The sequence below is a fragment of the Salvelinus fontinalis genome, chromosome 1 (assembly GCF_029448725.1).
Source record: "Salvelinus fontinalis isolate EN_2023a chromosome 1, ASM2944872v1, whole genome shotgun sequence".
Lineage (NCBI taxonomy): Eukaryota > Metazoa > Chordata > Actinopteri > Salmoniformes > Salmonidae > Salvelinus > Salvelinus fontinalis.
The window spans coordinates 17,449,688-17,519,889 of record NC_074665.1 but is presented as its reverse complement, the minus strand read 5'-3'; the positions used below and the strand labels follow the sequence as shown (position 1 = coordinate 17,519,889).

Here is a 70,202-nt window from a genome sequence, read left to right as displayed (position 1 = left end):
CTGCCCACCCAAAACTCACGCCCTGACCATCACACACATAAAAAACACCAGAAAACAGGTCAGGAACGTGACACTACCGACTGGGTTTATAATAATCTACCATCTGACCTACCAACTGGGTTTATAATAATCTACCACCTGACCTACCATCTGGGTTTATAATAATCTACCACCTGACCTACCATCTGACCTACCAACTGGGTTTATAATAATCTACCATCTGACCTACCATCTGAACTACCAACTGGGTTTATAATAATCTACCATCTGACCTACCAACTGGGTTTATAATAATGTACCACCTGACCTACAAACTGGGTTTATAATAATCTACCACCTGACCTACCATCTGACCTACCAACTGGGTTTATAATAATCTACCACCTGAACTACCAACTGGGTTTATAATAATCTACCATCTGACCTACCAACTGGGTTTATAATAATCTACCACCTGACCTACCAACTGGGTTTATAATAATCTACTATCTGACCTACCAACTGGGTTTATAATAATCTACCACCTGAACTACCAACTGGGTTTATAATAATCTACCATCTGACCTACCAACTGGGTTTATAATAATCTACCACCTGACCTACCATCTGACCTACCAACTGGGTTTATAATAATCTACCACCTGACCTACCATCTGACCTACCAACTGGGTTTATAATAATCTACCACCTGACCTACCAACTGGGTTTATAATAATCTACCACCTGAACTACCAACTGAACTACCAACTGGGTTTATAATAATCTACCACCTGACCTACCATCTGACCTACCAACTGGGTTTATAATAATCTACCATCTGAACTACCATCTGAACTACCAACTGGGTTTATAATAATCTACCACCTGACCTACCATCTGAACTACCAACTGGGTTTATAATAATCTACCACCTGAACTACCATCTGACCTACCAACTGGGTTTATAATAATCTACCACCTGAACTACCATCTGACCTACCAACTGGGTTTATAATAATCTACCACCTGACCTACCAACTGGGTTTATAATAATCTACCATCTGAACTACCAACTGGGTTTATAATAATCTACCACCTGAACTACCATCTGACCTACCAACTGGGTTTATAATAATCTACCACCTGAACTACCATCTGACCTACCAACTGGGTTTATAATAATCTACCACCTGACCTACCGACTGGGTTTATAATAATCTACCACCTGACCTACCAACTGGGTTTATAATAATCTACCATCTGACCTACCAACTGGGTTTATAATAATCTACCACCTGACCTACCAACTGGGTTTATAATAATCTACCACCTGACCTACCAACTGGGTTTATAATAATCTACCATCTGACCTACCAACTGGGTTTATAATAATCTACCACCTGACCTACCGACTGGGTTTATAATAATCTACCACCTGAACTACCAACTGGGTTTATAATAATCTACCACCTGACCTACCGACTGGGTTTATAATAATCTACTACCTGAATTACCAACTGGGTTTATAATAATCTACCACCTGGTTTATTCACTTCAACGTAATAAACTTCATTTACGCCCAACAGGCCATTATTACTGGGCTTAATAATGACAGACAGACAACACATAACAACTGGATCAACACATGGTGGTCCTCTGTAGCTCCATTGGTAGAGCATGGCGCTTGCAACATCAGGATTGTGGGTTCAATTCCCGCTGGGGTCACCCATAAGTTAAAAAGTATGTCGCTTTGGATAGAAGCATCTGAGAAACGGCATATATTGTTATTGCAAGATCATACATCAATCATCAATAAGAAGACGGGACAGATACAGGACACGCAACAACTTCATTTGTACCCAATCAACCTTCCCTCACCTCCCAACACACAGCAGATACTGACCAACAGAGGTGTCTCTGAGAGGCCGGGTTGTGTGTTTGTGTCGGGGTGCGGTTTAGTGAGTAACCCTGGTGTAAAGGCAGAATATGTTCACCTGCCACAGGCCCAGCCCTGTTTTACAGTCTGTACTATAGACATTACATGTACGACTGTACCTGCTCTGATGAGTGTTTTATATCAACAATGTCTGTAAAGTAATCCAAAACTGAATATTACGTGTTATCATGTGCTTCTATAGCGATAGAGCTGTTCATGATGCCATTGGCTAAGAGAATTTGAGTTGATTTACTGTCATTGGCCCTCCCTCTCCGTGCATCCTGTTGCTTCACCTCATTGGTTGATTGTCCCGCCCGTTGTCCAGGTGATCAATCCCAGCCAGGCAGGAGTGTGTGTGTGTGTGTGTGTGTGTGTGTGTGTGTGTGTGTGTGTGTGTGTGTGTGTGTGTGTGTGTGTGTGTGTGTGTGTGTGTGTGTGTGTGTGTGTGTGTGTGAGAGGGCGGGCTCTGTGGAGAAGGTTGAGGGGGTGAGTATGATGTCATTCAGAGTGTGTAAGACTGTGTATGTCTTAAAATGGCACCCTTTTCCTCTAAAAGTGCATGACTTTAGACCAGAGGCCTATGATCCTAACCCTACGTGGCTCTGGTCAAAAGTAGTGCACAGGCTGCCATTTGAGACACAGCCTAACTGTAAGAACAAAGGAGATAGAAATGCACTGTCCAGAACTCTCCATTGTTTCTGATCTGCTCATTCTATTTGTATCTGCTGTCAGTGAACTCCCCCAGGTCATCCAAGCAATATTGCTAACCAATCACATGGTTGCATGGGAATTCGACTGGGGGCGGGACATAAAGCATTAAAGAACAAGTAGTAACAACCGGAAAATGAGACGGAAAAATGTAACTAATTATTTCCCTCGCTCCAACTCTATCTTTCCATATATCTCTATTTCTCTCTGTTCCTCTCTCCCTGTAGTCTACCCCCTCTCTCCCTGTAGTCTACCCCCTTTCTCCCTCTAGTCTACCCCCTCTCTTCCTCTAGTCTACCCGTCTCTTCCTCTCTCCCTCTAGTCTACCCGTCTCTTCCTCTCCCTCTAGTCTACCCCCTCTCTTCCTCTAGTCTACCCCTCTCTTCCTCTCTTCCTCTAGTCTACCCTCTCCCTCTAGTCTACCCCTCTCTTCCTCTCTTCCTCTAGTCTACCCTCTCTTCCTCTCTCCCGCTAATACACCCGTCTCTTCCCCTCTCCCTCTCGTCTACCCGTCTCTTCCTCTCTCCCGCTAGTATACCCATCTCTTCCCCTCTCCCTCTAGTCTACCCCTCTTCCTCTCTCCCTCTAGTCTACCCGTCTCTTCCTCTCTCCCTCTAGTCTACCCGTCTCTTCCTCTCTCCCTCTAGTCTACCCCCTCTCTTCCTCTCTCTCATTCTCCGTCTCCTCTATGCTCTATATCTGAAGTAAAGACGAAGCATTGAGCTGTGGTATTGTTCATATGTGTTTGTTTAGCCTTTTAATTTTATACATTTTCTACCGTATTTTACTTTTATTTTTATTGTTGCAGTTCTTTGAAGAACATAAAGCGGACATTTATTATGAAAAATAGTTTTGAAGATCTAACGAGTCAATAAAATATTACCCAAGTGAAGTTACCCTGATTTCTATTATAAAATATTAAAATAAGTGCAGTTATTTTTATACGTTTCCTGCAAAACACTCCATTTCTTTATCTCTCCCTTTACCCCATTCTCTCTCTTTCTCTCCTCCCCGTTCTCACTCAATCACTACCTTGCCTGCCTCTCTCTCCCATCTCCATCTCTCATTTCTTCTCTCTCCCTCTTTTTCTCCCCCTTATGGTGAAGGTTGACAGTGCAGTTTTGCTTTCATCACTGTTGACCCTTTAATTTCTCACTCTCCAAATCTCTATCTACCTCTCTTTCTCTCTCTCTAGCTCCCTCTCTTTCTTTCTCTCTCTCTCTCTCTCCCTCATCCATTACCTTATTAAAGGTTTGTAAACGTTTTTGTAAATGTGTTATTATATAAGGACCAAATGATCTGGTGTCCTTGACCACAACATACACACACAGCCCTCCAGGTACGGATCAATAAGAGTGCATGGAGAGTGGGGAAGAGAGGAGGAAGATATAGAGGGATGTAGGGTGAAGAGAATGGAGGAGGAGGACAGAAGACAGTGTGTGCGTGCATGTAGGAGAGTAGTGTTATGGAACGTTCCACATTGTTCCCTTCAGACATAAACACAGTGCATTCGGAAAGTAAACTTATGTAAATGTAATATTTCCGTTTTTTGTTTTTAAGAAATTTGGAGGGGGGAAAAAAATCTGTTTTAGCTTTGTCATTATGGGGTATCGTGTGTAGAATGATTTGTGAAAAAAAAGAAGGATATATTTTAGAATAACATGCTGACCACACCGCTTAGAATGAGGCTGTAATGTAACAAAATGTGGAAGAAGTCAAGGGGAATGCAGTGTACAGTATATTCAAACTTCAGGGCCTCTTGCCAGCTTTAATGTGGCTCGTGGTCCATGGTTTTGACACATCAGACTAAAGTAAACACACACATACAAACACAGACTGAACACACTCACTGGTCCCCTACCTCCTACCCTCAACACCTTACACCCTACCCCCTACCCCCCAGCTCCTACACCATAAACCCTGGCAGCTTATACAATGGAGTGAGGGATGGGAACGTATCCTTGATTTCACCCAGCCTATCAGAGAGCAAGGTTACTGTTTTGCAGTAATAGTTCATCTATATCCATATTGATTTTGATTTATTCAATACTTGTCAGGGTTGTGTGCTGAGAATATTCGGAGTCAAACGCAGGACACAGGTGTTGAGCGAAACCACAGTGTTTTACTCAAAATAAATGCACAATTCCACAAATGGAAATAAACAGATACATACACGTATCAACTACAACACCTAACGCACAAACAATCACGGACAAAACAGAAATGAAAGCCAGAGGGTTAAATAGGGAACATGATGGGGGAATTAAAACCAGGTGTGTATAATACAGACAAAACGAAACTGAAAAATGGATCGATGGTGACTAGAAAGCCGATGACGTCGACCGCCGAACACCACCCGAACAAGGAGAAGGGCCGACTTCGGCGGAAGTCGTGACAGTACCCCTCCCCTGACGCGCGGCTCCAGCAGCGCGACGACACCGGCCTCGGGGACGACCCGGAGGGCGAGGTGCAGGGCGATCAGGGTGGAGACGGTGAAACTCTTGTAACATGGATGGATCTAGAATGTCCTCCACCGGTACCCAGCATCTCTCCTCCGGACCGTACCCCTCCCACTCCACGAGGTACTGAAGGCCCCTCGCCCGACGTCTAGAATCCATAATGGCCCTTACGATATACGCCGGGACCCCCTCGATGTCAAGAGGGGGCGGAGGGACCTCCCGCACCTCAGACTGCTGGAGCGGACCAGCCACCACCGGCCTGAGGAGAGACACATGGAACGAGGGATTAATACGGTAATCAGGGGGGAGTTGTAACCTATAACAAACCTCGTTCAGTCTCCTCAAGACTTTAAATGGCCCCACAAACCGCGGACCCAGCTTCCGGCAGGGCAGGTGAAGGGGTAGGTTTCGGGTCGAGAGCCAGACCCGATCCCCCGGTGCATACACCGGGGCCTCACTGCGGTGGCGGTCGGCACTCGCCTTTTGTCTCCTGATGGCCCGTTGTAACCGCACATGGGCAGCGTTCCAAGTCTCCTCTGAGTGCCGAAACCATTCATCCACCGCAGGAGCCTCAATCTGGCTCTGATGCCATGGTGCCAGGACCGGCTGGTAACCTAGCACACACTGAAACGGTGATAGGTTGGTAGAGGAGTGGCGGAGGGAGTTTTGGGCCATCTCCGCCCAGGGGATGTAAGCTGCCCACTCCCCCGGCCGGTGCTGGCAATAGGACCTCAGAAACCTACCCACATCCTGGTTGACTCTTTCCACCTGCCCGTTGCTCTCGGGGTGGAAACCTAAGGTAAGGCTGACCGAGATCCCCAGGCGTTCCATAAACGCCCTCCAGACTCTAGACGTAAATTGGGGACCCCGATCAGAAACTATATCCTCAGGCACCCCGTAGTGCCGGAATACGTGGGTGAACAGAGCCTCCGCAGTTTGTAGAGCCGTAGGGAGACCGGGCAAAGGAAGGAGAAGGCAGGACTTAGAAAACCGATCCACAACGACCAGGATCGTGGTGTTACCCTGCGACGGGGGAAGATCCGTCACAAAATCGACCGATAGGTGTGACCACGGTCGCTGTGGAACGGGAAGGGGTTGTAATTTCCCTCTGGGCAGATGTCTAGGTGCCTTGCACTGTGCACATACCGAACAGGAGGACACATAAACCCGCACGTCCTTAGCTAAAGTGGGCCACCAGTACTTCCCAGCAAGGCAGCGCACCGTCCGACCGATACCAGGATGACCAGAGAAGGGTGACGTATGAGCCCAACAGATCAAACGATCGCGGACATCAAACGGAACGTACATACGCCCAGCTGTACAGTCAGGTGGAATGGGCTCTGAACGTGACGCCCGTTCGATGTCCGCGTCCACCTCCCATACCACCGGTGCCACCAGGCGAGAGGCTGGAATGATGGGAGTGGGATCTGAGGACCTCTCCTCTGTATCATACAGCCGGGACAGTGCGTCTGCCTTAACGTTCTGGGAACCTGGTTTGTAGGAAAGGGTGAAATCAAAACGGGTGAAAAACATGGCCCACCTTGCCTGGCGAGGGTTCATTCTCCTCGCCGCCCGGATTTACTCCAGATTGCGGTGGTCAGTCCAAATGAGAAAAGGGTGTCTTGCCCCCTCAAGCCAATGTCTCCACGCTTTCAGAGCCATGACAACAGCCAGCAACTCCCGGTCCCCCACATCATAGTTTCACTCCGCCGGGCTGAGCTTCTTCGAAAAGAATGCACAGGGGCGGAGTTTTAGTGGCGTACCCGAGCGCTGAGACAGCACAGCCCCTATCCCCGCCTCGGACGCGTCCACCTCAACTATGAATGCTAAGGAAGGATCAGGATGAGCCAGCACGAGAGCTGAGGTAAACAGAGCCTTCAGGTGACCAAACGCCCTGTCCGCTCCAGCTGTCCACTGCAGTCGCACCGGTCCTCCCTTCAGCATTAAGGTAATGGGAGCCGCTACCTGACCAAAACCCCCTGACCAAAACCCCGGATAAATCTCCGGTAGTAGTTGGCAAACCCTAAAAACCGCTGCACTTCCTTTACCGTGGTTGGAGTCGGCCAATTACGCACGGCTGAAATGCGGTCATTCTCCATCTCTACCCCTGACGCTGAAAAGCGGTACCCTAGGAAGGGGACGGACTGTTGGAAGAACAGACATCTCTCAGCCTTGACGTACAGGTCATGCTCCAACAGTCGACCAAGCACCCTGCGCACTAGGGACACATGTTTGGCGCGTGTAGCGGAATATATTAGAATGTCATCTATATACACCACTACACCCTGACCGTGCAGGTCCCTAAAGATCTCATCCACAAAGGATTGGAAGACTGATGGAGCATTCATTAACCCGTACGGCATGACGAGGTACTCATAATGCCCAGAAGTGGTGCTAAATGCTGTCTTCCACTCATCTCCCCCCTTGATACGCACCAGGTTGTAAGCGCTCCTGAGGTCCAATTTTGTGAAGAAGCGCGCCCCGTGTAATGACTCGGTCATACTCGCTATAAGTGGTAGCGGGTAACTGTATTTTACCGTGATCTTATTTAATCCGCGATAATCAATACACGGGCGCAAACCTCCATCCTTCTTCTTCACAAAAAAGAAACTCGAGGAGACAGGTGAGATGGAAGGCCGAATGTATCCCTGTCCCAGAGATTCGGTGACATATGTCTCCATAGCCACCGTCTCCTCCTGTGACAGAGGATACACGTGACTCCTGGGAAGTGTAGCGTCTACCAAGAGATCTATCACACAATCCCCCGGTCGATGGGGTGGTAATTGAGTCGCCTTCTTCTTACAGAAGGCGAGTGCCAAATCGGCATATTCGGGAGGAATGTGCATGGTGGAAACCTGGTTTGGACTTTCCACCGTAGTGGCACCTAAGGAAACACCTACACACCTCCCTGAACACTGACAGGACCATCCCTTGAGAGTCCTCTGTTGCCACGAAATAATCGGATCATGAGAGGCCAACCCGGGAAGACCCAACACAACAGGAAACGCAGGAGAGTCGATCAGAAAGAGACTAATTCTCTCCTCGTGATCCTCCCGCATTCTCATAGCGATGGGCACTGTGACCTCCCCAACCAGCCCCGACCCCAAAGGACGACTATCTAAGGCATGTACAGGGAAGGGAATATCAACCGGAATAATAGGGATCCCTAAGCTATGAGCCAAAGAGCGGTCAATAAAGTTCCCAGCTGCGCCTGAATCTACTAGCGCCTTATGCTGGGAATGTGGGGAAAACCCAGGAAATTCTATAGATAACCACATGAGTGCAACAGAAGGCTCTGGGTGAGTTATGTGCCTACTCACCTGAGACGACCCACCAGTGCTCCGCCTGCTACCTCGACTCCCAGGAGAAACACCCCAGCACCGGACAGCAGTGTGCCCTCTGCGTCCACAGTTGGTACATGGAGTGGTTCCCCCTCCGGTCTCCCTCCTAGCAGCCCCTCCCAACTCCATAGGGGTTGGATCCAAAGAGCTGGGTAATGGAATGGGCGGACCCCGATCTAGACGCCCGCGGGAGGCCAACAGGTTATCCAGCCGGATAGATAAATCCACCAGCTGGTCCAGGTTGAGAGTGGTGTCCCTGCAGGCTAGCTCCCTACGAACGTCCTCTCGTAGACTAAACCTGTAGTGGTCGATCAGGGCCCGCTCATTCCATACCGCACCAGCGGCCAGAGTACGGAAGTCCAAAGTGAAATCTTGAGCGCTCCTCATCCCCTGCCTTAGATGGAACAATCGCTCTCCCGCCGCTCTCCCTTCAGGTGGATGGTCAAAGACTGCCCGGAAGCGGCGAGAGAAGTCATCATAGTTATCCAGGGTAGATCCCTCTCTTCCCCAGATGGCGTTGGCCCACTCCAGGGCTTTGCCAGTCAGACAGGAGATTAGAGCGCCCACCTTCTCGTGTCCCGAAGGGGACGGATGAACAGATGCCAGGTATAGCTCCAGCTGTAGGAGGAAACCCTGACACCCGGCTGCTGTTCCGTCATACGCTCCCGGGAGCGAGAGCCGAATTCCACTGGTTCCGACCGGTGGAGGGATGGATGGTGGTGTAGGTTGAGGTGCGGGTGTTGGTGCTGGGTTATGATTTACCGGGAGACCTCCTCTCTCCCATATTTCCATAGTTTGCGGCACGCGATCCATGGCTGTCCCTAAACTATGCAACATGGTCGCGTGCTGTTGAACCTGCTCCTCTACTGGGAGAGAAGGGCTGGCTGCGCCTGCTGACTCCATTTGAAGTTTGGTCCGTGATTCTGTCAGGGTTGTGTGCGGAGAATATTCGGAGTCAAACGCAGGACACAGGTGTTGAGCGAAACCACAGTGTTTTACTCAAAATTAATGCACAATTCCACAAATGGAAATAAACAGATACACACACGTATCAACTACAACACCTAACGCACAAACAATCACGGACAAAACAGAAATGAAAGCCAGAGGGTTAAATATGGAACATGATGGGGGAATTGAAACCAGGTGTGTATAATACAGACAAAACAACTGAAAAATGGATCGATGGTGCCTAAAAAGCCGGTGACGTCGACCGCCGAACACCACCCGAACAAGGAGAAGGGCCGACTTCGGCGGAAGTTGTGACAATACTTGTAGAGCTTTGCAAGATCCTCAGAGTTAGGGGAGGGGGCAGAGGGTAGGGGAAGGGGTACCTATGATGAAAATTACAGGCCTCTCTCATCTTTTTAAGTGGGAGAACTTGCACAATTGGTGGCTGACTACTTTTTTGCCCCACTGTATATATATATATAAACACTATATATATATAAATATATACAGTACCAGTCAAAAGTTTGGACACACCTACTCATTCAAGGGTTTTTCATTATTTTTACTATTTTCTACATTGTAGAATAATAGTGAAGACATCAAAACTATGAAATAACACATATGAAATCATGTAGTAACCAAAAAAGTGTTAAACAAATCAAAATATATTTTATATGTTTGAAGAATCTAAGTAGCCACTCTTTGACAGCTTTGTACACTCTTGGCATTCTCTCAACAAATCCTCTGTAGCGCTTTGCGGTTGAGGGCGGTGCAGTTGCCATACCAAGCGGTGATGCAGCCAGTCAAGATGCTCTCAATGGTGCAGCTGTATAACTTTTTGAGTCATGCCAAATCTGTTCAGCCTCCTGAAACTGTCACGCTCTCTTCATAATTGTGTGGGTGTGTGTGGACCATGTTAAGTCCTTAGTGATGTGGACACAAAGGAACTTGAAGCTCTCGACCCGCTCCACTACAGCCCCCTCGATGTGGATGGGGGCTTGCTTGCCCGCCTGTTTCCTGTAGTCCACGATCAGCTCCTTGGTCTTGCTGACGTTGAGGGAGAAGGTGTTGTCCAGGCACCCCACTGCCAGGTCTCTGACCTCCTCCCTGTAGGCTGTCACTGCCGTCTGTGATCAGACTTACCACCGCTGTGTCGTCAGCAAAATTTGATGGTGTTGGGAGTCGTGCGTGGCCATGTAATCGTGGGTGAACAAGGAGTACAGAAGGGGACTAAGCACACACCCATGAGGGCCCCCATGTTGAGGGCCAGCATAGCGGAGGTTTTGTTGCCTATCCACACCAGCTGGAGGCGGCCCGTCACGAAGTCCAGGATCCAGTAGCAGATCAGCCATGATCAGAGCATTGTCTTCTTCTTCAAATTGGCTTGTTTGTGAACGTCTTCAAACAATTTCACCACCATCTACTAGACACAATAAATGAATGACACAAAAGGTTTGGTTCAATACTCCAGGTGGTAAATGGTGGTAAATCACCAATATTAGCTTAACACTTAACATATAAAAAATGTAAAACCCTGTTAAAACGATGTATTAGAAACACTACCTTTTTACTATGTTGTTTTGCATTGCATGAAACAAATGTTTGCTTTCATGTTTAAACTTCAAAGAAAGAAACATGTCAATTATTTAAGAGGCACTGTTGGTTTGAATTCTTTGTTGTACAGTCTACTTAATTAGTTTGACGTATTGCGTTGAGATGTGAAATAGTGGCCTGATTTGGTTTAGACAATTAAAAGTCTTGTTAAGTTTTGGGCTGATCGTGTGAACTTTGGTTTTATTTACTGTTGTGGGGCACTTTTAGGGCCACTTTTGACACTGCTGGAGACGTGAAGAGAAACAGAGACGTACACTGTTGAGTTTAAACTTTTACATCTGATGGGGCCTCCCAAGTGGTACAGCGGTCTAGGACACTGCATCACAGTGCTAGAGGCATCACTACAAACCCGGGTTCGATCCTGAGCTGTATCACAACCCGGCCGCGATCGGGAGTCCCATTGGGCGGCGCACAATTGTCTGGGTTAGAGGAGGGTATGACCGGGGGGGCTTTACTTGGCTCATCGCGCTCTAGTGACTCCTTGTGGTGGGCTGTGCGCCTGCAGGTCGACCTCGTCGTCAGTTGAACGGTGTTTCCTCCGACCCATTGGTGCGGCTGGCTTCCAGCTTCCAGGTTAAGCTGGCGGGTGTTAAGAAGCGCGGTTTGGCGGGTCATGTTTTGGAGGACGCATGACTCAACCTTCGCCTGCCGAGCCCATTGGGAAGTTGCAGCGAAAGTTTGGCGGGTCACATTTCCCCTGTCTTCTCAATATAAAGTTCAAGATATGTTTAATGTTTTTAAGAGATATATAAAGATGTTTGTGTTTGTTTGTTGTTGTTTGCAGACCCGGGTCAAATGCAATTCCAAAGTATTTGAGGTGCTTCGAGTTTTGGAGATGCGCCTAATTTAGCCTAGAAAGTTGAAAGTGTTGGGTATAGTATGTACTGGCAGCACAGAGAGAAGCCAAAACTAACCCTCACACACACACGCACACGTACTTGATTCATTTCTTGTGCTATCAGAAACATTCTGTCCCTCAGCACATCCAAATTGTTCAAGGACAAAGACCAATGCCCCAACCCTTCTCTGTGTGTGTGTGTGTGTGTGTGTGTGTGTGTGTGTGTGTGTGTGTGTGTGTGTGTGTGTGTGTGTGTGTGTGTGTGTGTGTGTGTGTGTGTGTGTGTGTGTGTGTGTGTGTGTGTGTGTGTGTGTGAAAGAGAGTGAGTGAGAGGAGGTTACACAGCTGCACGCAGCCGGTTTATCATGAGGACGGAAATGGCTGGTAGATATGCCTCATACACACACAGTCTATCAAACACACCCACTCTAAAGATGTTATTTCAAGGTTGCCGGTGCAAGGCGGGTCCATGAGTCCACCTGAATGTGGAAAAACACTGATGCCCAGTCCCAAATCAACCCCCAGTCCCTAGGCCTAGCTACTACCACTTACCACCTACCAGGGCAGCGGGGTAGCCTAGCGATTAGAGCGTTAGTCCTGTACCAAAAGGTCGCTAGTTTGAATCCCCGAGCCGACAAGGTGACAATACTACCGGTGTGCCCTTGAGCAAGAACTAAACCCTAAATTGCTCCAGGGTCGGCGTTGATACTGCCTGTGACCCCACTCAGGAAGAGTTGGGAAATGCAAAAAAACACATTTCAAAATCACATGTGTATTAATAGGACAATAGGACAGAGATATCGTGACGAGATCCTCACGGCCATTGTCGTGCCATTCATCTGCCGCCATCACATGTTTCAGCATGATAATGCACAGCCCCATGTTGCAAGGACACAATTCGTATTTTTTTAATTTAACCTTTATTTAACTATTTACAATGACGGCCTACCAAAATGCAAAAGGCCTCCTGCGGGGACGGGGGCTGGGATTAAAAATACATTTTAAAATACAATATAAATATAGGACAAAACACACATCACGACAAGAGATACACCACAACACTACATAAAAAGAGACTTAAGACAACAACATAGCAAGTCAGCAACACATGACAACACAGCATGGTAGCAACACAACATAACAACATGGTAGCAACACAACATGGTAGTAGCAGAAAACATGGTACAAACATTATTAGGCACAGACAAAGGCACAAAAGGCAAGAAGGTAGAGACAACAATACCTCACACAAAGCAGCCACAACTGTCAGTAAGTGTGTCCATGATTGAGTCTTTGAATGAAGAGATTGGGAGAAAACTGTGCAGTTTGAGTGTTTGTTGCAGCTCGTTCCAGTCGCTAGCTGCAGCGAACTGAAAAGAGGAGTGACCCAGGGATGTGTGTGCTTTGGAGACCTTTAACAGAATGTGACTGGCAGAACAGGTGTTGTATGTGGATGATGAGGGCTGCAGTAGATATCTCATATAGGGGGGAGTGAGGCCTAAGAGGGTTTTATAAATAAGCATCAACCAGTGGGTATTGCGGCGGGTATACAGAGATGACCAGTTTACAGAGTAGTATAGAGTGCAGTGATGTGTCCTATAAGGAGCTTTGGTGGCAAATCTGATGGCCGAATGGTAAAGAACACCTGGTGATCTATACATTATGTCTCCGTGATCTAGCATGGGAAGGATGGTCATCTGAATCAGGGTTAGTTTGGCAGGTGGGGTGAAAGAGGAGCAATTACGATAGAGGAAACCAAGTCTAGATTTAACTTTAGCCTGCAGATTTAATATGTGCTGAGAGAAGGACAGTGTACTGTCTAGCCATACTCCCAAGTACTTGTATGAGGTGACTACCTAAAGCTCTAAACCCTCAAAGGTAGTAATCACACCTGTGGGAAGAGGGGCATTCTTCTTACCGAACCACATGACCTGTGTTTTGGAGGTGTTCAAAACAAGGTTAAGGGTAGAGAAAGCTTGTTGGACACTAAGAAAGCTTTGTTGTAGAGCGTTTAACACAAAATCCGGGGAGGGGACAGCTGAGTATAAGACTGTATCATTCGCATATAAATGGATGAGAGAGCTTCCTACTGCCTGAGCTATGTTGTTGATGTAAATTGAGAAGAAAGTGGGGCCTAGGATTAAGCCTTGGGGTACTCCCTTGGTGACAGGCAGTGGCTGAGACAGCAGATTTTCTGACTTTATACACTGCACTCTTTGAGAGAGGTAGTTAGCAAACCAGGCCAAAGACCCCTCAGAGACACTAATACTCCTTCGCCAGCCCACAAAAATGGAATGGTCTAGCGTATCAAAAGCTTTGGCCAAGTCAATAGAAATAGCAGCACAACATTGCTTAGAATCAAGGGCAATGGTGACATCATTGAGGACCTTTAAGGTTGCAGTGACACATCCATAACCTGGGCGGAAACCAGATTGTATACCAGAGAGAATACTATAGACATTAAGAAAGCCAGTCAGTTGATTATTGAAAAGTTTTTCCAACACTTTTGATAAACAGAGCCAAATAGAAATAGGCCTATAATAGTTAGGATCAGCTTGATCTCCCCCTTTAAATAAAGGACAAACCGTGGCTGCCTTCCAAGCAATGGGAACCTCCCCAAAGAGGAGAGACAGGTTATAAAGGTCAGAGACAGGCTTGGTGATGATAGGGGCAGCAACATTAAAGAAGAAAGGGTCTAAACCATCTGACCCAGATGTTTTTTTGAGGTCAAGTTTAAGTAGCTCCTTTTGCACCTTGGGATCAGTGACAGGCATGGAGAAACTTCGTAGTGGGGCAGGGGAAAAAGAGGGAGAAGCATCAGGGATAGTCGCATTAGAAGGGGTGGGAGATGAGGAAATGTTGGACGGGCAAGGAGGCATGGCTGAGACAAATAGGAATCCTGACTTAATGAAGTGGTGATTAAAGAGCTCAGCCATGTGCTTCTTGTCAGTAACAACCACATCATCAACATTAATGGAGATGGGCAGCTTTGAGGAGGGTTTTGGGCAGCTGTGATGAGGGTTTATTCTCCAGGTCTTTAACTGTTTTCCAGAACTTCTTGGGGTTAGACCCACAGAGAAAACTGCTCCTAAAAGTAACTAACTTTGGCCTTCTGGATAGCCTGAGTGCACTTATATCTTATTTGCCTGAACGAGAGCCAGTCAGCCTGAGTATGCGTGTGCCGAGCCTTTCGCCAAATGCAATTTTTGAGGTGGATTAACTCTGCAAGATCACGGTCGAACAAGGGGTTGAACCTGTTTTTAATTCTCATTTTCTTTACGGGGGTGTGTTTGTTAACAATACCACTGAAAATATTTTAAAAAATAAGGTTCAAGCGTCTTCGACAGAGTGGATCAACCTAATTCTATACCATTTACAGAGGCCAGTTCATGAAGGATGGCTTGCTCATTAAAGTTTTTTACCAAGTGTCTATGACAAATCAGAACAGGTCGTTTCACTCAGCAGCCATTACGAACACAGGCTGTAAAACAGTGATCACTTAGGTCATTACAGAAAACACCAGACTGATGCCTATCAGGATTATTTGTGAGGATAACATCAAGGAGAGTAGCCTTTTCTGGATGTTTGGAGTCATACCTTGTGGGACTGGTAATAATCTGAGAAAGATTTAGGGAGTCCCATTGCTTAATGGCTTGGTCAGGTGTTTTTAGCATGTCCCAGTTGAGGTCACCAAGCAGGACAAATTCAGACTTAGTGTAAGGGGCCAGGAGAGAGCATAGGGCAGGTAGGGTACAGGCCGGTGCTGATGGAGGACGATAGCACCCAGCAACAGTCAACAAAGAGCTATTTGAAAGTTTAATGCTTAAAACCAGCAAATCAAATTGTTTGGGGACAGACTTCCAAGAGATGCATATCTGTATTCTCAGGTAAGTGAATTCCATAGATTAGGACTTAATGAATGTATTTCAATTGACTGACTTCCTTCTATGAACTGTAACTCAGCAAAACCGTTGAAATTGTTGCGTTTATATTTTTGTTCAGTGTATTGTTATGTACACATCAAAGGACGACTAGAGGGCAACATTGCACCATATTTCTAGACCGTCCCCTAGTGATCAGATTCACAACCAGGCGACTAGGTTTAGTATGCAGTACAGTAGCCACTTACCCATTAACACGCAACATCTGCGCAAGCGAATGCCCTAAAACATGATCTTGAGCATGGAAGTAGCACACACACACATACAAGTGCTACAGTACCAGGCTAGAGGTAGCTGGTTTTGTCCTCAATTATATCAATTATGTTACTGACCATTGCTTTGACTGATCAGCGTGCCCACTCTACTATCCTGTAGCCTATCCTGGGTTGTATCCATACGGTTGGTTCTGGTCCACTGCCTATCCTGGGTTATAGCCATACGTTTGGTTCTGACCCACTGCCTCTGTTGTGTGGTTATCCTAACCAAAAACGCCCTGCGGCTATGCAACGCAGAGATCCTCTCCCTCCCCTCCTGCTTTATCACACTTGATTCAGCTAAGCAACTGCTCCACAGGACCTTGACTTACTTATTCAGGTGTGTTGTGTAGCGTTGGAGCCTAAGTCTGCACTCCAATCTACACGAGGGCAGTGTTCTCAAGAGGACCTGTGTATGCTTGGCCACAGGAGGTCGCTGTGAGTCCAGGGTGTGATTGGTGGCAGACATCCTCCAGTGTTTTTTCCGACTGTCCCTGTGTGAGTTAATGGCTCCTCCTGCTAGATACGGAGCTGGTAGCGAGCAGTCCGAAAAACACTAACTACACCCGGGTAGATAGATAGCGCGCTGGGTGGTTTGAGAGAGAGGCTCGCCGGGTTGTAGTCGAGGCCTGGTGTTAAAGCGTGAAGCGGATGGTCGAGGAAAGCGTTCTGTATTTTAACAACAGACCCTCCAAAAAATGAACTCCGTCAGAGCCACCAACCGGAGACCCAGGCGAGTCTCAAGGCCGCGCCCGGTGCAGCCCGACCGGAACGAGGGGGACCGAGGTGAGAGGGACCATCGCCAGAGCACTGTAGGGCTGTAGTCGTGTCAGGACGTCAAGGTTCCACAGTGACCCCAGCCTCAGCTGCCTGGCACGAGAGTTATTTAGGCAAAGCCGAGGCTTGTACCTTTGTGGCACAGGCCGCGCTTTGTTTGGCTTGAGTGACTGTAGCTACCAGTGGGGCTGGGGGGTAGCGTGAGTACTTCCCTGCTGCGTAGTTCGCTAACGCGTTGACTAGCTAACGTTAACTAACCCATATAACTATGCAGCCATCCATAACGTCGACCATGGCGAACCCACTGACTTTGACAGATTGTGAATGGGCATGGCAGTAACGTAACTAGCTAGCTATCATCGGCTTCTAACGAAATTAATCTGCGTTGTATTTTGAACTGACATTTTTGGGGTGTGCTGCCCATACTCCAGTAACTAGCTAGTTACTTTAGCTCGCTAACGACAAGCTATGAATGTCTACTTTAGCGATGAACGATCAGCCGCAATTTAAACAAGTAACGTTGCATTTTCTTGTTAAGCAGTCAACCAGCTAGTTAACTGCGTGGCTCACACTCACCAGACATTTAATTTAACAAGCTAACTACCTAGTTAAGCTAACCAGTTATGTCTAACTGAACGCTAACGTTGGCTAGCTAGCTGTGTTTGTTTACATGGCAGATTTACTAGCGAACAGTAGTACCTACGTAGTTGAGTTTTGACTCATCGGTGCAGGTCTGGTCGGCCCGGTTACCTGCAGGTCAACTTTTCTGGGCTTATAGGGGCTGTGGCTTTGTTATCGCAGTGTGATGGGCAAGAGGCATTTGGCCAGCTAGGGAAGGACATTGTGGGGCTCAGTCGGGCCCTATTCTGGTAGTCAAACCGCAGGGACGCATCTGCAGTTATCAATCACCAACCATAATATGTCACCCACACAGCGTTGTAATACAATGGCCTACCCCTGTCATATATTAAACACATCCATGACACCACCCAGACAATGAATGACCTAAAATCGTTTTAGAAGAGGTGGACTAGAATGACACTGATCAGCTGTCATTACTAATAAATGTGTTTTTAATCAGCCCTTTACACCCTTACCAACTGCAGTAGTGATTAGTCTGTGTGGGTGGATGGTGTTGTTTGAATGGCATCTGCCTGCTGGTGTTTGTTTGTTGAACTGTGCTGATGGAGAAGATGTATGTGTCTTTGCGCTGTGTTTACCCAGGCAGCACAATTCTGATATTTTTAACACTAATTTGTGTTTCGACCAATCAGATCAGCTATGGAAAAGATCTGACGTAATTGGTCAAAGGACCAATTAGTGGGGAAAAGATCAGAATTGGGCTGCCAGTGTAAACGCAGCCTATATGTGTCAGACTTTGTTCTGACTGTGTCCTCTGTGTCCAGCAGATGAGGAGGCTCCAGCTGCAGCAGCGGAGGTGGCTGTGGAGGAGTCTGGGCCTGCAGCTGGGAACAGCCCCTACCAGCTCCGACGCAAGTCTCTACTGCCCAAGAGAACAGCTTCCAGTACTGCAGCGGCCTGCCCCAGCAAGACCGCTATGGAGGTCAGTCCGAGAGAGAGCACCATTCTGTGTTTGTTCACATCCCTTAATTGATTTAAAAGGACTGGTTTGCGGTCCTGTATTTCTGATGGTAGAGCATGGTGCTTGCACCACCAGGGTTGCGGGTTTAATTCCCGGGGCCACCCATACGTAAAATGTATACATGTATGACTAAGTCGATTTGGATAAAAGTGTCTGCTAAATGGCATATGTTATGTTATTCTGATACATTATTTATGAAACCGTTTGGCTCGGGCACCAGTGTACATTTCGGGAGAATGGTAGAGGACAGTATTGGTGTGAGAGAGACAGAATGTGTGTGTGTTAGTGTCTCAGTCATTGGGGGAGGTAGCTGTGTGTTTGTTACTGATATGTGTTCTGACACAGGGAGCGTCCACCTCGACGACAGAACCCTTCGGTCCCCGAGCCAAACGAGCCAGGGTCTCTGGCAGGAGCCACGACCTGCCAGGTAAGAATGTGTGTCTAGGCGTTCAAGTCAATGACGTGAGGTGTCTGCATGGCTCTTTCTACAACTGTATGTATCATCTATTCATACTAATGGAAACTGTGTGTCTAGCGGCTCTAGCAGAGCAGTACCTGCAGCAGAAGCTTCCAGATGAGGTGGTTCTGAAGATTTTCTCATATCTCCTGGAGCAGGACCTCTGTCAGACTGCCTGCGTCTGCAAACGCTTCAGCGAGCTAGCCAACGACCCTATACTCTGGTACACAATCTTCAGTGGACTGTGACTCTATACTGAAGGGAAAACAAAGACACATTTTCTTGCCCATTGTAGTTAACGTAATAGTTAACTGATATTTCACCCCAAAACAATCAGTCACTATCGACCGTTATTGGTCCACACTGACATGAAGGCAGTTCATTTGTGCATCCCTCCATGCCTGAAGTTGACCTTTTGCCTTTTCTGTGTGTGTCCAGGAAGCGTCTGTACATGGAGGTGTTTGAGTACACCCGTCCCATGATGCACCCCGAGCCAGGAAAGTTCTACCAGGTCAGCCCTGAGGAACACGACCACCCAAACCCCTGGAAGGACAGCTTCCAACAACTGGTGGGTAGACTGTGTGTGTGTGTCAGTGTTTTCCATTAGAGCATGAATTCGGTTAATTAGCCGGTTACATAAACATTTTCAGCCTGCTACTTTTTCTACTTCATTTTAACTAGGTTACTTTTTATTTAAAGTTAAAATTTGCTAGTCGAGTCCGCTAGAATGAACGATATGCATTTTCTAGAGATCTAGGATAGGCGCCTGTCAGTCACAAAGAGAGCGATGACCCATACCTCAGTGGCGATGACAGGGAAACGCAGTCTGCTGTCTGTCCCACCTCCCGGTACAATTTGTGTGCGCTGTGTTTGTTTGCAGTCGAATTTCTTGACACTGAGGGGGGAGAGAATTTGCTCGTCCCGTGTAATGTAAGTGGTAACGATGAGTTGAAATCCACCACTTAGTCTAATTATTATTTTCTGGCTCATAGAAAATAAATCAATTGCATGTTTCATATAGCCAGCCACGTGGAGACGTGGTGGATAGTAGGCTATTTAGTGTGCTTTGATTGACAATTGAACAGCAAATGTTGACTAGTTTATAAAAAGGTGTCAGACTGACTAAGTAAAGCAGATCTATAACCCTTGCCAGTCATAAATCATGCAACGTGGTTATAGGTCCATGGTATTGCATCGGGACAAGTAAGCCAAACGATTGTCTTATTGTTATAGACGACCACGTGTTCTATTTTCTCTCCATTTGATATGATTATGACTTGTCCAATTGAGCCACCCTTTCAGTTTAATGCGTGTTAGGTTTCTCCTGCAGCGCTGTTTCATGAACAAACATTGAATGAATCTAACGGAATGGCTAAAAAAAGTGAATGTCAAGCCCTGCTTCTCAATTAAATGTTAACAACAAGTAGTCTAGGCTTACCTGGCAGAATGATATCATGATTATTTTCATCAATCCAGTGGGTATTTGTCAGTGGTATAAAGTACCTATGTAAAAATACCTGAAAGTATTAAAGTCGTTTTTTGGGGTATATTTACTTAATTTATATTTGACAACTTTTACTTCACTATATTACTATACAAATATTGTACTTTTCACTGCATACATTTTCCCTGACAACCAAAAGGACTAGTTACAGTTTGAAGGCTTAGGAGGATAGGAGAATGGTGATATTCACACACGTATCAAGAGAACACATGGTCATCCCTACTGCCTATAGTCTGGCGAACTCACTAAAAACAAATGCATCTTTTGTAAATAGTGTTGGAGTGTTCCCGCCGCTATGCGTACATTCTTAAAACAAGAAAATGGTGCCGTCTGCTTTGCTTAATATAAGGCATTCTAAATGAGTTAAATTTTAACTTCTACTTTTGATACTTAAGTATATTTTAGCAATTACATTTACTTTTGATACTTAAGTATATTTAAAACCAAATACTTTTACTCAAGTAGTATTTTACTGGGTGACTTTTACTTGAGTAACTTTCTATTAAGGTATCTATACTTTTACTCCCGTATGATAATTGGGTACTTTTTCACCACTGGTATTTGTTTTGCAAACTCTACCATGGTATGTGCGCTACAAAAACAAGCTAACAGCCTATTGCTAGGTGCACACTGGAATTAAAGGGTAACTACATCCCAAAGTTAAAATGTCTTACGCCTTTTCACAGTCCTCAAAAGTGGTCTCCTGATGTGGTTTAAGCATTGTTGTGGACTCAGAACATTCAATTTGGTTGTTTTTCTATTTAAAAAAAAGTGATTTTTGAATGCGAAAACCTAAAAAAAAGAATGTGGGCTATATACTGTACTTCCTTTTTTTTGTTTGAATAAAATACATTATTTGAAGAAAAAACATCATTGTGACAATTCATATCTTGTAGTGAAACTGTAAATATGACTAATCAAGAGAAGGCAGGTTTAATGTTAATATTAAAAAAGGTTCAATGTTAACATTAAAGGTTTAATGTTCTCTTTCTTAGAAAATAGTCCTGATCATATAGGCCTGGATCTAGACAATATCCAAAACAACTAACAATACACTGAATTCATATTTTTAAAGTAATTTTAAAGTCATGTCTTTCCTAAAAATACCACAACACATTCTTCCAATCTGGGAGGTAAATTCTCTAAAGTATTAAGTCATTTTGCTGTGTATTTTAAATGGAATCAATACATTAGAATGTACTAGAGGCCACCAAAATAGAGCTACTTTTGGAGAAAAATGATCTAACAGGCCCGGGGGTGCCTGGTTGGCTACGTTTTCTATTTTGCTGGCTACTCTATGTATTATACTGGTGTGTGTGTGTGGTTAGACAAACATTGTGTTAATGTTATTTTAACATTGTTGTAAAATTGTGTCGCAGTATAAAGGAGCCCATGTGAAGCCAGGCTTTGCTGAACATTTCTACAGCAACCCTGGGAGGTATAAAGGCAGGGAGAATATGCTGGTAAGAGACACATCATTATACTCATGGTCTACTGAAAGCACATTTTTCAATATGGCTGCGAGCCAGCTCCATTCTAGCTTGATTTAATGTAACCGTGTCTGTCTCCAGTACTATGACACCATAGAAGATGCGTTAGGAGGGGTGCAGGAGAGTCATTTTGATGGGCTGATCTTCGTCCACTCTGGGATCTACACTGACGAGTGGATCTACATAGAGTCCCCTATCACCATGATTGGAGCAGGTACTGTGTGTGGTCTGTCTGTCTCTTGCTCTTTCTACCTCTGTCTGTATTATCTAGTGGTAGAAATTGACATTCTTTTTGTGTGTGTAGCTCCTGGTAAGGTGTCTGATAAAGTGGTTATTGAGAACACCAGAGACTCGACGTTTGTCTTCATGGAGGGATCGGAGGACGCCTACGTAGGATACATGACCATTAGGGTACGCTGCTAACACAGATCCAACTCTCTCTCTCTCACACACACACACACACACACACACACACACACACACACACACACACACACACACACACACACTCCCCACATCTCCCCTCTAACCTGTTGTTTCATCTTCAGTTTAACCCAGATGATAAGTCGGCTCAGCACCACAACGCCCACCACTGTCTGGAGATCACTGTCAACTGTTCTCCCAACATAGACCACTGTATCATCAGATCTACCTGCACAGGTAATGTGCACACAGTCCGCAGTCGGGCTTGTTTGTTTTGCCTGTGTTTTGCCTGCTTAGATTTTCTCCAGTATGTGGATGTTGGTAAATGTAGTTTCTCCAGTGGGGCATGTTGGGTAAAGTAGTTTCTCTACTCCAGTGGGCTCGGCTGTGTGTGTGAGCGGCCAGGGGGCGTGTCCTACCATCAAACACTGCAACATCAGCGACTGTGAGAACGTTGGACTTTACATCACCGACCATGCACAGGTAAACAAACACACCACCGACCATACACACCACTGACCACTCTAAAACACCCTCTCTGACTGTGTATTCCTGCACGGTATCTATGAGGATCACGTATTGCACGGTATCTATGGGGATAAGTAAGGGAGAAATGCCCACGTTCTGTTCATTACCTTGGAAATATTGGGCGAGGGGGAGCCGAGTCCGTTTGCCAAGGTAATGTACGGAGGAGGAGAGGCGTATACCACAGTTGCCAAGGAAAACCATGTTAAAGCACACATTTACTGGTAGAAATTAAATGTATTCGTTGATACTTAAATGTTTAAGTGAATTCATACTTTCTCATCTTCTGGTTGCTAGAGACGTGATCTAGTCTTTCATTCGATTAGTTCGATATTTATGGGCGCTACCCAGTCGTTGGTTCTTTATGTTCCGTTGCCATGCTCTCTGGCAACATTCTTATCCTTTGCTTGCTAGCTAGCCAACTAGCTACGGCTAACACAGTAATGTTTTTGCCTGGCATAGCTACATGAGTGTGCCTTCTCGTCAGGACACTCGTCAACACTGTTCGTTACGAGGAGATCACATTGCATATCAAACACTAGGCTAGAAGCTAGCTAAATAGTTTGTTGCTAGAAAACCTGCCAACATGCCAACTGAATTAAAATAAAATAAGATGCTGAAAGCAGCGGGTCAAACTAGAAACATGTAGAAGGATTTGACAGCATAGCGCCACTTGCATCGTGACCGCAACAGTAGCGACCAGATAAATTCATGTTTATCACTCACCACGCTAGATCAGATACAGTAAAAAAAAAAAAAAAATCTATTTGCAAAAACACATCGCTTGCTAGCTACGTTTTTCATCGTTGAACCTGCATTTACTATGTTTCCAATTTTGGTGTGTGGTTGTTGGTTTAGCTTTCTGTAACTGTAGCAAGTATGGTTTGCATGTGTACAGTCGTGGCCAAAGTTTTGAGAATGACACAAATATAAATTTTCACAAAGTCTGCTGCCTCAGTTTGTATGATGGCAATTTCCATATACTCCAGAATGTTATGAAGAGTGATCAGATGAACGGCAATTAATTGCAAAGTCACTCTTTGCCATGCAAATGAACTGAATCCCCCAAAAACATTTCCACTGCATTTCAGCCCTGCCACAAAAGGACCAGCTAACATCATGTCAGTGATTCTCTCGTTAACACAGGTGTGAGTGTTGACGAGGACAAGGCTGGAGTTCACTCTGTCATGCTGATTGAGTTCGAATAACAGACTGGAAGCTTCAGAAGGAGGGTGGTGCTTGGAATCATTCTTCCTCTGTCAACCATGGTTACCTGCAAGGAAACACGTGCCGTCATCATTGCTTTGCACAAAAATGGCTTCACAGGCAAGGATATTGCTGCCAGTAAGATTGCACCTAAATCAAGCATTTATCGGATCAAGAACTTCAAGGAGAGCGGTTCAATTGTTGTGAAGAAGGCTTCAGGGCGCCCAAGAAAGTCCAGCAAGCGCCAGGACGTCTCCCAAAGTTGATTCAGCTGCGGGATCGGGGCACCACCAGTACAGAGCTTGCTCAGGAATGGCAGCAGGCAGGTGTGAGTCCATCTGCACGCACAGTGAGGCGAGGACTTTTGGAGGATGCCCTGTGTCAAGAAGGACAGCAAAGAAGCCACTTCTCTCCAGGAAAAACATCAGGGATAGACTGATATTCTGCAAAAGGTACAGGGGTTGGACTGCTGAGGACTGGGGTAAAGTCATTTTCTCTGATGAATCCCCTTTCCGATTGTTTGGGGCATCCGGAAAAAAAGCTTGTCTGGAGAAGACGAGGTGAGCGCTACCATCAGTCCTTTGTCATGCCAACAGTAAAGCATCCTGAGACCATTCATGTGTGGGGTTGCTTCTCAGCCAAGGGAGTGGGCTCACTCACAATTTTGCCTAAGAACACAGCCATGAATAAAGAATGGTACCAACACATCCCCCGAGAGCAACTTCTCCCAACCATCCAGGAACAGTTTGGTGACGAACAAGGCCTTTTCCAGCATGATGGAGCACCTTGCCATAAGTCAAAAGTGATAACTAAGTGGCTCGGGAAACAAAGCATCGATATTTTGGGTCCATGGACAGGAAACTCCCCAAACCTTAATCCCATTGAGAACTTGTGGTCAATCCTCAAGAGGCGGGTGGACAAACAAAAACCCACAAATTCTGACAAACTCCAAGCATTGAAAAAGAAGGGTCAACACTGCAAATATTGACTCTTTGCATCAACTTCATGTAATTGCCAATAAAAGCCTTTGACACTAATGAAATGCTTGTAATTATACTTCAGTATTCCATAGTAACATCTGACAAAAATATCTAAAGACACTGAAGCAGCAAACTTTGTGGAAATTAATATTTGTTATTCTCAAAACTTTTGACCACGACTGTAGGAGCATATTGCATCATGATTGCAAGGTGTCGCAATGTTTTTCCCCAACTGTCCCGTTTTCTGGTTTTAATGCCCTTCTGGCCAATCAGAAACGAGTATTCAGCAATGCTGTGGTATAATGATGTGACAATGTATTGCGGGGTATCTATGAGGATAATGGTGTGATAATGTGTTGCAGGGTATCTATGAGGATAATGAGATCAGTAATAATGCATTGGCGGGAATCTGGGTAAAAAACCACGGCAACCCCATCATCAGACGAAACCACATCCACCACGGCCGAGATGTAGGAGTCTTCACCTTCGACCACGGCATGGTAACTCGCTGACCTATAACCTCTCACCCTCCATTTCCCAGGTTTTTACATTGGTGCTGTACATTGCAATGCTGACAGTATCTCTCTCTCCCCTCAGGGTTATTTTGAGAGTTGTAACATCCACAGGAATCGTATAGCAGGCTTTGAGGTGAAGGCGTATGCTAACCCTACAGTGGTTCGCTGTGAGATCCACCATGGCCAGACAGGGGGCATCTATGTGCATGAGAAAGGAAGAGGACAGTTTATAGAAAACAAGATCTACGCCAACAACTTCGCTGGAGTCTGGATCACCTCCAACAGCGACCCTACGATACGGTACACACACACACACACCCCCCTACAATACTGTTACACATACACACGCATAGTAACCCTACGATACAGTACACACCCCTACAATACTGTTACACACGCATAGTAACCCTACGATACAGTACACACACCCCTACAATACTGTTACACACACACACGCATAGTTGCACTACGATGCAGGAAACACACACACATAAAACTACTCTATGAAATTATAGACACTAACCCCTCTAAGTATTATGGGCTGTTTGTTGACGTTCTGTCCGTCTCTAGGGGCAATGCAATCTTTAATGGTAACCAAGGGGGCGTGTACATATTTGGCGATGGGCGTGGCCTGATCGAGGGGAACGATATCCATGGCAACGCTCTGGCAGGAATCCAAATCAGAACCAACAGCTGCCCAATTGTACGCCATAACAAGATCCACGACGGACAGCACGGCGGCATCTACGTGGTAAACAAACACACACTCTTCAAATGATTTTACTCGTATAGATCCTTGGGCTTGTGCATCTCAGGAGATATTGCTAAGTGTTGTGTGTGTTCAGCATGAGAAGGGCCAGGGTGTGATCGAGGAGAACGAGGTGTACAGCAACACGCTGGCAGGAGTCTGGGTGACAACCGGCAGCACACCTGTCCTCCGCAGGAACCGCATCCACAGCGGCAAACAGGTAACACACAGCCCACACTCATTCTCTCACCGTTATCGATGGAAGAACAAATACAAAAGGGATATTCTTGTATCCTGTGAGAATTGGAGGCCTGTCTCATTAGTGTCTGGACTCTACATTGTTTAGAAGTCCGACCTAACGCCCCTTCTCCCTCTCAGGTTGGTGTGTATTTCTATGACAACGGCCATGGGGTGTTGGAAGACAACGACATCTACAATCACATGTACTCCGGCGTTCAAATACGGTACGTCCTGCCTCTTCACACGCCAGCCCAACGCAGGACACACGGTGCGTACGATAACGTTTGACTAATGTTAGATGACGGTTTTACTAACACTGTTGGTTGTCTATAGGACGGGCAGCAACCCCAAGATCCGCCGCAACAAGATCTGGGGAGGACAGAACGGAGGCATCCTGGTCTACAACTCCGGTCTGGGTTTCATCGAGGACAATGAGATCTTCGACAACGCCATGGCGGGCGTGTGGATTAAGACGGACAGCAACCCCACGCTGCGGCGCAACAAGATCCACGACGGGAGAGACGGGGGCATCTGTATCTTCAACGGAGGGAGAGGTCTCCTGGAGGAGAACGATATCTTCAGGAACGCCCAGGCAGGGGTCCTCATCAGCACCAACAGCCACCCGGTGCTCCGCAAGAACCGCATCTTTGACGGTTTTGCTGCAGGTGAGCTGCCCGTGTGTAAACATTTTACATGAGCTTTACTGTACTGACTGGTCGATACTGTAACCTACTCGTCGTCCGCCACCTGTGTTGAGGATGTCATTTCCTGTCTCAGGTATCGAGATAACCAACCACGCCACTGCAACTCTGGAGGGGAACCAGATCTTCAACAACCGTTTCGGAGGCCTGTTCCTCGCCTCGGGGGTGAACGTCACCATGAAAGGTAGCTAGCGCTAACAGGGTAGGGTAATGTAGCGCTAACAGACTAGACCAGTGGTAGTCAGTATATTTCTGAGGGATCCACTTGTGAAACAACCTCGCTGGGCGAGCCACCATAGGCTACCCATCGGTGAAAGGGGGTTGGGGGGGGCAAGAATTCAAATGAATTCACACATGATATTTATAGATACTAATTAACATGGACAAACAAGCTATTTCATTCTCCATTGTAGGACACTTGGCTATTAGAAACAAATGTTACTAAATGATTTGATGAATCTTTTGAATATGGCCTTATTGCCATTATCTCTAAAGTTATAGCACAAAGATATTTGTTAAATTTCAGTCTGAAGGAAGTATATGGTTTTAATCAGTTCATTTCCCCCAGTCATTCTGTGCAGATTCATCACTCTCCCTTCTAACGAGTCCTACACAGCTTGTGTTCGTCGTAGATGGAAACAGAAGACACGTATGTGTTCCTGAGAGTCATTGCTTTCAGGAATGAGGTCATACTCTGTTCAACAGCTATAGTCAAATTCCTAGGAATATTATCTCTGTTTGTCCCGGCTGCTAATAGTGGATACTGGAGGTTACTGGCGTAACCATGGTTCTATGTACTAATTAAGCAGCACATTCAGCTGACTGAATAATAACTTGCACAACACATCCATTCAGATTGTTGCAGAGAGACGCCAATAGGGTTGCCGTGAGACGCGCAGTGACTATGGCTGGCTTAGACTGTATAGAAAAAGGTTCTTGGTCGCTCTCTGGATATGTGATCTTTTGGGAATGTCTATCAAGTGGACAGGCTCTCACCCTCTGCTCCGCCTCTCTTCCAGATAATAAGATAATGAATAACCAGGATGCCATAGAGAAAGCTGTGAGCAGAGGACAATGTCTCTACAAGATCTCCAGCTACACCTCCTACCCCATGCATGACTTTTACAGGTACACACACCAGCCCATGCACGACTCCTACAAGTACACAGACACACACCAGCCCATGCACGGCTCCTACAAGTACACACACCAGCCCATGCACGACTCCTACAAGTACACAGACGACATTTAGTCACAGGTACACAGCAGTGTGTACCTGTGTTGTTGTCTGTTCACACTGCTTTGCTTTATCTTGGCCAGGTCGCAGTTGCAAATGAGAACTTGTTCTCAACTAGCCTACCTGGTTAAATAAAGGTGAAATAAAAAATAAAAAAAGTTACTCCACTGATGTTTCCTTTGACCTGTGTGTGTCCAGGTGTCACACCTGCAATACGACAGACCGGAACGCCATCTGTGTAAACTGCATCAAGAAGTGTCACCAAGGACACGACGTGGAGTTTATACGGCACGATAGGTGAGTAGCGAACACCAACCGTTTACTACCAACTAGATGGCCCCACTTGTGGCGTTTTGTTTCAAACGAATTGAAGGACTGTCCAAACTATTTTTCGACGAGAATCTTTTTCGAATAACAGGATAACAACTTCTATATGTTTTCATTACGTTTTGGATCGTTCTTTCTCTCACGTCCTGTCCTGTAATCCGTGTTACCCCCATCTCTCTCTCTCCGTAGGTTTTTCTGTGACTGTGGAGCGGGAACTCTGTCCAACCCCTGTACTCTGGCTGGAGAACCCACACACGACACGGACACACTTTACGACTCAGCCCCGCCCATAGAGTCCAATACACTGCAACACAACTGAACACACACACACACATCACATGTACACACACACACACTACATAAACACACACCCTATAATCTACATACACACACTACATAACACACATTCATAACACACTCATATATATATATATATATATATATATATATATATATATATATATATATATATATATGCACACACAGACATATACACCACTCACACACGCTGGCCATAGGGAGCCAGAGAGACTGAATATGGTGTTCTCAGCAGGGACTGGCATAGAGGAACCCTGAGATTCAGAGACTGAATACGGTGTTCTCAGCAGGGACCGGCATAGAGGAACCCTGAGATTCAGAGACTGAATACGGTGTTCTCAGCAGGGACTGGCATAGAGGAACCCTGAGATTCAGAGACTGAATACGGTGTTCTCAGCAGGGACTGGCATAGAGGAACCCTGAGATTCAGAGACTGAATACGGTGTTCTCAGCAGGGACTGGCATAGAGGAACCCTGAGATTCAGGGACTGAATACGGTGTTCTCAGCAGGGCCCGGCATTGAGGAACCCTGAGATTCAGAGAGAGACCGAGACAGTGATGCACTTGGGATTCTCTACTAAAGGGAACTATGAAGCTGGTCTGAATTTGACTGGTCTGGTCTGGATTAGCCTCTGGTCTACGGTGATGAGAAACTGACTCGTACTGAACGGCCACATGAGATTCTCACCATTGCATCTCTGGACGCCAAATGGCCAGGTAGAGGATGGAGAGTGAGTGTGGAGAGGGTAGGGAAGTGGCTACTCTGATAATGTCGGAGTGGCCAATGAGACTTCCTTTGCCTGTGACCTCTCGGCGACTCTCCAGGATCCTGGGAATCGAACTTCCTCCCAAGATAGGAAGAAAGGAGATTTAGCCCCACCCACTGAGAAAACGCTTCCTGTTCAGAGGCATCTGTTACTAGGCAGTGGATGGCTGATATATACATACGTACTGCTAACGGAAGAGAGGGACTTTGATCAAGTACCTCTGCTTTTATAATATGTTATTCTGATCAACAGATATTATTTTAATGCTTTCTCATGTAGTTTTGTATTTACAAGCAAAAAATCTTACTGTATTTGAATGTCTTTTTATTATTATATATTATAATTCTAAATGTTTGTTGTGTTGACCCCAGGCTTCCTGCAGTAGCTGTTCATGTCCCAGTGGATTTGTTCTTTCTGTGAAAGAGAATCACGTTTAACACTAAAGACTCTCTCCAGGCTAGTAGATGTAGGACTGGTGGAAGATTGTGTGTGTGTGTGTGTGTGTGTGTGTGTGTGTGTGTGTGTGTGTGTGTTGGAAGGGTGCATGTGTATGTTTGTGTTCATATGCAGTCCGTGTTCCTGGAGAGGGTCAGATACGGGGCATCAGGCCTTTTTCAAACTGGGACAGACGAGTCGTTCTGCAGTCCCCTTCCCCATCTCTCCCTCTCATATTCTCTCCCCTCCTCGTTCCCCCGCCTCCCTCTCTCTTCCTTACCCTGATCTCTCCCCCCCTCCTTTTCTCTCTTTGTATTCTGGTGACTGTGGCTCCTCATACAGCCTGGATCGTATGCATGTGTACCATAACATCAAGGTCGTGTGCCCCTGCTCAGACGCTGCGTGCCACGTCGGCGACTGTGCCGTCGGGAACCAGATAGCTATTACATATGTGCTTAATTGATGCGTAAAATACCTTCCCAGGCATAAGATCTGGCACGCATCAATAACGTCTGACCAGGGGACACAACCCTAGACTTAATATATTGTGAAGTATTAATACAACCATTATGTAGATGCTAGTATGAATTCAAAAAAGGTTTAATTTCCTAGGAAGAAAAAAAAAAAATACAGGAAACTGGTCGTTTGTAAGAAAATAAAACTTTATTAGATCAGCCGTGTGTCTGATTTTCCGACTGATTTAATTCCGTCCAACCCGTTTACAACGAGCCTGTGCTCCTCCCACCAGCCTCCCTTGCAATACAACCTTTGGTAACAAACAAGCAAACTAAAATCCAATCAAATTATTATTTATTTTATTTTTACAGGGACAGTGCACATCAATCAACGTTTCAGTAAAAGTGCCGGTTTTAGCCAGCTGGCTGATTTTCAACCGCAGTCCCTGGGCAGGTTATTTAAAAACAATTACAATATAGACAATCATTGAGCAGTGAGCACACGCAGAGCAACATAGGACAAGCAGGACGTAGCATACAGACAGAGCAACATAGGACAAGCAAGACAGAGCAACATAGAACAAGCAAGACGTAGCATACCGACAGAGCAACATAGGACAAGCAAGACGTAGCATACAGACAGAGCCACATAGGACAAGCAAGACAGAGCAACATAGGACAAGCAAGACGTAGCATTGAGACAGAGCAACATAGGACAAGCAAGACGTAGCATACAGACAGAGCAACATAGAACAAGCAAGATGAAGCATACAGACAGAGCAACATAGGACAAAAAGCAGCCAGACAAAATTCCTAAAAGCAACAAAGTGTTTCCACACCTCACAAGCTACAGACAACGGACAACGTGGAAAGCGGCAATTCACAGCTAGGGATTATGTTCACAAATCTGATTGACCTTTAGCCATGTCTTCATGCATTTTGTGGAAGTGTGATATGTGGTGCAGTTATGTGTGTCTGATGGCATTGTATTCCAGACATGGGAAGCTCTCACAGAGAAAGCGAATTTACTAAAGGTGCTTTTCCTTAAGGGAACTATACAGTCACCTCTCATGGCAGACCTTGTGGATCTGCTGCCATATGTTTGGGTTTTCTGTTTAACAAAAATACTGAGTGGAGGGGGAGCCAGGCCATTTAGGATCTTGAATACAAGACATGCGTCGATGTATCGCACAAGATTTTCCCAACTCAGAAGCTCATGCTTTCTGAGGATGTAACAGTGATGATGGCTATTGGGCTTTCTATCAAGCACTTTGAGAGCCTGTTTGTAGACAGACTGAATAGGTTTTACTGTTGTACAGCAAGCTTGGGCCCAACTAGTCAAGCAGTATGTTAAGTGGGGGAGTATCATAGATTTGAAGTACAGTTTTGCTACCTCTGTAGTCAAACAGTTTCGTATAAATCGTATGTTTCCTATGTTGAATTGGATTATTTGAATTACCTTTTTCACATGCTTTTTAAAAGAGAGGTTGGAATCAAGTATGATGCCAAGATACTTAAAATCAGATACCACCTGGAGCTTCTCCCCTGACACACAGACATCTGGCTCAGTAGCATCTGTTGCCCTCTTTGTGAAAAACATGCAAACAGTTTTTTTCACGAGTCACTGAGCCACTTTGTAACCTGGACCCTTACAGTAGTGAGTTCTTGTGCAGCAAGCTCAAGTAAAGTTGTGTGTGAATATTGCACCAACAACGGACTCCTGACCAGACCAGTGTGTCACTGTTCTCTCTCGCGTCAGCCAGGCTAAGATGGGGCTTCATGTATAAAATGTTCTCACACTCAGGTTTGGTCATGAATTATGCATGTGTCAAATCACACTAACGTTGTTATTTATAACTTGAACTTCGTGTGAAAACGTAAGATTTATTGTTTATGATCTACCCAACTTTTATTCATGTGTATAAAGTAGACTGTTCGTCAGTAGTTTCTTCCAATTTTAACTGCCATGTAATATGCTCTAAAACTAGCTGTTTAGTGTCCTCGGGATGTTGATCTCTCCAGAGATCTGGCGTCTCAGCTGAGAGGTAAAGTGTTTATTCATGCAACTATCATTACTGTCCAAAAGAAAATACAGAATGATTTAAAAAAATTTGAACAGGATTTTTTATTGGAAACATGGTTACATGTTTTATGAAACTAGAAAGACGGTGAGGAAAGACTACGCAGAAAAGGAAAACGGATCATGGGCTACAACTACTGTAGAAGGTCTGAACTTGCATGGAGCTCGGTGATGTGTTATGGGCAACAACCTCCACCTTAATGGCTTTCAGCTCCGCATTTACCTCCTGGTCAGTAGTGGTGGCGGCCGGCAGAGATTTCACCTCTAGAAACAACTGGAACAATACTCTACAAGCCAATGAGCTACATACACTGCAATGCTTATGTATTTGGACAGTGATGCTAAATGTTTTAATTTGGCTCTATACTCCAGCATTTTGGATTTGAGATCAAATGTTTTATGAGGTGATGGTACAGAATGTCACCTTTTATTTGAGAGCATATTAATACATACCTGTTTTACCGTTTAGAAATTTAAGCACTATAGATCTAGTCCCCCCCCCCCCCCCCCCCCCCCCCCACACAATTTGAAGACGTCAAGTATTTAGACAAATTTCACTTAGTGCACCAAAGTAGTCAACAGTTAACAGTGTTTGGTCCTATTTTTATTTTATTTTACCTTTATTTAACCAGGTAGGCTAGTTGAGAACAAGTTCTCATTTACAACTGTGACCTGGCCAAGATAAAGCAAAGCAGTGCGACACAAACAACAAAACAGAGTTACACATGGAATAAACAAACATACAGTCAATAATACAATAGAAAAAGTCTGTATACAGTGTGCAAATGAGGTAGGATAAGGGAGGTAAGGCAATAAATAGGCTATAGTGGTGAAATAATTACAATATAACAATTAAACACTGGAGTGATAGATGTGTAGAAGCTGAATGTGCAAGTAGAGATACTGGGGTGCAAAGGAGCAAAATAAATAACAGTATGGGGATGAGGTAGTTGGATGGGCTATTTACAGTTGCGCTATGTACAGGTGCAGTGATCTGTGAGCTGCTCTGACAGTTGGTGCTTAAAGTTAGTGAGGGAGATATGAGTCTCCAGCTTCAGTGATTTGTGCAGTTCGTTCCAGTCATTGGCAGCAGAGAACAGGAAGGGAAGGCGGTAGGAATTGGCTTTGGGGGGTGACCAGTGAAATATACCTGAAATATACCATATTCCTAGCACGCAATGACTACATCAAGCATGTGACTACAAAGTTGTTGGATGCATTTACAGCTTGTTTTGGTTGTGTTTTGGATTATGTGTTTTCCAATGGTGAATGGGACCAAATACTATACTTGTAATTACTTTAGTACACTATAAGTGAAATTTGTTCAAATACTTATGACACCTTCAAATGGGGGGACTAGATACATAAAGTGCTTTCATTTCTAAATGGTCAATCAGATATGCCAATACCCTCAAATAAAAGGTGATATTCTGTATTGTCACCTCATATGAAACATTCATGATTATCGACATTCATGTTGAAGTGTTCACCACCATCTTCTACACACAGACAAAAAGAGCAGTGTGTGTGTGTGATGATATACATAGATAGATTTTAGATCCTGAGACTTATTATTATATACAGTGCATTCGGAAAGTATTCAGACTTTTGACTTTTCCCACATTTTGTTACATTACAGCCTTATTTTAAAATGTATTAAATAAAAAGGGAAAAAACTTAAATACCTTATTTACGTAAGTATTCAGACCCGAAATTGATCTCAGGTACATCCTGTTTCCATTGATCATCTTTGAGATGTTTCTACAACTTGATTGGAGTTCACCTGTGGTAAATTCAATTGATTGGACATGATTTGGAAAGGCACACGCCTGTCTATATAAGGTCCCACAGTTGACAGTGCATGTCAGAGCAAAAACCAACCCATGAGGTCGAAGGAATTATCCGTAGAGGTCAGAAACAGGATTGTGTTGAGCTACAGATCTGAGGAAACATTTCTGCAGAATTGAAGGTCCCCAAGAACAGTGGCCTCCATCATTCTTAAATGGAAGAAGTTTGGAACCACTAAGACTCTTCCTAGAGCTGGCCGCCTGGCCAAACTGAGCAATCGGAGAGAAAGGCCTTGGTCAGGGAGGTGACCAAGAACCCGATTATCACTCTGACAGAGCTCTAGAGTTCCTCTGTGGAGATGGGAGAACCTTCCAGGAGGACAACCATCTCTGCAGCACTCCACCAATCAGGCCTTTATATGGTCGAGTGGCCAGACGGAAGACACTCCTCAGTAAAAGGCACATGACAGCCTGCTTGGAGTTTACCAAAAGGTACCTAAAGGACTCTCAGACCATGAGAAAGAAGATTCTCTGGTCTGATGAAACCAAGATTGAGCTCTTTGGCCTGAATGCCAAGCGTCATGTTTGGAGGAAACCTGGCACCATCCCTACAGTGAAGCATGGTGGTGGCAGCATCATGCTGTGGGGATGTGTTTCAACGGCAGGGACTGGGAGACTAGTCAGGATCGAGGGAAAGATGAACGGCGCAAAGTACAGAGAGATCCTTGATGAAAACCTACTCCAGCAGCCTCAGGACCTCAGACTGGGCGAAGGTTTTTCTTCCAGCAAGACAACAACCCTAAGCACACAGACAATTTTTATAAATTAGGAAAAATATATTAACTGCCCGGCCAAACTTTTTTGCTTTGTAATTATGGAGTATTGTGTTTAGATTGAGAAAAAAAATGTTTTAAATAAATTTTAGAATAATGCTGTAAAGTAACAAAATGTGAAAAAGATCAAGGGGTCTGAATACTTTCTGACGGCACTATATCAGCTCTGCTCCCCCTGTATGAAGGATATACTATATCATTAGGTACGAAGGCTGTGTCTTGACTCCAGGCAGGGTGGGCATGGCCTGTTGGAGCTCTAGACCCCTGCAGTCCACAGCCAGGAGAACTGGTGTAGGGGATGGGGTGGAGATAGAGGTCACAGAGAAGCCCAACACGCTGTCAGACTCCTCTCCTCTTTACAGGTCACCTTCAGGTAAAACCCAACACGCTGTCAGACTCCTCTCCTCTTTACAGGTCACCTTCAGGTAAAACCCAACACGCTGTCAGACTCCTCTCCTCTTTACAGGTCACCTTCAGGTAAAACCCAACACGCTGTCAGACTCCTCTCCTCTTTACAGGTCACCTTCAGGTAAAACCCAACACGCTGTCAGACTCATCTCCTCTTCAGCATCCAGACCTACACATACACACACTATTAAATGGTGTATGTGTCCAGTTCATGTGCTGTGCTGTTCCGTCTGCAGGCTGTTCCAGTGTGTTCATCTTCTCCCTCAGCTCAGAGAGCACCATGTCAAACGACGCCTTAACCAGGGACTCATGGTTCTCCACACACACATATATACACACACACACACACACACACACACACACACACACACTCTTTACCTAGTTCATGTCCATTGTTGTATCGTCTCTCTGTACTTGAAGTCAGCCCGCAGGTCTCTGAGAGGAGAGATCAACACTTCCTTCAACAGCATCTGGGGCCTTCCTAGAACATAGGATGGTGCTAGAGAGTTAGTGTGTGTGTGTGTACATCTTAGACAGTCTGTTTCACAGGAGGTTGGTGGCTCCTTAATTGGGAAGGACGGGCTCATGGTGATGACTGGAGTGAAATTAGTGTGAGAGAGAGTTTGTGCGTGTGTGTCCCCTAGTGGTTAGAGCGTTGGGCCAGTAACCGAAAGGTTGCTAGATCCAATCCCCAAGCTGACAAGGTAAAAATCTGTTGTGCTGCCCCTGAACAAGGCAGTTAACCCACTGTTGCTAGGCCGTCATTGTAAATAAGAATTTGTTCTTAACTGACTTGCCTAGTTAAATAAAGGAAAAGCTTATTGGACAAGCGGTGGGGAACTGCCACAACAGATTGTCCTGAAGAGTCTGTATGACCTCACTTTCATTCACTAGACACACTACCAGGTCCAATCTACACACACAACAGTATAGTGTTTATAGTAATAGGAAAGACATGAAGGTGGCAGCAGAAGAGCGGGCACAATCTTCGGTGTTACCCTGAACTGCCATGTTTACTCACTATGCCGTCACCGTTGAGGGCTGTACGGCTAAGTTGTCCTGTCTCATGTACTGGCTGAGGTCAAGCTGAAGGAGCTGAAGTTTGATTGGTCAGACAGCACTTCCAAGTAACGAACCACTTCTGCCAGACACATTTGGCTACCATGGAACACACACAGACACACTGTACTGTAAATGGAGTGTGTTTTGTGTTGGGCAACAATGGTCAGATTACCCGCGAGCAGTGGAGTTATATAAAGAGCTCTACTAATGGAAATGCATGCTGGCTTATCAAGCTGCTGCATCCCAGACCGAAGGGCACCGACAGGCACGAGGCACCTTGGTGTGTGTGTGTGTGTGTTACCTGTTTGTCTAGTTCAGTCAGAACGCTGCAGGCATCGGCCTCTCCTTTCCTGGTCCGTAGCAGTCATTTCAGGTCCTGGATCACGTCTTTATTACTGACAGCAACACACCACCACTCTGCAACACACACACAGATTATACATAAGCACACACACATGCAATATATACACACTCCCTTTCTCACTCACACACTCCTTTTCACTCACACACTCACTCACATTCTCTCTCTCTCTCTCTCTCTCTCACACACACTCTCACTACCTCTCTCTCTCTCTCACTACCTGTCTTAAGTAATCAGTGTTGTCGCCCTGTGGTAACAGGCATTCTTTAGGGCCGACTAGGTTACATCTTTACGTCAGGGAACTTACACGTCCACATAACCTACGCCCACCACTCACTATCCATCAGCACCGACAGCCAACCGTAAGGCCACAACCCCCGCTGATCCAGCCCCGCTTCCCTCAGTCCCTCCAAATAGAAAATCCTCAAACTGGGTCAGATTTCTGAAAGAAAGAGATGAAAAGTGAGAACTATTATGACGTGTGTGAGAGAGAGAAGAAAGAGGGGGGTGGGGGGGGCTTGTTTGGATGACATAGCGTAATGCTGCAACTCAGGGGTAGATGTAACATAGTAAATCTGCACAGTTCTCGATTATGATTTGTTGGTAAAGTTCTCTACATGTTCTGTGTTCGACTTGGTGTTTGTGTGTGTCATATTTATTTACAGTGAGAAATGACAGATCTGCCCTCTTAATGTTGCCAGGGTAACCATTGCCATGGCAACACAGATGATAATATCATATATTACTGTGTGTATGAACCACGTTCCTCTCTGCTGGCTGCAACATCTCTCTATCTTTCTACTCCATCTGCCCCCCATTCCATTCCTGACAGGCAAGGCATCACATACAATATGTTCATTCTTTTGACAACTTCTCTGTTAATATATTCCTCCCATGTCATTCGAGTGTCAAACCGGACGTCCAGGAACCCAAACTCCCACCCTCTCCTTCTGTACTGCTCCAGGAGATTGGAGCTGTCAGCAACATCACATGCTGCTGGTTCACAGACCAGAGGTTGACTAACAGGTGGTTGGAGGTGAGAGAGCTTAGGACTTCCACATTCTTCTCATTCTTCCCACACAGTGTTAGTGTGGGTTACTGGAGTGTTAGTGTGGGTTACTGGAGTGTTAGTGTGGGTTACTGGAGTGTTAGTGTGGGTTACTGGAGTGTTAGTGTGGGTTACTGGAGTGTTAGTGTGGGTTACTGGAGTGTTAGTGTGGGTTACCCGCGTGTTAGTGTGGGTTACCCGCGTGTTAGTGTGGGTTACCCGCGTGTTAGTGTGGGTTACTGGAGTGCTAGTGTGGGTTACTGGAGTGTTAGTGTGGGTTACCCGCATGTTAGTGTGGGTTACCCGCGTGTTAGTGTGGGTTACCCGCGTGTTAGTGTGGGTTACTGGAGTGTTGGTGTTGGGTTACCTGACTGTTGGTGTTGGGTTACCTGAGTGTTGGTGTTGGGTAACCTGAGTGTTGGTGTTGGGTTACCTGACTGTTGGTGTTGGGTTACCTGAGTGTTGGTGTTGGGTTACCTGAGTGTTGGTGTTGGTGTTATTTCAGTTTGTTTGGCTTATAGTGTTAGCCCTACTGCTAATATCCTGTCTCACTTCAGACACAAACAAACACAGAGGGGCAATACCCAGACCTAACCGCTCCCAGAGCATGAGAAAATCCCTCCAGACCAGTTCGAGCCACACTTCTCTTATCACAAGCTCTCTCCTTCTGTCTCCCTTCCTCACTGTACTGTATATCATCACTGTATATCATCAACAAGATCTCATGGTCTGACAAGGTCTGACTTCAGTATTCAATGTTTGTCCAGGGGGGAGGATAAACATATTTTTCTGACAGTTAAGTTTACTAATTTTTTCAGATTGGTTGAGGGTTAAGGTTTGGGATAGGGTTAAAACAAACAAACCGAAACATTTGTGAACCCGCGATCCTTGGAGTTTGTGGCTTACCTTCATCCGCCATCCCCATTCACAACGCCCTATCAAGCCGCGAACCTACTTGATGGTAATACTGCTCACCGTTTCCCCTAGTGGCCAGTATTGAAAGCATCTTCCGACATCATGGGGATCTGGACGAACGTCAAATACCGCATTGAATTTGGTGTGACCGGGCTCATATCCTAGCTACCCTTCTATTCCTCTCCAAACATACACCTTTCCTAACAATTTCAGAGAATATTTTGACAGGCAGTGATTGACAGGTTGACAGAATTATTGCCAGATGGTCAAGATTATCAGGATGTCTCTGTATTTATAAAGACATGAATCGTTCTTAAACCTAATCACCAATTATTAATTTATGTTTGATGGTTTTTCTAATGTATTGTATTTGTGTGTGTGTCCTTGCTGTGATGGCAACTGTTTACTGTGTGTGTCTGTGGGATTGTTGAGATCTACAGTCGGAGGCTTCAAGGTAAGAATGACAGACGGCGAGAGAGAGTGCTTACATATATACTATACACTGCATTCGGAAAGTATTCAAACCCCTTTATTTCTTCAACATTTTGTCAGTGGTGGAAAAAGTACCCAATTGTCATACTCGAGTTCAAATAGAAAATGACTTGATTAAAATTGAAAGTCACACAGTAAAATACTACTTGAGAAAAAGTCTAAAAGTATTTGGTTTTAAATATACTTACTGTCGAAGTTTACATACACCTTAGCCAAACGCATTTAAACTCCGTTTTTCACAATTCCTGACATTTAATCCTAGTAAAATGTCCCGGTCTTAGGTCGGTTAGGAACACCACTTTATTTTAAGAATGTGAAATGTCAGAATAATAGTAGAGAGAATGATTTATTTCAGCTTTTATTTCTTTCATCACAATCCCAGTGGGTCAGAGGTTTACATACACTCAATTAGTATTTGGTTGCATTGCCTTTGAATTGTTTAACTTGGGTCAAACGTTTCGGGTAGTTTTCAACAAGCTTCCCACAATAAGTTGTGTGAATTTTAGCCCATTCCTCCTGACAGAGCTGGTGTAACTAAGTCTGTAGGCTTTTTCAGTTCTGCCCACAAAGTTTCTATAGGATTGAGGTAAGGGCTTTGTGATGGCCACTCCAATACCTTGACTTTGTTGTCCTGAAGCCATTTTGCCACAATTGTGGAAGTATGCTTGGGGTCATTGTCCATTTAGAAGACCCATTTGCGACTAAGCTTTAACTTCCTGACTGATGTCTTGAGATGTTGCTTCAATATATCCACATACTTTTCCTCCGCCAAGATGCCATCTATTTTGTGAAGTGCACCAGTCCCTCCTGTTGCAAAGCACCCCCACAACATGATGCTGCCACCCCCGTGTTTCACGGTTGTGATGGAGTTCTTCCGCTTGCAAGCCTCCTCCTTTTTCCTCAAAACATAATGATGGTCATTATGGCCAAACAGTTCTATTTTTGTTTAATCAGACCAGAGGACATTTCTCCAAAAAGTACGATCTTTGTCCCCATGTGCAGTTGCAAACCGTAGTCTGGCTTTTTTATGGCGGTTTTGGAGCAGTGGCTTCTTCCTTGCTGTGCGGCCTTTCAGGTTATGTCGATTATAGGACTCATTTTACTGTGGATATAGATATTTTGTACATGTTTCCTCCAGCATCTTCAATCTGTCTGTAAATTTGTGGAGTGGTTGAAAAATGAGTTTTAATGACTCCAACCTAAGTGTATGTAAACTTCCGACTTCAACTGTAAGTATCAAAAGTAAATGTAATTGCTAAAATATAAGTATCAAAAGTAGAAGTAAAACTTGTCAAAAATATGAATAGTAAAGTACAGATACCCCAAAAAACAACTTTGTCTTTTGCGATTGCTTACACGTTTGTTGCGGAATTTGGCTCATTGTGTCAAAACTCTACACACAAGTCAAATAAGACACAACACTTAGAGATAAACATGTCACTTCTATGTCAAAATGAAACTCTGCCATCAAAACCTAACAATCCTTTTTCAAAATGGTATTTTTGCAACAAAATGTTACACCCATGCACCATTTGAATTACTTTTTCAAAGCAGCAACAACACACTGATGTACTTTATACAAAACACTGCTGTCTTTAGTACTTTGTATACCTTTTTAATGTTCTCATACAGGCTTCTGTGCAAGATTGTTCCAGTACAGTACATCTACTCACATTTCAACGAACACACAAATAGAAAGGCTTCAGAAAAAATATACAGCTAATTTTTTTGCCGTTTCAGGTTTTTACAACAACAAAAAACACAAAGAAAAGTAGAATTACAGTACAGTAATCAATACAATATGTTATTGTAAGCTCACAGAAAGAAACATTATTACTGTAAAATTACAGGGCAATGGTAAACAAAAAATAGTATTGTAAGGGATGGGGTGAATGGTTTATGGATCCCGCCTTCTGTTAGGGTCTGGCCACATCACCTCATCCACATCACAAGCAATGTCATCCCTGGCTAGGAAACAGGGAAAATATTGCCTTGCGTGCTGTATCTAACCCTGGACTGACCCCACTTCAATGTCTCTGCATGCCTCTTCCGTTGCTTGCAGAAGAGGCATGTGGTTGGCGGTCATACACTTTCCATTGAGAAATGGGGAGTAAAGGGGCAAGTCTACAACTGTGAAGTTATTGTGGTTGGTGAACCAGTCCCTGCCCAGAACAGCCCGGTGGAAACTAACATTATCCCAGATGACAACAAACCAGGCTGCTCTGGTCCGTCCTGTACAACTGTGAAGTTATTGTGGTTGGTGAACCAGTCCCTGCCCAGAACAGCCCGGTGGAAACTAACATTATCCCAGATGACCACAAACCAGGCTGCTCTGGTCCGTCCTGTACAACTGCATTATGTAGTGCTTCCAGAAATATGATTGTGTGCAGTATTGTAGGGACCCAGGGTGGCGTGGTGATGGAGAACTCCTTGCAGACTAATGGTGTCACACAAGGTGATATTTCCCCCGCGCTGCCCAGGGACATTCACAACGGCTCTGTAACATTTCGGCCCCGACGCCTGGTTTTAGCTAGATTGTCATTGATAAAGCTGGATTCAATGAACTCATGAGGCTGTGCAGCTGCATCAAAGTCCAGGACTCTCTGTAACAGAAAATGCATTCACTGTACCGTGAATATGGTGTTACTCAAAACACAGGATTACAATGTTTACATTTTCACACAAGGATAGGGGTGGGGGTGGTTTGGGTCAGACACATTCAGTCAAAACTACAAGCTACAGGTAAGGCAGGTGCTTGTCATTGGTTAGGTTTTTTTTAACATACTGTACTGTGATACTGTACACAGTAACATCAAAACTGTATTACATGTACTTCACAGCACTATACCATTTTTTTTATCGCTGGGGAGCATAGACCTAATATTGTAGGACTACATTGTATTGTACGGTGATGCAGAATGATGTGCAACAATTACAGTCCAGTGTAGAAAGCTGAAGACATACCTGTTCTCCAGTCTAAATGTCTGTATTATGGATGCTACCGTGTAGCGACTCAGGTTGGGCTGGACTCTCTGCCTCCCTCATCGTCAGGCCATGATTTATGACATGGTCCACCAAAGTGGCCCTAATGTCGTCGGAAATATGTCTCTGTCTGTTGCCTGGTCCCCTTTTTTGTTCTTGTCCTAATCCTCCTCCTATCTCTCTCCCTCTTCCTCTCGCTCTCGCTTCCTCCATGTTTGTGTAACAGTATTGCTTCCGTCCCTCTCCTCGCCCCTACCTGGGCTCGAACCAGGGACCCTTTGCACACATCAACAACAGTCACCCACGAAGCATCGTTACCCATCGCTCCACAAAAGCCGTGGCCCTTGTAGAGCGAGGGGAGCAACTACTTCAAGGTCTCAGAGCAAGTGAGGTCACCGATTGAAACGCTATTAGCGCGCACCACCGCTAACTAGCTAGCCATTTCACAACGGTTACACTTGCAAAGTTCTCACAAAAGAGGAGAGCTTACCTGAGGTCTATTTATAGTGCTAAGGCTCAGACTAATTGGTGTTCAATTACTGTATACATGTTTTCATGTGTGTGTGGGGATGTTGCCAATTTCAGGTATGTGTGTTTTCCAACTGATTGCAAGAAATGTCATTCTTGAACGAACTGTCTAATGTAAGAAACAGTGTGTAGTGTTTTGCCAGTGTGTTGCAGAATTGCAAACAAAGTGCAAACAAAGTGCAAAGTGTGTTGCAGAAGTGCAAACAAAGTGCAAAGCAGGAAATGTGTTAGGACTTTTGGTGCCTTTGTTTAAGGCATGGTTACAAAAGTTAAGGTTTTGATGCTTTTGTCTAAGCATTCACTTTCAGTGTGTTAGCAATCGGCAAAAACTGTGAGTAGTACTTTAAAGTATTTTTACTTAAGTACTTTACAACACTGCATTTTGTTAAGTTACAGCTGTACTCTAAAATGTATGAAAAATGTGTTTCCCCCTCATCAATATTGTCACACCGTGACCTTAGAGATCCTTTTCATGTCTCTATTTGGTTTGGTCAGGGTGTGATTTGGGGTGGGTATTCTATGTTATGTTATTTGTATTTCTATGTTTTGGCCGGGTAGGGTTCTCAATCAGGGACAGCTGTATTTCGTTGTCTCTGATTGAGAACCATACTTAGGTATCCCTTTTTCCCACCTGTCTTTGTGGGAAGTTGACTTTGTGGCACATAGCCTTAAGCTTCACGGTTTGTTTTGTATTGTTTATTGTTTTTGTCGGCATTTCCAATAAAAGAGGAATATGTACGCTTACCACGCTGCACCTTGGTCCTCTTTATTCAACAGCCGTGATAAATATTCACACAATACCCCATAATGACAAAGCAAAAACATGTTTAAAAAAAAATGTTAGCTAATTTATTAAAAATAAAAAACAGAAATCTGACATTTACATAAGTGTTCAGACCCTTTACTCAGTACTTTGTTGAAGCACCTTTGGCAGTGATTACAGCCTCAAGTCTTCTTGGGTATGATGCTACAAGCTTGGCACACCTGTATTTGGGGAGTTTCTCCAATTCTTCTCTGTAGATCCTCTCAAGCTCTGTCAGGTTGGATGGGGGGCGTTGCTGCACAGCTATTGTCAAGTCCAGGCTCTGGCTGGGCCACTCGAGGATATTCACAGACTTGTCCTGAAGCCACTCCTGCATTGTCTTGGCTGTGTGCTTAGGGTTGTTGTCCTGTCTGAGGTCCTGAGTGCTCTGGAGCAGGTTTTCATCAAGCATCGCTCTGTACTTGAATCTTGAATCTTGTTTCTCATGGTTTGAGTGTCCTTTAGGTGCCTTTTGGCAAACTCCAAGCGGGCTGTAATGTGCCTTTTACTGAGGAGTGGTTTCCATCTGGCCACTCTACCATAAAGGCCTGATTGGTGAAGTGACCTCTGAAGCTCTATCAAACTGACCATTGTGTTATTGGTGACCTCGCTGACCAAGGCCATTCTCCCCCTATTGCTCATCTAGGAAGAGTCTTGGTGGTTCCAAACTTCTTCAAACAGTATACAGTGCATTCGGGAAAGCGTTTAGACCCCTTGACTTTTCCACATTTTGTTACGTTACAGCCTTATTCTAAAATGGATTAAATCGTTTTTTCCCTCATCAATCTACACACAATACCCCATAATGACAAAGCAAAAACAGGTTTAAGAAATTTTTGCAAATGTATAAAAAAAAAAACGGAAATATCACACATGCTAATTTACATATACATACATAGTGCATATGGTACAAAGGACATATACATACACATATTACCTTAGAACATTACTGTAAGAAATATCCAACATTCTGTGCATGTGCACTGTTCCCCTCCCCAGTCCAGGAGCATCTGACCAAGCAGATTGCCATGGCGATATCTGAGGCACTACAGCCAGCTGGAGTTCCCGTGGTTATAGAGGCAGCATGAGTACTTCACACTCTCTCTCTCTCACTCAACTCGGAATGTGTTTCAAACTGCTTTAAGCTGCTTGAAGTTCTGGACTTACAAATCACATGTTAATCACATGTTATCCATGCCAGAGAAACATGGCTTTTCTGGTGTTGGTGTGTATATTATAATGATGTGTGTGTGTGTGTGTGTGTGTGTGTGTGTGTGTGTGTGTGTGTGTGTGTGTGTGTGTGTGTGTGTGTGTGTGTGTGTGTGTGTGTGTGTGTGTGTGTGTGTGTGTGTGTGTGTGTGTGTGTGTGTGTGTGTGTGTGTGTGTGTGTGTGTGTGTGTGTGTGTGTGTGTGTGTGTGTGTGTGTGCACATGTGTTTAGTGATGCGTGGGGTTCAGAAGATCAACAGTCGAACGTGACCAACTGCATGTTGACCCCTGACCTGTGTGTGTGTGTAAAAATTGGTGCCTTCAGCTAGCCACAGTTAGAAACCTGACAATCTTAAAACATTCAACTGTACATAAATATACTGAACAAAAATATAAATGCAACATGCAACAATTTCAAAGATTTTATTGAGTTAGTTCATAGAAAGAAATCACTCAATTTATATAAATAAATTAGGCCCTAATCTATGGATTTCACATGACTGGGCCAATCAGAATAATGTTTTTCCCACAAATAGGCTTTATTACCCCCCCCCCCCCCCCCCACACTAGTTTATAAGCCAAAATGTCCTACTATAGTTACACTGAGTGTACAAAAGATTAGGAACACCTGCTCTTTACATGACAGACTGACCAGGTGAAAGCTAGGATTTGTTATTGATGTCACCTTTTAAATACACTTCAATCAGTGTAGATGAAGGGAAGGAGACAGGTTAAAGAAAGATTTTTAGGCCTTGAGATAACTGACATGGATTGTGTATGTGTGCCATTCAGAGGGTGAATGGGAAAGACAAAAGATTGAAGTGCTGTTGAACGGGGTATGGTAGTAGGTGGCAGGCACACTGGTTTGACTGTGTCAAGAACTACACCACTGCTGGGTTTTTCACGCTCAACAGTTTCCTGTGTGTATCAAGAATGGTCCACCCAAAGGCCACCACCCAAAGGACATCCAGCCAACTTGACAAAACTGTGGGAAGCATTGGAGTCAACATGGGCCAGTATCTCTGTGAAATATTTCGACACCTTGTTGTCCATGCCCTGGCGAATTGAGGCTGTTCTTAGGGCAAAAGGGGGTGCAACTCAATATTAGGAAGGTGTTCCTAATGTTTTGTACACTGTTAATTTCTTAATATGTGCATCAATGTTTTCCTCTCTCTATGTTGCCATATTTGTTTTCATGAATCGTGTGTGTTCTCAATAAAACGATATCACTACGACGGGAGTGGTTTGCCTCTTCCTTTCTGTGTAACAGGCTGGATGTGTGTGTGGTGGGGTAGAGTGGAGAGCCTGAGGGCAGACAGGACATTTAAATGTCAATGACTTAGCCAACCTCTGTTCTCTAACCTGACCCTGGGTTGCACAGGAAGTTACAGCATCCTGTGTCACATCATGACGATGTCAGAGTTTCTAAACCAATCACTGTGGGGCATAAAGCTGACAGAGATCCCACGTTCACGTGCTAGTCGGAATTAGGAAACTCAAGACATTTCCGACTAGCTAGCTGGTTGTAGTTATACATGTGCCGCGTTAAACCAGTTAGAAAGTCAGAAATCTCAAGAGAAAACGACTAGCAGGTGAACACGGCAAGACAGAAGAGGGTAATGACTCGTGATCATGCCTACTGAATAAGACCATGTACACTGAACAGACAGACTTGTTGTCATGTTTTGGTCTTTCGTCTGAAACTACACAAAGGTAATAAATAATCATGTCATTGCCGTTACATATTGAATATTTTAATGCACTCAAAACATAACACTTCATATAATTCACAAAGAATCAATAAAAAGGAAACTCCTGAATCAGAGCAGATTTGACACAACAGGAGAGAAACCATCAGTCCAGGTATTAAAACTAAAAGTAGTCTCCGATTTGGTGTGTGGAACAGTGCTGGCCACGTATTGCTGCTACAAAGCTGAAAATTATAGGAGCTTTACAATAGGGAGGGAAACTCTGCTCCACATCTGTCACACACACACACACACATACACACACACACACAGAGTAAAAACCCATTGACTGCAACTCTGCTATGAGTGTTTTAGACAGGGGGTCTAAACAACAGGATAAAGTCATCATTCCTCGTGCACACCTTCCTCCACCTCTATCTTCTCCCCTCTCCCTCCGGTCATCCCGGTGGCCTGTCAGAAGCCTGTCAGACAGAGGTCTGCTTGTAGTTCTTGGTGTCCAGAACTTTTTTCCCACACATGGCACAGATACCTGAGAAACAAAAAGTGAGATTTTTTATTTTACCTTTCTTTATACAGGTTTTTTCTCATTGAGATAACATCTCTTTTCCAAGAGAGACCTGGTCCAATAGCAGCAGGGGGAACAACATTTCAGACACAACAACTTACATACACTAACACAACATTAAACAAAACTAGAAACACACATACAGTACAACAATTACATATTACATTAAAAACACAAACATCTTGACTAAAAACTGCTGGCCTAAAAACAATTACACTCTATGATATATACACCGATCAAGTGTTTAAACTCCACCAACGAAACTAGATCATCACATTTTAAAATGTTCAGGAGAGAATTCCAGGACCACGGTGCTGAGTAACTAAAACTATTTCTACCATGACCTGTTCTAATTTTTGGTACTGTTAGAAGCAAATCAGAATTGGACCGTAATTGATATTTATTTACTGACCTGACTAAAAAAGAACAGAGATAAAATGGCATTTTACCCAATATGGCCTTATAAATCAGTGTATACCAGTGTTTAAGCCTACGCAAGGTCAATGACGACCAGCCAACAGCGCTGTAGAGATCACAATGATGTGTTAGACGTTTCTGATTTGTAATGAACCTGAGGGCTGCATGATACACTGAATCAAGTGCTCTCAGGGTAGTGGCTGAGGCCTGCATATATATAACATCACTAAAGTCTAAAACCGACAGTAATGTACATCGTACCAGCTCCTTCCTGGCCTCAAAAGAAAAACAAGCCTTATGCCGGTAATAAAATCCTATTTTCAGCTTGAGCTTCCTTATCAAGTTCTCTACATGCACAGTGAATCTCAGCTTATCATCAACCCACACACCCAAATATTTGTACACTTTAACTTGCTCTATAGTATGTCCAGCCAATGTAGCAATGACATGATTTGTAACATGCCTGGCATTTGAAAATACCATGCATTTTGTTTTACCCGAATTTAGAATCAGCTTTAAATCATACAGATTCTGTTGTATGATGTTAAATGCTCTTTGGGCTTTTTCAAAAGCTAAAGATAAACTACTACCACTTGAATAAAGAACCGTATCATCTGCATAAAAATGAACATCCGCTGTTTCAATAAGATCCCCAATGTTGTTGATATACAAAATGAACAACAGTGGGCCCAAAATAGAACCTTGCGGAACACCTGAGCACACCTCTATGGACTCAGATTTACAACCATCCGCCATTACACATTGTGTATGATTTAATAGGTCATTTATAAACCAATCTAGAGCATGACCAGTAATTCCACATGTTCACCTTTGCACTAACACAGCATGGTCCACGGTGTCAAAAGCCTTCGACATATCAATAAAAACAGACACACAATGTAACTTCTTATCAAGAGCACAGTGGATGTCATTTAAAACCTTCAATGTTGCTGAAACAGTGTTGTGGCCAGACCTAAAACCTGATTGCATTCCATTTAAGATGTTGTTTTCTTGGAAGTAGGTCTTTAGCTGCCTACTAACTAAGGACTACAGTACCTTTGACAGTACAGACAATTTTGATATGGGTCGAGGGATCGAGGGATCTCCACCTTTCAGGAGAGGCAGTACAAAAGCAGATTTCCATAACATGGGGATTTCCTTTATATCAAGCGTAAGGTTAAAAATACATGTTAAGGGGGAGCAATGATGTCTGCGGCTAGGTGTAGGAGGCAGGGGTCTAGTTCATCAGGGCCAGGGGATTTTTTTAAATCAATTTCTTTCAGGGCTTTACACACTTCTGAAACAGAGAAGGATGAAAAAGAGAACCTGGTGAAGGAGTGCACAGGGGTGTCAGGTAAATTTATAGGGGGCTAAATTATACCTTTGACCTTTTCAAATAAACTGCCTGCATCTAAAAAATGCTGGTTCAAGGCTTTCAGAATGGAGATTCTCTCAGTTACAATCTGTGTGTCGACCAACAATTGTTTAGGAAGCTGTGTATCTTTTCTGCACTCCAAACCTTTCACTACTTGCCAAAATTTGGATGGATTATTTAAATTTTGTGAAGTAGATTTCAGGTAGTGGTCTGCTTTCAATTTACGGATCATAGCCACACCCATATTTCGAAGACGTTTAAAAGCCATCCATCTGCCAAACCAGATAAGGGAGATTGTTATCAGGTGAAAGTGTCACACAATTTGCTTCTGAAAGAGCAACCAAAATGTAATAAAACATGTTGTGTGTGCTTAGGTAGATATAATACCTTTCTTGTAGGCACAGCCCTGGCAGTAGTGAGATCCTGATTGGTGAACAGAGCTCTTGCAGATTCTGCAGATGCCAAAGCCTGACTTTCCTGGCTTCCCATAAGGATCAAACCTGTTGACATAATCATATTACTGTAACATATTACTGACCATCTACAACATCAACCCGCTCCCATCATTCAACAAAAACAACAACGGTCTTACCTGGCCTTCTTAGATGTCAGAGCCTTGTTCTCGTTCAGCTTCCGCCCACCGCTCTCTAATAAACATAATACAATACTGTAATGAATTATGAGTATCAAAGAATTCTAAACATTGTAATACAACATTTTGTAACTACAATACTCTACCTGTAGTGTTTCTCGCTCCATCCTTCCATGTGTCTGGAGTTATCACCCTGCCCAGCTTCTTCTCACCTGAGAGAAAAAGAGAAGAGATAGAGGACGAGGAAGAAAAGTTAAGAAATAGGAGAAATTAAGAAAAAAGATGGGGCGAGATGGGAACACAAGCACTTCTCGTTCGTTCTCGCATACACAATAGGGCATGTTAATTACGTAGACTAAACAACAAAACAAGCCTTCTGCAATAGTTTCTAGCTAGATACTGTTGCTCAGATAAACAGAATCAGCTAACGTTAGCTAGCCAGCTAACTAGCCAGAGTAACGTTAAGATAACTGCCATCGGCTAACACAGCATCGTTTTCTAACGTAAGCTTTATAACATGGTTTACGGACATAAATTCTAATAATCCTGAAAAGGTCGTACTTACAATTGTCGCAAACCATCTTTTCTCTGTTTAGACAAAAAAAAACAATTTCGCTAAGAAATTGTACCTAAATGTGTAGCCCGTGTCAACAAAGATTGTAAACTTCCTGTTAATCTGGGACATCCGATTCTGATTTGTTGATCTCCCAGGTGGGGTAAATCCTTATTGGCTGCCAGATATGTCAGTCAATGTAGGGTGGGTCCAAGCATCTGACCTTGCTTGGCACCGTGTTTACGGAAGTGAGTCTGATGAATGAACACTACATTATCGTCCGTGTCTATGTGAAATGTAGAAAAACTGTCACGTATAGATAATTTTTCTCATTTAGAATAGTAGCTACTGTCATATGTCTAAGGATGAAGCTAGCTAGGCCACAAAAACAGTAGCTAGCAGCCAAAAAACGTCAACGTCGCAACATCTCAGAAGCAAGAGGTTCTCAATGTAAGGCGATTCAGAATATCCACTAGCACTGCTTGTATCTTCCCTAGTTAGTTTGTTTTGTGCTAATAGCTGTTAAAGTTATTGCCAGGGGGTTTAGTGGTTCAAACTATTATGATGAATGATTAACAATGCAACCAGCTGTCTGCCAGCCCTGAGTCTGCATGTTTTAACCATGCCTTTATTGTACAGGTGGTTGTGTACTCGCCCTGTAACGGCTACGTCTTTTCCATTCAGTCGATGTAACATGATACCATATTTCCTATCTCAGTACAGGTAGACCTGACTAGACCTCTCTCCAACCAGACCTCTCTCACCATGTGGGACCAGGAGATCAGACAGATGGCGTCCAGCCACGCCATCATGGCGTCAGGGGTGTTTATGGCGACAGTGGTGCCAGCGGTGCTAGTGCCAGGTTTCTCTGTGTACGGGACACACCTGCTGTGGCTGTACTCTGTTGCCGGGGCCGTTGCCGTGGTCAACATCACCCTGTTCTGGCTGCTGGGGGTCAGCTCTCCCACCAAGAAACACACTATCACCTACAAGGTACAGAGGCACACACACATCTGAGGTTATGATCAGTTTTATATCAGACCAGTACTGAACAGTATAAGTTGATAATCTCCTCTTCCGCTCCCTCAGGTGTCTAGGTTGGTACGTTCCTGTCTCTACCTGCTCCTCTCCTGTCTGTCCTTCCACACTGTAGTGATCCTGTATGGAGCACCGCTACTGGAGTGAGTTCTGCCAAGAGTATGTGTGTTTCCAACTGCCACGATTGGGTGTGTCAGATTGTGTTGTAAGTCTTTGTTTCTGACTCTTTTCATTGTGTTAGGACTGCGTTGGAGACGTTCTCTCTGGCGGTGTTGTTGACCAGTCTGACCACTCTGAGGTGTGTCTGTGTCCTTGGGCCCAACGTCCAGGCTTGGATAAGAGTGTTCAGCCGACATGGGTACTACCTCTATCTACCTCTGACTCTCTCGGTCTCATGCATTTCCTGATCCTTGTATTCTCTCTCTAGTCAAACTCTCTCTCCAACTAGGGCTGGGTGATAATTCGAAATTAGAGCAAAGTTCCAAATACCTTTATCGCAAGAATCTAGGTTATGTTTTTCTGAGTGTTTGTCTTATTGGTCTCATCTCCTTTCCTCCGTCTGTGCTGTGTGCACTGTGCACCTTCCCACTTGCACATTGACACCAATCCCCTCCCCCTGTCACTCACAACAACAACAACAACAACAACAACAATGAAAGAGCATCTTCTTCCTCTCTGACAACAAGCGGTTTCAACTCGCTATTTGCATTTGAGGTTTGGTCCAACAGAATCTGTGATATGGACACCAAGACACATTGAGACATTATTTTACTGTAATAGAGAACTTCAACTTTGTAAAGGTATCCTTTTTATGTCTCAACTCCCAAAATGTAGAACAGAGCAGAGCCTACAAGACGGGAGTATCAATGAACATGATTGTGAAAAATGTACTGTATGCTCAGTTTTTCACGTGTGGCATTGTGGTACCGCTAGCAGCATTTTAGCCAGACTGCTATGTGCTGGCTGTCTAGTCTGTGTTTTGTAAATGTGCCATGAGCATAAAAATACGTATTTATATAAGGAACAGGCAATGTTGTTCAAACAGTTGGAGACCGACAGGTGGGTGTATTCATAACAGTTCCACTGTTCTACCTGGTTAGCAAGCAAATAGATACAAGTTGGCTTTAATATAAATATAAAGATTAGCTGGCTACTCACTAGCAGGTGGGCTTGTGCTAGAGAGATTGTTTGAGACCTGTGTTCATTTCCTATTATACCTGCTACCAGAAGTTGGTCATTATTAGTGGTTGTGCATGCTTCAGCTTACATTTGTTACAAAAAATGCATTTTCATAGACAGACTTGAGAGCCAGATAAGTGATTTATTGCAGCAACAACAAAAAGCAGGTTAAACGATTTTGATCAAATAATTAAATTAGGGTTGAAGGCTTATATTTAGGCCTAGGTACAATTGTACCTGAATTCATTTGATTATTCCCGACTGTTTGAAATGTAGTGTATTGATAATTAATTGTGCAACAAAGCTTATTTAGAAAATATATATATATGTTTTTCGAGATATCGTGAATACGTTAGGGAAAAAAATATTTTTAAGCCATGTCACCCAGCTCTTTCTCCAACTCCTTCTTTCTCTCTGCTGCTCTCTCTCGTATGTCCACTAGGAGGCAGTCTTCACAACTACATCACAAGCTTCACAATGAAGATGATTTGTGTGTTAAATATCTATATAGTGCCTATAGATAGTCTACACCCGCTTGAACTTTTGTCACATTTTGCTGGCTTAAAATTAAATCTAAAAAATTCTTCCTACAGATCTATACTTTTTAAATTATAGAACATTTTCCAAATTAAGAAAAAAAACTAACTGAAACATAATTGGTTAAGTCTCAACCCACCTGAGTTAATACTAGGTGGAAGCTCCTTTGTCAGTCATTACCACTGTTTATCATTTTCATTAAGATTCTACCAACTTTGCACAACTCTTAGGGCAACATATAATCATAGATTTTGTCAACATCGCTCAGGCTCAGTAAATTTGGTTGGGAGTCATTGATGGGCAGCGGTATTTAAACCTTGTCTATGATTTTATTTTAAAGCAGATTTAAGTCAGCACTGAAACTAGACCACTCAGGAACACTCAGCACCTCTTAGAAAGCCATTGTGGTGCTTCTTTTACATAAATGTGTGTAATTGTTCCGCAGAAAAATAAAACCCTATCATAGGATTACGTTTTCAGAAGACAGGTAGGTTTTCTTGTAACGTCTTACGTTTGCTCCTTTCATATTTCTGTTGATCCTAACAAACTCCATAGTCCCTGCCTGTGACAAGTATACCCATAACATGATGCTGCCACCACAATACACAATAGTTGTGTGTGTGTTTCAGGGCCATGTCGGTGTGGGACACCTCTCTACAGATGGTGGTCGGCTGCAGTGTTGTCGGAGCCTGGCTAGGAGCCTTCCCCATCCCATTGGACTGGGACCGGCCCTGGCAGGTCAGAACACACACAGAAAGGCCATGAGTAGATTGACACAATTCCTTATTTTCATATCAGCAAGCCTTGTCTGTTCTACACATTGATTTTCTATCTACAATTGTCTGTAGGTGTGGCCCGTCTCCTGCAGTCTGGGTGCAGTGATTGGCTACCTGACTGGGCTAGTCGCCGCTCCCGCCTGGATCCACTGGCACCGCAAACACCTCACCTACAAGATCAAGTGATGGACTGGGGAGAGAGTGAGGAAGTGATGGACTGGGGAGAAAGTGAGTGAGGAAGTGATGGACTGGGGAGAGAGTGAGTGAGGAAGTGATGGACTGGGGAGAGAGTGAGTGAGGAAGTGATGGACTGGGGAGAGAGTGAGTGAGGAAGTGATGGACTGGGGAGAGAGTGAGTGAGGAGGTGATGGACTGGGGAGAGAGTGAGTGAGGAAGTGATGGACTGGGGAGAGAGTGAGTGAGGAAGTGATGGACTGGGGAGAGAGTGAGTGAGGAAGTGATGGACTGGGGAGAGAGTGTGCGTTTCTGTACGTGCATATGGTTTATATGTCAGTCCTCCAGGCAGCTGACTAATTATCCCTGTAGTAATCCTGCTGTATTCCATTGGTATCTGAATATGTACTGGACTGTTGGAGTGAACAGATTCTCTCCTGTATGTTGCCTAAAAAAGATTCCAGACTTCCCCCTTTTGACAAATAAAGTCTTAGTTCTCTACAGACGTTTTCTTTCCAGTCCTCTGATTATGGTTGATCCAATAGGCGTGTAACTGGGTAATTACAGACAACAAAACAGTGACCGCCACACCTGTGCATTACACACGGCTCCAATTACTCTAGCTGCCATCTTTCAATATCACGACTTCATTGATTCATTTTCTGTACTATGGCAAGGCTGTGTGTGTGTTGCTGTGTACTGAAAGGTAATTTGTCTTTTGTTCCTCCCTGGAGAACTGCTCCAATCTTTACCTTGTGTTCAGGGGAGGGAGAAAGGGAAGGGGGTAGAGTGTGCGGAAAGAAAGAGCGTGGGGGGAAAGAGGAGAAAAGGGGGGAGGGAGTGCAATAAGGGAGTGAGTGGGTTCTAAAATGGGCTGTGGAATGAGTCAATACTCTAATAGAGGGATTAATATTTCATGACCATTTGTCTTCAGCGGTCTGATCATACAAGCTCTCCCTCACTTTTATTACCCTCTCCCCCCTCCACACTGCCTTTTCTCTGTTTACCTCAAGCTTTCTCCCTCTTCTTGGTGACAAGTAGAGTTACTGACATGCTGTTCTCTCCAGTCACTCTCTCCCTCTCTCTAAGAGAAGGAAGAATAGAACACAAGATAGAGAGCTGTAGTGGGTCGTCGTGACACAATCACAGAGAAAGGGTGAAGGAGGGAGAGACACCGGATTGGACGAGGAGAGACGGGGTAGATGTATTGTATGTGTAGCCTTGTGGAATAAGCTGGGCAGCCTAGTGTCAGCCAAGCCAAGGGAACCTGTAGATGTAAAACCTTAGCAAATAAAATGAGGAAAGAGCCTGACATGTCTCTATGGCTTATAGAGGCAAAGAGGAGCATCCGGCATAACACCACAGTCAGCCACCCCCTCCACAAGAGACGAAGGGCGTCCAAGAGCCAAGTGAACAGCAGCTCAGACTGCACCAGACGGAGGTCTTTCAGAAACACACACTTACTCTGGCAGACCTGTGGTGCAGAAGTCTGTAGGCTGTATAAAGCTGTGTGGGAATAGGTCTGTCACATCCATTCTAAAGCTGTCGGTCAGAGAGAGAGCCAATGTTGTTCAGTGCATTCGAAAAGTATTCAAACCCCTTGAATTTTTCCACATTTTGTTAAGCCACAGCCTTATTGTAAAATGGATTACATTGTTTCCCCCCCTCAATCTACACACTACCCCATATTGACAAAGCAAAAACTGTTTTTTAGAAATGTTTGCAAATGGTAAAATAAAAACTATCACATTTACATAAGCATTCAGACTCTTTACTCAGTACTTTGTTGAAGCACTTTTGGCAGTGATTACAGCCTCGAGTCTTATTGGGTATGATGCTACAAGCTTGGCACACCTGTATTTGGGGAGTTTCTCCAATTCTTCTCTGCAGATCCTCTCAAGCTGTCAGGTTGGATGGGGTTCAGGGTCAATCAATCAAATGTATTTATAAAGCCCTTCTTACATCAGCTTATGTCACACAGTGCTGTACAGAAACCCAGCCTAAAACCCCAAACAGCAAGCAATGCAGGTGCAGAAGCACGGTGGCTAGGAAAAGACCCCTATAAAGGCCGGAACCTAGGAAGAAACCTAGAGAGGAACCAGGATATGAGGGGTGGCCAGTCCTCTTCTGGCTGTGCCGGGTGGAGATTATAACAAAACATGGGCAAGATGTTCAAATGTTCATAGATGACCAGCAGGGTCAAATAATAATAATCACGGGTCAAGTCCGGGCTCTGGCTGGGCCACTCAAGGACATTCAGAGACTTGTACCAAAGCCACTCCTGCGTTGTCTTGGCTGTGTGCTTAGGGTCGTTGTCCTGTTGGAAGGTGAACCTTCACCCTAGTCTGGGGTTCTGAGTGCTCTGGAGCAAGTTTTCATCAAGGATCTCTGTACTTGGCTCTGTTCATCTTTCTCTTGATCCTAACTAGTCTCCGAGTCACTAACTGCTAAAAAAACATCCCCACAGCATGATGCTGCCACCACCATGCTTCACCGTAGGGATGGTGCCAGGTTTCCTCCAGACATGACACTTGGCATTCAGGTCAAATAATTCAAGGTGCCTTTTGGTAAACTCCAAACAGGCTGTCATGTGCCTTTTACTGAGGATGTGGCTTCCGTCTGGCCACTCTACCATAAAGGCCTGATTGATGGAGTGCTGCAGAGATGGTCTCCCATCTCCACAGAGGAACTATGGAGCTCTGTCAGAGTGACCATCGGGTTCTTGGTCACCTCCCTGACCAAGACCCTTCCTCCCCGATTGCTCAGTTTGGCCGGGCGGCCAGCTCTAGGAAGTCTTGGTGGTTCCAAACTTCTTCCATTTAAGAATGATGGAGGCCACTGTGTTCTTGGGGACCTTCAATTCTACAGAATTTCTTTGGTACCCATCCCCAGATCTGTGCCTCGGAGCAGACGAGACACAGTTGGGTGCGTTGGGAACCATGCCAATAAAGGACAGAGGATCACTGGGTATTTAACTGTTTTATCACATTTATCAACTTCTTTTTATACAAATGTGACAGACAGATATCACACGTTCTCATATAATTACATTCATATTTTTGTTCCTCCTCATTATCAACATATTTGCTCTGTATAGTTTCAGTCTTCGAGCCGTGGATGATGTGATAGGTGTCGGGTTAGTTGATCCTGGGCCAAGCCAGGGGTGTCATCAGTGAGGTGAAACTTTCAGAATATTATAAAGAATCTGAACACTTCTGTAATGTTGGGCCCTTCTGAACAGACCCCTGGTGAACTTGGCTGGGGATATAGGGCTGGACTGGGTTTAGGTCGTTTTCCTGGGTTGTGCAGCGATGTAGAGGGCCACGAGGCAGTAAAGTGCTCCTCCTACTGTCAGGGCCACGGTGGTGCGGTACAACAGTCTGTCAGGGACACCTCTCTTCAGATGGACTGGAACGCCATCTGACGTCTGAGGCAGGGACAGAGAGAGGAGACTGTTAAGCACAAATCACACAGGCAGAGTTTTATTTTACGTGCGTGAATGAGCCGGCTCATCTGGAAATAGAATACATGAGAGTGAAAAAGAGAAAACAGACGTCCGCGAGCGTCAGCGGCGACACGAGCATATAGCGCGTCAAATTAAAAATAACGTTTATTTTTCCGTGCGTCTATGCGGAGCAATGCTGGTCAAATTAGCCGAAAATTGTCCCAAAATAGAGTGTTCGTGCACTGTAACATTGAATTGTGACATGTATAGTTAAAAAGTGTCTACTTAGTGTTGCTAAGTTTGACTGCCAGTGCCGACATTATGTATAGGATAGTGCTTATAATAAACGGTGTAACAATGCATGAATGCAACGAAATTCTATACATTTATCAACTGGATTGTGTTTCGGAGTCACACATCACGTTATCGATGTAATTTATTGTCAAAGTCATTTATTGACAATAGGCTATCGCCATTGTAGCTTACAGCCAATTCGATTGATGAAGTTCAAATTAAGTGCATGTTTGGGGAGGGCCTTGTTTCAAATGAATTGAATCAGATCTAGATATTGAGTGGGTCATTTGTAGAAAATAATTAGAAGAGATACTATGCTAAAGCTGTAGTTTAAAATATATTGGCCTGTGGGCTAGGGTTTATCAGTAAAAATAGCAACAACAATGGCAGCATATGAGTGTTGATTTCCATCATAGGCATTTAGCCTCCTAGGTGGGCTACGCCTGGAAAACTCGAGGAACTGTGATTTTGAGAGAGAATACAACTGTTTATTATGGCTGACTTACATTATGCAGTGTATGTGAATTAATGCTCGCTACACACAACTTCACATCGTTGATGGACACCGCCCTGTATGATTTGGGCTTCAAATCAAACTTTATTTGTCACATGTGCCGAATACAACAAGTGTAGACTTTACCATGAAATGCTTACTTACAGGCCCTTAACTCTTCTTGAACTGCACTGTTGGTTAAGAAAATATTTATCAAGTAGACTAAAATAAAAACGAATAACAGAAAGTAACACAATTAGAATAACATTAACGAGGCTCTATACAGGGGGCACCGGTACCGAATCAGTGTGCAGGGGTACAGGCTACTTGAGGTAATTTGTACATGTAGGTGGGGGTGAAGTGACTATGCATAGATAATAAACAGCGGGTAGCAGTGTACAAAAAGGAAGGGGGGGTCAATGTAAATTGTCCAGTGGCAATTGTATTAATTGTTTAGCAGTCTTATGGCTTTAGGGTAGAAGCTGTTAAGGAGCCTTTTGGTCCTAGACTTGGCGCTCCAGTACCGCTTGCCGTGTGGTAGCAGAGAAAATGGTCTATAACTTGGGTGACTGGAGTCTCTGACAATTTTATGGGCTTTCCTCTGACACTGCCTATTGTGTACGTCCTGGATGGCAGGAAGCTTGGCCCCAGTGATGTACTGGGCCGTTCGCACTACCCTCTGTAGCGCCTCACAGTCAGATGCCGAGCAGTTGCCACACCAGGCGGTGATGAAACCGGTCAGGATGCTCTCAATGGTGCAGCTGTATAACCTTTTGAGGATCTGGGGACCCATGCCAAATCTTATCAGTCTCCTGAGGGGGAAAAGGTTTAGAGGGTAGAAAAAGGGGGAGTGTGAGAGGAGTGAGTGAGTGTGTGTACCTGGAACAGTCTCTGGAAGTATGGCACCTTGTTCACCCCTAGGTATTCCACCATGGGCCCTGACTCTGACACTATCTTGGTGGGTGTAGCAAACGTCATGGTGGGAGGCTCTGCTGGCAAACCAGACCTCAGACCCTGGAACAGAACACACAGTTTAATCTCAACACCAACACAAGTTAGGACAACTCCTTGAAGCACATTTTAACAAGTAAAATAACCAGGTGCTTGTCAACTCCGTGAGGACAGGAGGGACGCTGCTAACTAGCTACACAAGACATTGTCAAGATTAAAAAGTATTAATATTCATATCCCCATTAACACAACTCAAAGAAATACATTTTTCACGTTTATGTTCGGGCCTCTCGGATACGCTGTTCTGTCAGCGATCACAGCACCGTTAGTTAATGAAGGTCACTAACGCCAGGTACCCTGCCTCTCACTGTTCGACTAGGGCTCTCCTGGGCTTACCTGCGGACTGTAGGCGGTGGCCGGTGCCGACCCTGTCAACCTCTGGCTGAACCCGCTGAACTTGTAGTATGTCATGTTGCCAGATGAAGGACAGGTCAGATGGCGAGTAGTTACTGTTACAAAACACACAGCTTCCCTCGACAAAAACACCCGGCGAAAAGGGTCTTTCCCGAGGCAGCGTCAACGGAAAGTGACGCACTGAGGTGTCTCTGAACTGCCCGTTCAGAAATGCAACAGCTATGTCCACCCCATGGCCAAACCACAATCCCAAAGAGTATTGCGTCCCTTTGATATTTTAAGTTGAAATTGTTCACCAATATTACATTTAAAAAGCCTGATATATTAAATGAAGTGCTCTTTAATATAGACAACACGGATAATTAAATCAATCAGATTCGTTATATGAATAAAGACTTGCTAAAGTGCCAAAATTCAGAATTCCCTTTGTGCATCCTCTGTGACTTCTAGTAAGATTTCAACTCACATAACCCTAATATTTCTGCTAGTTATCACCGTCATTGTAAAGCCCTAGTTATTTTGTTGTTTTGAGAGAGTCATTTCTGAAGATAATTTTTTTATTTTATGTGATTTACTGAATCACACAGGCTACATCTGTTCCTTTATTTCAAGGGCAACCCTGTTATGTGAACTGAACTCTCGATTTAATATGGTGAAACTAATATTTTTCCAAAATTAACATTGAACATCTAAAAGCCAAATCATAGTTTAAAAGCAGGTGAGCTGGTTCTACTGTTTGGGGCCATTTTCTGGTGTTTTGTGGGCATGTCGAGCATAACACGTCAACTCTGTTACCCATTGATAGACAGGCTATAAATGTTTTAACAATGTAAAAAAATAAATAATAATGTGAAGCTTGCATTCAACTGCCACACCCTGTTGCACACAACACACTTACATTCCCTGTGTCACAATGGGCATTGTGGCTGATTTAAGATGAAATTGTCAACCCTATTACAGTCAACCCTATTACAGCCAACCCTATTACAGTCAACCCTGTTACAGTCAACCCTGTTACAGTCAACACTATTACTTTATTTGGCACTTAATAGACACTTACTATAGTATTTATTTTCTTTCGTTTTTACCTCTTGAGATGGGAAAATTGTTTTCTACAAAGTTTTTCAAATGTTCAAAGAAAACATTAAATTGGTGGGAGGAACTGTGACAGTACCAAAGAAGACAGGGTACAACTTTACAATTAGATTATCTTTATAAAGGTTTATAATTAGTTTATTAGGCTAACTGTCAATTAAACATTGGGATATAAATAAGTGCACCTAGATATGCTCCCTATCAAAAACAAAGAATGTTCTTCAACTGTAAATTGCTTGCCAATAAAGTTGGATGACTTAATGAGTGTTCAACTTATAAGCATTTGTAATTGCAATCATAAAGCACTAATAACAGTGCAGCTACATAAGGGTTGAGGGGCGGGGGGGGGGGGGGGGGGGGGGGGGGGGGCAGCAGGAGGAAGCAAGGAGTCGGATGAGAGGAAGTGAGAGAGGGATGAACAGGGGGATGAGAGGGAGTGTGTGTGTTTGGTTCACATATTTCTCCTCTCAGAATCACAGCGACTGACAGGCACAGGCAGCCAGTCATCTGCAGACTTGTGTCCAGTCTGAAACTATGGTTTATGTAGCTACACAATTGTTAACGGGATATGTGATGCTCCATACCCGTTACAGATTGGCTAATGGAAAGCCTCGCAAGGAATTTTTCAACTAACCTGTTCTTACCGGAGAATATTCAGAAAGATATTAAGTTTACGTTTTGCACCGAGTGAGGAGTTCCCTCACCATTTTAGCAGCCAGACATCATGCATTTCCAAACATCTTTGCAAGAAATCGTTGTTTTTAATGCGACACGGCCGCGGCCATGTGTAGTTGTAAATGAGAACCTGTTCTCAACTGGCCTACCTGGTTAAATAAAGGTGAAATAAATAAATACATGTTAAAAAGTAGATGATAGCAAATCACACATTGCGACGAAAAAAAAATCTACACACGTGCAAGAGGCATTTCTCACTTGATACAAAAAGTGGATTTACTACCTTTCTGAATATTCTCTGGTTTTTGGAGAACCACCTGAAACTGGACACGAACATTTCTAAGATACATTTTTTACTGAATCGAGAACGAAAAAAGTATCTTCCTTATAGTATCTCCAAGAACAGGTTAGTTGAAAAATTCCTTGTGAGGCTTTCCATTAGCCAATCTGCAATGGGTATGGAGCATCACATATCCCGTTAACAATTCTGTAGCTACAGTTTATGGTCTGAACAGTCTGCTGTGTGTGTGTGTGTGTGTGTGTGTGTGTGTGTGTGTGTGTGTGTGTGTGTGTGTGTGTGTGTGTGTGTGTGTGTGTGTGTGTGTGTGTGTGTGTGTGTGTGTGTGTGTGTGTGTGTGTGTGTGTGTGTGTGTGTATGAGCAGCAGCGTCACAGCTATGATTGACAGTCATACAGTAACTGAACTAGGCGAGAAACCTGTTGACAATAGAGACCAGAAACACATAATTTGTCACTTTGCAGTTTGCTAAGAGAAAATCAATAGAAATTCACACATGCATTCACACACACAAACACGCACACAGTCTCTGTTGATCTTTTATGCTGAGCTCATGCCGACTGTCTTTGTCTGTTTCTTTTATCTCTGTCAGGCTATCTCATCCTCTTTTTGTCTCTCTCTTTTTTATTTCAGACTGAAACCTACACAAATGGGAAAAGCTGTCTCTGCGAAAGTAGTTTCCATGGAGATATGATGCAAACATAGACTTATGGTCTTTGTGTGTCTTCTGTCAACCCTGCTTCCAGATGGCGGCACAGGATTGGTGGAGACACGAGGGACGTCCAAAAGTCTATTAGTTCATTAAAGTTCCATGTTCAGGGGGAGGGGCCGAAGGGGTCAGTTCAAACAGGCAGCTGGGCAAAGCTGTAGATGAGAGGGTGTGTGTGTGTGTGTGTGTGTGTGTGTGTGTGTGTGTGTGTGTGTGTGTGTGTGTGTGTGTGTGTGTGTGTGTGTGTGTGTGTGTGTGTGTGTGTGTGTGTGTGTGTGTGTGTGGTGTGTGTGTATGTGTGTGTGTGTGTGTGTGTGTGTGTTTGTGTGTGTGTGTGTGTGTGTGTGTGTGTCTGTCTGTCTGTCTGTCTGTCTGTCTGTCTGTATATTCAGTGTGTGTGTGTATGTGTGTACCTAGCGGAGCGGAGCTTCAGTTCGTTGTAACACTGAACAAAGCTGTGGTAGATGAAGGTGATTGGCAACGCCAGAAGAACGATGCCACTGACCACACACAGCCCGCCCAGCATGCGCCCACCAACCGTTACCGGGTAAACATCACCGTAACCAACGGTCGTCATGGAGATGACAGCCCACCATGCGGCAGCTGGGATGCTGGCATAGTCTCCTCCTCTGTTACTGCGGTCGTCAAGGTTACGGTGGTCAGGGTCGAGGCCATGCTCCAGCAGCTGAGCCAATGCGCTGTATATTGCCGTGGCAACGGTAAGGAAAATGGCGAGGGTGGCCATCTCGTGACGACAGCGGCGTAGCGTCATCCCCAGAGTCTGCAGTCCCAGGAAGTGTCTGGCCAGCTTCACCAGCCAGAACACACGCATCATCCTCAGAACTCTCAGCGTTACCCCGGCGACGCCTGACAATCCCCCTGCTCCGCCTGGCATCACCATGGAGACGTAGTAAGGTGTGATGGCCGCCACGTCAATCAGGTTCAGCGGCCGACACAGGAAGACCAGCTTGTCCTGGATTAGATTTAGATTTTTGGGTTAGAAAATTAATGTAATGAAGCCTTTTGGGGCTATATAGAATAATTTTTTATGGTCTTTCGAGAACTTTTATGGAGAATGTTTCTATAAAAAACCTTTCTCAATCTGAAAGGTTCTTTTTAGATCCTTTTGTAGAACCATACAGGATTTTTAATTATTGTCAGCCATATTATATTGTTAAAATTCCATGGGTGTTTTATTGTGTTAATTGACAAGTTGAATCAAGTGAGCTACCTCTGGAACATATGGGGGTCCCTGAGGAGAAAATTGGGAACCACTGACTGAATTAGTTAACTGTTCTCAAATTACACAAGGCATACATAAGTCTTTCACAAGACACAATCACTAGCCACAGTCATATATAATACGTAATGACAAAACACAACACACTAGATAAACTGGAATGACACTCTCACTCATTGTTGCACAAAAAGGAGCTGTACGTAAATCACACCCAAAATATTTGAATGAGCCGCCCTACATTTTAATTATCACTAAAAGAGCAAAGAACCATTTTGTGAACCGTCAAGAACCATTGAAGAGTTCCAAGTGTTCTTTGAGCCATTATGGTTCCACATAGAACCATCACCCTTACCAAAGAACCCTTGAGGAACAATCATATTTTAGTGTGTGGAACCAAGAAGATAACACACCTTAGCCACGAGGAAACGCACCACACACTCCGCTGTGAACCAACCGATACACACCGCCTCCACAATCCTGTAAGAAGAAGGAGGTATAAAAAGAGAAACACAGAGAGGGAAAGGAAAGGAGAGACACAGAGAAGACAAGAGGACTGTTAGAGTTAACCAGCCAAAACATCTCCTGTTGTTGTCGCTACGTCTGATTGCTTATTGATTCGCAGCCAGGTTATTAGAGGTCTGTGTGTGCGGATAATGAATGTTTTAAATGAAAGCCAATGGCTGTCTGCTGCGCAGCATCCGGCTGCTTGTTCACCGATCAATCTTACCGAGAAGCCCACAGTCATCACACACACTCCCATACACACACTCACACACACTAACACCCCGGTTCGGCTGAAATTCAATGACCCCTGCTTGCGTGCGCTTTTGTGAGTGTGTGTGTACCTGTGCTCTTCCACTGTGTTGTGTTTAGCGGTGTTCCAATCTGGCAGCGTGCTCATACACAGCATCACCATGGAGATGATGACGAAGATGACGGACAGCAAAGCGAGGAGTTGAGCCGCCACCGATGACCCCGGTTCCTCAAAGGTCCGACGCATCCACTCTAGCCACCCTGATCCTACACACAGAGACACACACACACACACACACACACACACACACACACACACAAAGGTCTGTTTTACATGTGTCAAACATATCACACTCAAAGGCCGTGACACAGACACAGACAGAGGCGTTTAACTATCTAACTAACATTTGAGATGGGGCTCCCAACACCCACAGGGGGCACAAAGGCACTTGGCAACTCAGATTTGTCCTATTTGTTTATTTTTCAGATGTTTAATTGATTACTAAACATTTTTAAGCACATCTTTTGTCATTATTTATATTTATTTATTTATTCTGTCAGTGGTGTTTGGCGGAGGGGGCACACTGACTGGACCAGGGAAAGAGTAACCCCCCCCCCCCCCCTTCCATTCTCCCTAGTCAGTGGTTCTTTCCAAGGTGCAAGGAGCAAAGAGATGCCTAGGCAGGACGCTACTCTAGTGTGTGCAGTATTGCCAGCGGAGGAGAGAGAGTGTAAAGCGACACACACATTGTTTGAGTTGATTTTAGCTTCTGGTGATTGAGGTATGTTTGTAAATGAATTTGATCAACCTATACTGAACAAAAATATAAACGCAAGATGTAAAGTGTCTCATGTTTCATGAGCTGAAGTAAAAGATCCCCAAAATGTTCCATACACTCACAAAGCTTATTTCTTTCAGATGTATTGCACAAATTAGTTTGCATCCATGTTAGTGAGCATTTCTCCTTTGCCAAGACCATCCACCCACCTGACAGGTGTGGTATATCAAAAAGCTGATTAAACAGCATGATCATTACACAAGTGTACCATATGCTGGGGACAATAAAAGGCCACTCTAAAATGTGCAGTTTTGTCACACAACACAATGCCACAGATGTCTCAAGTTTTGAGGGAGCGTGCAATTGGCAGTGGTGTAAAGTACTTATGTAAAAAATACTTGAAAGTACTACTTAAGTAGTTTTTGTGGTATCTGTACTTTACTATTTATATTTTTGACAACTTTTACATTTACCTCACTACATTCCTAAAGAAAATGATGTACTTTTTACTCCATACATTTTCCCTGACACCCAAAAGTACTAGTTACATTTTGAATGCTTAGCAGGACAGGAAAATGGCCTAATTCACAGACTAATCAAGAGAACATCCCTGGTCATCCCTACTGCCTCTGATCTAGCATACTCACTAAGCCCATGCTTCGTTTGTAAATTATGTCTGAGTGTTGGAGCGTGCCTCTTGCTATCCCTAAATTTAAAAAAAATGGAAAATTGTGCTGTCTGGTTTGCTTAATATAAAGGTTAAATAAATCAAATAAATAATATGTTGAATTTTCAATAATTAGTACTTTCACTTTTGATACTTAACTATATTTTAGCAGTTATATTTACTTTTGATACTTATGTATATTTAAGACCAAATGCTTTAAGACTTTGATTCAAGTAAGATTTTACTGGGTGACTTCCACTTTTACTTGAGTCATTTTCTATTAAGGTATTTTTACTATTACTCAAGTATGACAATTGTGTGCTTTTTCCACCACTGGCAATTGGCATATTGACTACAGGAATGTCCACCAGAGCTGTCGCCAGATAATTTAATGTTCATTTCCCTACCATAAGCCTCCTTCAACATTTTTTTGTTGAGAATTTGGCAGTACGTCCAACCAGCCTCACAACCTGAGACTATGTGTAACCACGACAGCCCAGGACCTTCACATCCGGCTTCTTCGCCTGCAGGATCGTCTGAGACTAGCCCTTTTGTATGGAAAAACTAATTCAGATTTAGCTTGGCCTGGCTCCCAAGTGGGTGGGCCTATGCCCTCCCAGGCCCACCCATGGCTGAGCCCCTCCCCAGTCATGTGAAATCCATAGATTAGGGCCAAATTTACTTATTTCAATTGACTGATTTCCTTATATGAACTGTAACTCAGTAAAATTGTTGAAATTCTTCCTCATTGCTTTTATATTTTTGTTCAGTATATGTAGCCTATTAACTTCTTCCTGATGAATAAATAAAATGCAAATGTTTTGTTGTTTCTCTGTAATACTTGCCACCTAGCAATTTTATGAAGTTGGAAATTCATAGACAGCGAATTAAAATCACTGCCTATGAATTCATAGACATTGTCCACTGTGAAATTCATTGTTAGATGCATGCATGCAAAGATTGACAGCCATTTAGATTGTTCTTTTCAAAACTCAAATGACAATAAATAGATACACAATTGACTAAAATGTATTTAATTATTGGGTTATGACACTATATACCAGTGTGGTAGTTGTACTAAACTCCTAAGGCATAAAAGTTCTTAATGAATCAATGTGCATCATTAAGTAAAATAACAATTGAACAGGTAAAGAGGTAAGCTTAGATAACCTATGCAGAAAAGTATACATTTGTTTTATTATATAGAATTAGGCATAATATACCAGTGCACAAACACACACTAGATTGCAGGTGTTTGAGAAATGCAAACCCCCCCACTCAATCATCATGTTTTGTGCCCCCTCTAAAATAATGAGTGCATGACGCCCCTGACAACACACACACACCTTTCTCCACCTCCACCTCGCTCCGGGACTCGTTGTCCTCCGCGCGCATAATCAGGTCCTCTTCGGAGTAACCGGTGTCGTCTAGTCTCCGCTGGCAACAGAACTCCAGATGCGCGCTCCCAAGCCCCCAGTACAGCATTTCGCTGTAAAAGGAGAGCGCGCACACTCCCGGGACGAATCGGAGCTTTCCGGAGCGCAAGTAGAGCATAATGAAGACAAAGGCTTGCGCGTGCCGGTCGAAGAAGAATTCATTGCTATCCTGGTCGTAGTCGTCGCAGACCTCGAGGACTTCCTTCTCCGTTACACAGGCGTGCAGGCGGCTCACGCGCTGAAGTGGGAAATCACGGATCACCTCGCCAGGGAAGGCGTACCGGGTACCCCCCACGTTCAGTACACAGACGCTCTTCTTACCGAACTTCATCTCTCTTTCCGGTCCACGGTAGCCTAACCGTACACTGACAATCCAAAAATGTCCTCAGGTCTGGCGGTGTACCATCTCCTCTCCAACCACGGAGATCAAAAGTCAAGCAAACCAAATTACTAAATCACTCTGGAGATAACCATCAGGCAGAGCAGAAACTTCCTCTGCCGTCTGTATAGACCCGGGTTCTCCGGATCCGTCCTGGCGCACTTCTTGACTCCGGGCTCTCCTCGGTGTTTTACGCACAGCCAGCGCCTGTGTACAAGACAGGAGATGGACTCAGACTGATCTCCACTATAGAGGAAAGGGTAATGTCTCTGCTCCCATGGATTGGTGGATGAGGTTGCGCCCAGAGCGGGATGGAAACTGCTCCTCTCCTCTCTCTTCTCCGTCTGCACCAACCACTCGCTTTCCACCACCCCTCTATGTGATGTCACAAATCTCCCCCTTTCTCAACAGACATGCACGCACACGCGCGCGCGCGCGCACACACACACACACACACACGCTAGATAAACATTACGCACCATGGTAACACGTCTGGGATAGAGCTGCCAACGAGAGGCGATCTGAACATGAAATAGGGCCGTTTATAAACAGCTTATTGCCTATACTTCACGCCCACACACACACTCGGAGACAGACAGACATTCGGACACAAAGAGTACAAATTACATTGGAAAGGATAACTTGGCAGTGACAACCTATAGTTTAAAATAAATGTTTTCGTTAATGCAAGTGTTATGGACTATGTTAGCTAGAATTGTTGTGAATATGAATGTTTTCACCAGATATACACTGTAAAACATTTCCTGTAAAAAGTACAGCAACTTACTGGCAGAAATTGGCCAGTAAGTTACTGTAATTTATTTTACAATACAGCTACTGTAATCCATTTTACGGTAATCTATTTTATGTCACCTAAAATGTTACTGTAATCTAATTTACATTATATTACTGGAATTATCCATGCAGCGACATATGACCCAGTGTTTTTTGCAAGTTTTTATTTTTGCATTTACATTTTGGTCATTTAGCGGGTGCTGTCAGTGCATTCAACCAAGGATGATAAAAAACACATATCACAGTGATAGCAAGTAAAACTTTTCTGTAACATTACTGAAAATGTTGTTGTAGTTAATGTATTGGTCTCCAAAATAATTGTAATTAAAACAAGATATCTTATGATATATCTCTGACTATCTCTGGATAGTGCCAATACATTACTGAGATATTCACGGTAACTTGATGCCAGAGCAATGAAACACAGTACAATACAGGCAAAGTGGCTATTCACTTGTAAGAAAACAATTTCCACAGTATTATACTGTAATTACAAGGGATTAGAGCAAACAGGTTGGCTCTAGGCATTCACATATTACAGGATATTAAGGAATACTTGTACTCTTAGAAGCATAAACAAAGACTTCCAAACTGGCCCTGATTGAAGGGCAAAACAGCTCAACTGGACATGGGTAAATATTCAACCGTTAAAAGATTTAAGACCCACCACCACTCTGTTCCCTATATACATGTAATAGCTAGGGAACTACCAACATATTACTTGAATTGGTACAGGAATCTCACTAATGGGTGCAACAAATATAGTCACATACAAGGCAAGCCTCAAAATATGTTAATGACTAAGAAACAACAAAACCATGCACTAATTAGTGTTCAAAAGGTTTTTGACACTCCAGAAATGCATTATGATATTGTATTTGGAATTTCAGTACATGTCTGGCAGCAATTGTCCAGTAAGTTAATGTAGAGATTCAGGACAAGGTTTGTAGAATTCCTAAAATACAGTATGTTACTGCATTCTGTGGGGGTACAGCATTCTCATTCACGGCTGCAACTTTACAAGACACACCTTAAAATATGTTAATGAGACAGAAACTCTTTCCCTGCACACATTTTCCAACAATGCACCATCATTAATACTGTAAAACACATTTGCGTTTTTTTTTTACAGTGCATTCGACAGTGCTTTGCTGTTGAAATTACAAAAGGTCTTACAGTGTGCTATAAAACAAATATATGGTGTTGTACTGTACATTCTATGGTAATCTACTATATTCAGGTTATACAGTATCATACTGTTGTGTAGCCTAGTGCAGTAAAGCAACATATAACAAATCTATAGAATAACCTGAAACTGCAGAATAGGCTATAAGGTGACGCAGCATGCGGTAACAAAGCTCAAATTACTTAGTGATGTGTGCTTGTGTGTGTGTGTGTGTGTGTCACGTCGCAGAAGGCCTAGGCTAGTTCCCTCAAATGATGTATATAAACCCTGGATTACTGATTCTATGTTTTGGCCATCAAGAGGCTTTGAAACCACCGGTCGGCCATAATGGCACTCCCCAGTAGGAGCAGTCCTCCATAGGAATGAATGGAATTCTACAGTGTTTCAACTAAATCTTTCATGGACAAAATTACATGTATTTAAGTATTTTTTTTTGTTGTTTTT

General features: G+C 44.1%; 5 protein-coding genes across 9 annotated transcripts; 2 read left to right on the top strand and 3 right to left on the bottom strand.

Moving 5' to 3' along the window:
* The first annotated feature begins 16,474 nt into the window (after positions 1-16,474).
* Positions 16,475-30,948, top strand: LOC129825772 (F-box only protein 11-like). 3 transcript variants are annotated; one of them, XM_055885948.1, is made up of 20 exons: positions 16,476-16,807; positions 18,205-18,362; positions 18,747-18,828; positions 18,937-19,081; positions 19,297-19,426; positions 21,742-21,825; positions 21,934-22,066; positions 22,157-22,263; positions 22,401-22,512; positions 22,652-22,758; positions 25,349-25,486; positions 25,584-25,801; positions 26,072-26,252; positions 26,347-26,469; positions 26,628-26,713; positions 26,823-27,154; positions 27,267-27,374; positions 28,210-28,318; positions 28,626-28,724; positions 28,944-30,948. In XM_055885948.1, exons 1-20 carry the CDS (start codon positions 16,720-16,722, stop codon positions 29,071-29,073), a joined length of 2,670 nt encoding a protein of 889 aa, XP_055741923.1. In that variant the 5' UTR covers positions 16,476-16,719; the 3' UTR covers positions 29,074-30,948. The 3 variants fall into 3 exon arrangements, with proteins under 3 accessions (XP_055742026.1, XP_055741923.1, XP_055741974.1); XM_055885999.1 differs by having other exon boundaries at positions 16,477-16,807; positions 18,208-18,362; XM_055886051.1 differs by lacking the exons at positions 28,210-28,318; positions 28,626-28,724; positions 28,944-30,948 and adding an exon at positions 27,759-28,098 and having other exon boundaries at positions 16,475-16,807.
* Positions 30,949-46,967: 16,019 nt separating this feature from the next.
* LOC129825660 (cysteine-rich PDZ-binding protein) lies at positions 46,968-50,577 on the bottom strand. Its single transcript, XM_055885879.1, has 5 exons — positions 50,459-50,577; positions 50,040-50,105; positions 49,894-49,948; positions 49,689-49,801; positions 46,968-47,473 (listed from the first exon to the last, which is right to left on the bottom strand). The coding sequence occupies exons 1-5, from the start codon at positions 50,472-50,474 to the stop codon at positions 47,409-47,411; spliced, it is 315 nt and encodes a 104-aa protein (XP_055741854.1). The 5' UTR covers positions 50,475-50,577; the 3' UTR covers positions 46,968-47,408.
* Positions 50,578-50,609: 32 nt separating this feature from the next.
* On the top strand, positions 50,610-54,655 carry LOC129825404 (phosphatidylinositol-glycan biosynthesis class F protein-like). 3 transcript variants are annotated; one of them, XM_055885529.1, is made up of 6 exons: positions 50,610-50,694; positions 51,165-51,439; positions 51,536-51,627; positions 51,726-51,842; positions 53,830-53,938; positions 54,049-54,655. In XM_055885529.1, exons 1-6 carry the CDS (start codon positions 50,634-50,636, stop codon positions 54,160-54,162), a joined length of 768 nt encoding a protein of 255 aa, XP_055741504.1. In that variant the 5' UTR covers positions 50,610-50,633; the 3' UTR covers positions 54,163-54,655. The 3 variants fall into 3 exon arrangements, with proteins under 3 accessions (XP_055741504.1, XP_055741657.1, XP_055741585.1); XM_055885682.1 differs by having other exon boundaries at positions 50,650-50,896; positions 51,170-51,439; XM_055885610.1 differs by having other exon boundaries at positions 50,651-50,896.
* A 2,459-nt stretch (positions 54,656-57,114) lies between these two features.
* LOC129825571 (cytochrome c oxidase subunit 7A-related protein, mitochondrial-like) lies at positions 57,115-59,917 on the bottom strand. The gene is made up of 3 exons (XM_055885804.1): positions 59,730-59,917; positions 59,262-59,396; positions 57,115-57,577 (listed from the first exon to the last, which is right to left on the bottom strand). Exons 1-3 carry the CDS (start codon positions 59,802-59,804, stop codon positions 57,434-57,436), a joined length of 354 nt encoding a protein of 117 aa, XP_055741779.1. The 5' UTR covers positions 59,805-59,917; the 3' UTR covers positions 57,115-57,433.
* A 1,259-nt stretch (positions 59,918-61,176) lies between these two features.
* LOC129825343 (potassium voltage-gated channel subfamily G member 3-like) lies at positions 61,177-68,234 on the bottom strand. Its single transcript, XM_055885412.1, has 4 exons — positions 67,309-68,234; positions 64,609-64,783; positions 64,174-64,240; positions 61,177-63,496 (listed from the first exon to the last, which is right to left on the bottom strand). The coding sequence occupies exons 1-4, from the start codon at positions 67,727-67,729 to the stop codon at positions 62,912-62,914; spliced, it is 1,248 nt and encodes a 415-aa protein (XP_055741387.1). The 5' UTR covers positions 67,730-68,234; the 3' UTR covers positions 61,177-62,911.
* Between the last annotated feature and the right edge of the window lie 1,968 nt (positions 68,235-70,202).

What these genes read in the sequence shown, in the direction of transcription:
- LOC129825772 (XM_055885948.1), top strand. Translation starts at nt 16,720, where the DNA reads ATGAACTCCGTCAGAGCCACCAACCGGAGACCCAGGCGAGTCTCAAGG. An exon ending in AGGACAGCTTCCAACAACTG is followed by an intron (nt 19,427 to 21,741) that starts GTGGGTAGACTG and finishes ATTGTGTCGCAG; the next exon opens with TATAAAGGAGCCCATGTGAA. An exon ending in TACTCCGGCGTTCAAATACG is followed by an intron (nt 26,714 to 26,822) that starts GTACGTCCTGCC and finishes GGTTGTCTATAG; the next exon opens with GACGGGCAGCAACCCCAAGA.
- LOC129825660 (XM_055885879.1), bottom strand. An exon ending in TGGAGCGAGAAACACTACAG is followed by an intron (nt 49,949 to 50,039) that starts GTAGAGTATTGT and finishes TATGTTTATTAG; the next exon opens with AGAGCGGTGGGCGGAAGCTG. An exon ending in GGGCTGTGCCTACAAGAAAG is followed by an intron (nt 47,474 to 49,688) that starts GTATTATATCTA and finishes TTTGTTTCTCAG; the next exon opens with GTATCTGTGCCATGTGTGGG.
- LOC129825404 (XM_055885529.1), top strand. Translation starts at nt 50,634, where the DNA reads ATGTCAGTCAATGTAGGGTGGGTCCAAGCATCTGACCTTGCTTGGCAC. An exon ending in TATGGAGCACCGCTACTGGA is followed by an intron (nt 51,628 to 51,725) that starts GTGAGTTCTGCC and finishes TCATTGTGTTAG; the next exon opens with GACTGCGTTGGAGACGTTCT. An exon ending in AGAGTGTTCAGCCGACATGG is followed by an intron (nt 51,843 to 53,829) that starts GTACTACCTCTA and finishes TGTGTGTTTCAG; the next exon opens with GGCCATGTCGGTGTGGGACA.
- LOC129825571 (XM_055885804.1), bottom strand. Translation starts at nt 59,804, where the DNA reads ATGACATACTACAAGTTCAGCGGGTTCAGCCAGAGGTTGACAGGGTCG. An exon ending in CCACCGCCTACAGTCCGCAG is followed by an intron (nt 59,397 to 59,729) that starts GTAAGCCCAGGA and finishes GTTCTGTTCCAG; the next exon opens with GGTCTGAGGTCTGGTTTGCC. An exon ending in ACTTCCAGAGACTGTTCCAG is followed by an intron (nt 57,578 to 59,261) that starts GTACACACACTC and finishes TCCCTGCCTCAG; the next exon opens with ACGTCAGATGGCGTTCCAGT.
- LOC129825343 (XM_055885412.1), bottom strand. Translation starts at nt 67,729, where the DNA reads ATGAAGTTCGGTAAGAAGAGCGTCTGTGTACTGAACGTGGGGGGTACC. An exon ending in CGAGGTGGAGGTGGAGAAAG is followed by an intron (nt 64,784 to 67,308) that starts GTGTGTGTGTGT and finishes CTCTGTGTGTAG; the next exon opens with GATCAGGGTGGCTAGAGTGG. An exon ending in AACACAGTGGAAGAGCACAG is followed by an intron (nt 64,241 to 64,608) that starts GTACACACACAC and finishes TTCTTCTTACAG; the next exon opens with GATTGTGGAGGCGGTGTGTA.